Genomic DNA, 72,089 nt, shown 5'->3' with positions numbered 1-72,089 from the left:
CTGCTAGCACAAGAAAAGACAACATCGTGCAATCTGCTAATCAAATTCATGATAGCACCCAAACAAACACTGCTACCAAAAAGTGTTAAAGATCTCCTGTCAACTGAATCCCAAATGCTAATATAACAATCTCGAGTCCATATCTGTAAACTAGAATCAGCTGGTAACTCAAGCAAAATCCTCACTTGAGTAATATGACCAATACCAACTAACTCCACATACCTATCATGATGAGATAATGAAGTCAAAGTACTATCTTCACTTACCTTCAGCTGGCTGGACAAATCGTGTGAAGTACTACTAGCCTCAACCTCATGTGACGAAGCATCTAACTGTGTCTGGTACTCTTTCTCAGCAAATTCATGAATGCTCAATGTCTGCTCATCTCTACCAGGTATCTCACCATCATGCACAACAATATCCTCATAATCATCATCTGAACCCAGTACATTGTAGTCACTACCTGTTGTAACTATACCATCCTGAATACCTGTGATATCACCCTTTAACGACCTGTATACAATTGTCTCAATTTGAGTATCAAGTTGACCATTACTATCAATCTGTGTAATATCTTTTCTCACTACCTCCTATGGTGGAGTAGAATCTAAGACCTCTGTCTGGCTATAAGCTAGTTTCTTAGACTCCTCATGCAAATTCTTGGTAATTGTGTCATCTGCCCTATGAGAAAATTTTCCAAATAGAAATCTAGTCAACTTATCCACCTTAGCTAGGTCGGAGAACATGTCATTCATCATACGGTGGTGCTCAACCAACTGTTCAGACATGTCATGGCTTATTTTCATAAGTTTATCTCGAATGTCTAAATAACCATCCTTTCTACTATTTTGACTCTGGATATCAATTGTCCAAGATCATTTCCTCTGAGACTCTGTACTATACATGTCCATTCTGGATAAAGTAGAGTGTAACCCCAATAGGATATAACTTCTTCAAAAACCAAGAACTAACATGCAAATGATTAGAATTAGCATGCAACCATATATTTTGACATGCAACTGATTAGAAACAATATGCAACCACCAAATTCACCAAGAACTAACATGCAAATGATTAGAAGTAGCATGCAACCATAAATTTTGACATGCAGCTGATTAGAAGCAACATGCAATCATAAATTATGACATGCAAGATCTGGGTAGTTGTCAAAACTGACATGCAAACTTCTACAACCACCAAATTCACCAAGAACTAACATGCAAATGATTAGAAGTAGCATGCAACCATAAATTTTGATATGCAGCTGATTAGAAGCAACATGCAACCATAAATTATGACATGCAAGATTTGGGTAGTTCTCAAAACTAACATGCAAACTTCTACAAACCCTCAGGCTGGCAAGATCATAGCTCTGATACCACTGAAATGTCCCTTTACTGGTTTTGTATGATATTTCATGCCTCTAATCAGATTTTCAAGATCAAACAACTAATATCACAAAGATCCACCAAATTTCTCAAGAAACCCCAAATCGGGTATGCTGAAAATAGTGCCAAAAGCTTCACAACTTCACAAATTATTAATAAATCTGAAAATAGAAATTTTTACAAAAAATTTCAGCAACATAACAGCCTAAAAAATGACATTTCCAGATCCGTATAGCCTTTACGCAATAGTTCACAAATGTAGGACAAAAACTATGCTCATCGGGCTCCCGAAATTAACACAAAAATGCCTGGAAACACCACAAAAACACTAATAATCTATCTCAAAAGTTTAATCACATCCCAATACATATATTCAGCTCTATTTTAACACCTTAAAGTCTGAAATATAGAAGCAACTCAAACTGATATGAAATACTCAACTGAAAACACCAAACTCATACAAAAAACACACCCAAAAACCCACAAATTTGCACTGTTCAGCACAAAGGCAAACTCTGTATGAGCATGCACATGGAATGGCTTAAAAATACCATCCTTAGCCTTCCTATAAACCTACAAACTCTCATTCTTGGGTCTCCCTGGAAACCTGCAATTTCACGTTCTTGGGTCTCCTTCTCCACAGGTTTGGCAGCCTCTAAAGAATAACAAAGAATGAGCAAAAATCAAGTTCTGGAAATCAGCCCAAAATGCCTCCAAACCCCTTAAAAGAGGGCATAACCCTAACTCACGTCCAAGAGGGGTTAATAAAACATATTTTAATAATAATCTTCATTTATTAGTCCATTAGCTTCCAAAGATTATCCCCTTTTTCCAAAACTTCACCTTTTTGGGCCTGCCTACCTGAGCAAAGATTATTATTTTTAATTATTTGAAAAGGGGACATGACACTTGCTCATCCAACTCATTGCACCACCAAATAATGTAAACACATATGCATTGGCAGATCTTCTTCTATCAACATCGCCAGCCTAGTTTGAATCCACATACCTTTGAATATCTAAGGAATGCTCATTTCTTATTCCATGGAAACATATAGAGTACTCTGAGGTACCTTGCAAGTATCTAAAAACTCTTTTTACTACATCCCAATGTGCTCTTCTTGGATTAGACATGTAATGAGAAAGTACTCCCACTGCTTGGGCAATGTATGGTCTTGTACAAACCATAGCATACATCAAACTTCCAATGGCACTATGATATGGTACTTGACTTATCTCTTCCATTTCCAAAGGGGATGAAGGACACTATGAGCTAGAAAGAATTTTTCCCATAGTAACAGTAACACTCAATGGTTTGGAGTCTTGCACATTGAATCTTCTCATAATAGTATCAACATACTTACTCTGTCCTAGCCAAAGCTTTATGTTTTGTCTATCTCTTATAATATCCATTCTTAGAATGTACCTTTCTACACCAAGATCTTTCATTTCAAACTTTGCTAAGAGTTGAGAAATTTGTCTTCACATCCATCTGTTCAACTTCTAGATCATAAGTTGCTACAATAGAAAGTAAAAATTGAATGGATGTCATTTTTGCTATAGGAGAAAATTTTTTGCCATAATCAATTCTTGCAACCTGGGAGTAACCTTTTGCAACCAATCATGCTTTATACTTCTCAATGCTTCTATCTGAACCCATCTTCCCTTTGAAAACCCATTTACAACCAATAGGTTTATGTCCTTCAGGAAATGTAAAAGGTCCCATGTGTCATTCCTCTTAAGAGCTGTCATCTCTTCTTCCATGGCTATTTTCTAAGACTCTGAATCATTCATACCAAGATCCTCTTCTATAGATTTTGGTTCATCAATATTATCATTCAAATAAAATATACACCTCCAATTATCAAGAGAATATCCATACCTTTATGGTGCTTTCCCCTATCTACTATACCTTTGAACAAGATCTAGTTTAGGTTTAGGTTCAGGTTCATGATCAAGTTCTCCCTCTTCCTCTAATGATTCAAAAATCTTAGAGCTCTCTTCAACATCTCATCTTTCTAAGGGCCTCATTCAACTTTCTCAGGTGTAGCAAGAAGTTGAATCATATCTTTCTTTTCTTCTATCGATTTTGGTTGCACTATAACAAAAGAAGGCTTATTTTCTCTAAAAATAACACTTCTTGAATAAAATACCTTTTGGGCAACAAGATCCTAAAGCTTGTATCATTTCACACCATAACTATATCTAATGAAGATACATTTGACAGCTTTGTTGTCCAATTTTGTCCGCTTCTCCTTGGGTACATGAGCATATATGCCTCACAACCAAAAACTCTCAAATGTCTAAGCGAAGGCTTGTAGCTTGACCATGCTTCTATTAGTGTCTTATCAACAAGAGCTGATGTAGAAGACCTATTTATTAGGTAGCAAGCAATGGCTACAACTTCAGCCCAAAAATTTTGTTTCAGTCCAGCTCCACTCAGCATACTCCTAGCCTTCTCCATCAAGGTCATGTTCATTCTTTCTGCAACTCCATTTTTTTGTGGAGAATACAAAGTTTTCTTCTCTCTTTTAATACCACAATCTTTACAAAATGTGTTAAAATAATTGGAGCAAAATTCACTACCATTATCAGTTCTCAAACACTTTATCTTCTTTCTAGTCTACAACTCAACCATTATTTTAAATTCCTTAAAATGACTGAAAACTTCATCTTGACTCCTAAGGAAATAAAACATGTTCTTCTACTAAAGTCATCAATGAAAGAAACATAATAGCCTAATTACCATTAGAAGGAACATCAACTAGACCAAATACATCAAAATGGATTAGATCCAAAATACACGAGGACTTATGAGAAATTGAGTAAAATTGAAGGCAATTTTTTTTACCATAGATACAATGCTCACAAAAATAAAACTCAAGATTGCAGTCATCCAACCCATCAACAATGTTTTTATTTTTTAAGGTTTGTAGACCCTTCTCACCTTTGTGGCCGAGTCTCTTGTACCATAACATAGTCATTTCTGTAGGTAAATTTGGTTAAGTAGATAGAGCACCCTTGGGTACCCAAAAACCACAACTATCTTTTGAAAGAGAAACCCTCACCTTCTCCAAAAAAGTAGTCCTCTTTACAATTTTATTAGAAGTACTATTGCACTCAATCGTACATGCATTAAGCTGGTACATTGTACCCAATTTGCTTCCTCTTGCTATTACCATAGCGCCTCTCACCATGTTCACACCTGCTTCAGAAAACTATACATGCACACCTACATCTATTAGTTTGCTAATAAATAACAAATTCCTCGCTAGTCCCAAGATTTGCAAGACACCATCAAATCTTCTAATTCTACCATCAAAAAATTTCACACAAATACTTCCACAACCAACAATACAAAGAACTAGGCTTGTTCCTTTGGTGAAATGGTGGGGCTTTTTTCCTATAGGGCCTAGAACCAAGGTTCAAATCCCCACAGGGCCATTCTCTACTACAGATCTTAATTGAGAATGTTTTCCATTGACCCTTGGTGAAAGAGTGGGACTTCTGACCTGTAGAGCTTACAACCAAGGGTTAATAATTTTTTTAGGCTTTTCCCTTTGGTGAAATGGTGGGGCTTCTTGCTTGTAGGGCCTACAACTAAATTTCAAGTCCCCACAGGGCCATTCTCTACTATGGATCTTAATTGATAATGTTTTCCATTGACCCTTGGTGAAATAGTGGGGCTTCTTGCCTATAGTGCTTACAACCAAGGGTTAATAAAATTTAATCTACTACTATAATCTTAAAAGAATGGTGATCGAGAGTGGTTAGGGAAGAGGATGGGGAAGTGTGGCTTTTCAAAATTCAAAACCTATCCTAGGCGAGATTCCTTTGGTTGGGTAGGATAAGAAACATGGCCTAGGGCACATATCATAGAGAGGGGATGTAGATTGTCAGTGAATATCAAAGATTAGAGATGTGACAGAGAATGGAGATAGGGACCCACATGATCAGGCCAAAGGTCTAGACAAGTCTTTTTCGTCCTCTAAGGTAGATCGGCTTGGGGTACTTTCAAAAAAATGGTCTTCTCTTTTTGGAGTTAAACCAACTAGTAAGTCTTCTTTTCCACCAGTTAAAATACTCTCTGGGCTGGATAAAGGTTCATGTGTGATTACAATACTGGATGAGCTTGTAGATCATAGAATTGCTTCTATGGCTTCTACCCTAGTGGGTAAGTTTATTTGGCAAAGGCCGAATATAGAAATTGTTAGATCATTTACACAGAAGAAATGGATCATTAAGGGACAGGTAACTATCATGGTGATGGCCAAAGATTTCCTACCTTTTGGATTTTCTTGCAGCGAGGACCTGTCCAACATTTTGTGTGAAGGACCATGTATTATAGGTCACTTGACTCTGGTTCTCTAGAAGTGGTCTTCAAAGCTAGATTTGAATGATTCATTTTTGGTGCAAGCACCTATCTATGTTAGCCTTCAAAAACTACCTTTGGAGTTTTGGAATGAGGATGTGTTTGTGGGAGTGGAAAATCCCTTTGGTGAACTTTTGTCAATAGATCTAATAACTGCATTTAGAAGAAGACTCATGTATGCTCGGATCTACATTGGAGTTCAAGATGGGGATGATATACCAAAGGTTGTGTGCTTCCATTATAAGCTTGGAATGCATGTCCAGAAGCTAGACTATGAAAGTGTACCTTTTGCTTGCTTTCATTGTTTGAAATTAGGTCATAAGGTGAATCATTGCCCTAAGGCTAAAGTAGTAAAGACCAAGAAAATAGCAACATCCAAACCTGGAAAGGAGAAAAAGATTTGGAAAAAGAAGGAAAGCAAGGATGGATCTGCAAATTAGGAGGTGATTATGGAAATCCCTGTAAAAGAAGGGAATAAACTAGAACAAATTAGATCAAAGGTAGGTAAGGAAGTTGAAGTAATGGTATTAGTTCTGCCTAGTTCTCAGGTCACAAAGGTGGCTATCCTAGCAAAGTTTCCTAGTTCTCAAACCACAGAGGTAGCTATCTTAGCAAAGCTACCTAGTTCTCAAGCCACAGAGGTGGAAATCCCAACAAATTCAGAGCTAGTTGTTCCCAAGGAAAGTGAGATAACAAGAGGGGATAAATGGCTAAACAAGGAGATCATAAAACCATCATCTCATAAGGAAAGTGTTCAGCGTGAGATACCCTCACAGGAAACTAGTAGGATTTCCTCTCAATTGGTGAAAGGGGAGGAGCACAATTTGAATAAGGAAGTGGAGGTTGTGAGGGAAAACCAAGAGTAGTAAGGAATCATGGAGGTTCCCTCATCTCTCACTGAAGGATCATTATGCTTCTTGTAATTTGGAAGAGCAGATTTTGGATATGGCAAAAATTTCTTCTCCTAGTAAGATTTCAAGGATAGTGGAATGGCTTGATGAAAATAAAAGAAGTCAATTCAAAAAGAAGAATAGTAGGGATCATTCCCCTGTGTCACTAGCAACAACTAGAAGTCATGGAAAAATGGATTTGGGAGTTAAACCAAAGTCAACAGGAAGGAAGAATTCAAACCAAGTCTTGCAAGAGGAGACTAGAAGGAATTTGGTGGATGGGTGTAGATGCTTAAAATCGTCCCAAAAGACTATATTAATTAATTTAATATTTCCCTTGACATTATAATTAATTATTAATTAATTAATTAAATTTCTCATATTCTTCTACCTATTTAATTAAATTTATTTAATTAAGTGGGTTCACTTTTCTAAGGTATTTAAATTTAATTTAAATAGCCCCGCCCCCACCCCCCCTAATGTGTTAAATTTATTTAATGCATGATCCTCCATAAAATCCCCTTTTAAATAAATTCTATTTATTTAAATCCCTCCATCTCATTAATTCCTTTAAACCTATGATTAAATTAAATCTTGTTTAATTTAATATTAAGCCTAGCCTACACCCATCATTTTCATCCTCTTAAGCCTATTCCCCATTTAATCCCACTTAATCATCCTAATCATCTTGCTAATCCCTCCTTAAGCCTAAGTATGTGCTCACACATGTGTGAGACCACTCCTCTTGCACTCTTGTCTCCCACTCTTCCTCTCAAGTTTGCTCACACGTGTGTGAGAAAACTTTGAATATTTGACCACTAGCATGGCTTGCATGTCACCTTATGTGTCACCTACATGGATGCCACCTCACCAAGCCCTCCCTCAAGCCTATAAATAGAGGACTTGTCTCAAGCATTATCATATCTCCCATTATTGCATTGTTATCATGTTGGTTTGAGATTTGAGCTTTCATAGTAGTTTGAGTTTGGAGCTTGCATAGTGATTTCTAGGTTGCATACTAACCTTTGGTAGTTGATTTAGAGTTCATTTGCATTCTTAGAGTAGATTTATGGCTTGCATTTCTCATCTCCATTTCATTTGCATCTTAGTTTAGCTTGCATCATAGTTTAGATTTGCTTTGTTACATTTCATATTCTCACTTTGAATGCCTTCAATTATGGCTTTCTCCATAGCCATTTCTTGAGGTGTTCTTCATCTCATGTAGTTTATGTTCATAACTTCATCACTCACATTTTCACTTCCACATTCGAGAGATTCAAACTTCAGTTGTGTTTGGGAGAGCACACCAAACATACCTCGAATCTTAACACACCAACAAGGCCTTTCATGGGTGCCTTTGTTGAGCTATAGAGGTTGCTTGAGGATTTGGCTTGATTGGCTGCTTTGAGTTGCAAAACTCAAGCAAGCATTAGTTAGCTTGTTATTTCATTTGGTGAATACTTGATGCATATTTTGGTTTGAACTAATATTTGTCTGTTGATTCATGCTCGCTACAGGTCACTTCTTCTAGCCTACATTCACTTCTTTAAGCCTTTTTCTTTCCCTTTTCCTTCTTGTGTCTTTTTTCTAGAAAATCGAGCAAAAAAAAATTCTTTTTTCACCCCATTTCCTCGAGGGGGCACCCTCCTCCCCTGTCGTCACTCCTAGGACTCCTACCTTCTATGGGGCAACCTATATTTTCTTTTCTTTGATATGATTTTGTCCCAACATCACATCAAAGAGGGGCAAAATGTAGACGCTTAAAATCATTCCAAAAGATTATATTAATTTATTTAATATTACCCTTGACATTATAATTATTTATTTATTAATTAATTATAATCACTTTGCTAAGGTATTTAAATTTAATTTAAATATGTACCCCCCGCCCCCCAATGTGTTAAATTTATTTAATGCATGATCCTCCATAAAATCCCCTTTTAAATAAATTCTATTTATTTAAATCCATCCATCTCATTAATTCCTCTAAACCTATGATTAAATTAAATCTTGTTTAATTTAATATTAAGCCTAGCCTAACCCATCATTTTCATCCTCTTAAGCCTATTCCCCATTTAATGCCACTTAATCATCCTAATCATCTTGCTAATCCCTCCTTAAGCCTAAGTGTGTGCTCACACATGTGTGAGACCACTCCTCTTGCACTCTTGTCTCCCACTCTTTCTCTCAAGTTTTCTCACACATGTGTGAGCAAACTTTGAATATTTGACCACTAGCATGGCTTGCATGTTACCTTATGTGGCACCTACATGGATGCCACCTCACCAAGCCCTCCCTCAAGCCTATAAATAGAGGCCTTGTCTCAAGCATTATCATATCTCCCATTATTGCATTGTTATCATGTTGGTTTGAGATTTGAGCTTTCATAGTAGTTTGAATTTAGAGCTTGCGTAAAGATTCCTAGGTTGCATACTAACCATTTGATAGTTGGTTTTAATTTTCATTTGCATTGTTCATCTAGTTTACTTATGCATTGCATCTCCATTTCACTTCCATGTTAGTGTAGCTTGCATATCTAGTTAAGTTATTTATTGCATTTCATATTCTCACTTTGAATGCCTTCAAGTATGGCTTTCTCCATAGCCATTTCTTGAGGTGTTCTTCATCTCATGTAGTTTATGTTCACAACTTCATCACTCACCTTTGCACTTCCACATTCAAGAGATTCAAACTTTAGTTGTGTTTGGGAGAGCACACCAAACATACCTCCAATCTTAACACACCAACAAGGTCTCTTATGGGTGCCTTTGTTGAGCTATAGAGGTTGCTTGAGGATTTGGCTTGATTGGCTACTTTGAGTTGCAAAACTCAAGCAAGAATTAGTTAGTTTTTTATTTCATTTGGTGAATACTTGATGCATATTTTGGTTTGAACTAATGTTTGCTTGTTGATTCATGCTCCCAACAGGTCATTTCTTTTAGCATACAATGGGAACCAAAGAACCATTTTGGAGTGCTCTGGTAAAAAGAAATGAAGATAATATCTTGGAATATTAGGGGACTAAATGGGGTCCATAAATAGGAGGTAGTTAGGAATATGATCAAAGATCAAAGACCTGATTTTATGTTGATTCAAGAAACAAAAATGAAGAAGGAGCTTATGGGTAAGATTTCCTTTAGCAACAACATGGTTGGTGAGGCCACTAATTCTGAGGGGGCATTAGGAGGTTTGCTAACTCTCTTTAATAATAAATATTTTAAAGTAACTCCCTTGTATAATGAAGGTATTACTCTTTTATGTAAAGTGTTCCATATGATTAGCAATGATTCTTTGTTTCTTTTGAATGGCTATGCCCTTAATTCAAAGAGGGAAAGGAAGGATTATTGGACTAAGCTTTGCTCTATTATACAAAACAACAATCTTAATAAAGACATTACTATGGGATATTTCAATACTCCCCTTACTGATGAGGAAAAATTAGGGGGTTTGGCCCTAGATTTGGAAAGCATGTTGGATATGTCTAATTTCATAAATAGTTTTTCTCTACTAGATGTTAATCTTTGGAGTGGGGTTTACACTTGGTCCAACAAAAGAATTGGGAGTGAGTGTATCTAGTTTCAATTGGATAGAGCTCTCATCTCTCTAAATTGGTTGAACTCTTTCTCTTGTAATCTTTCCCTTCTCCCTAGACTTGGGTCTGATCATTCCCGCATATCCCTTTTGATTGTTTCTCTTGAGGTGAGGAGGAATTATCCCTTTTAGTTTGAAAAGATGCAGATTTCTCATCTAGACCTTTTTGACAAAATCTCCTCTTGGTGGAATATTGAGGTGGAAGGAATTGCTATATTTAGTGTTGCAAAGAAATTGAGTAATGTGAAACATAAGGTTAAAGTCTGGAACAAGATGGATTTTGGTCATATTTTTAAGGATAAAGAGGATATGTTAGTTAATCTTAGTTCTATTTAGGATCTTATTCAACAGGATGGGTATAATGATCAGAACATAAATATAGAGATGTCAATTCTTACTCATCTACACAACATTATAAGTAGAGAAGAGAACCTCTGGAAACAAAGATCAAGAATTAACTGGTTTAAAGAGGGTGATTAGAACACCAAGTTTTTTCACCTCTCTACTCTTAAGCATAGAGCTAATAATAGGATCATGGGAATTAAGAAGGATCAATCTATTTTGACACGAGAAAATGATATTTCTACTAAAGCTGTTTCTTTTTTCTCTTCTCTACTTTCCTAGAATCCCATTTTATCAGTGGTGGATTAGAATGAAATATTTCACATCTTCCCCAAGTCATTCAACCTCATCACAATAAAATATTGAGGGAGATTCCTAAAGCTCAGGAAGTAAAACAAGTGTTATTCTCTCTACTAGAAAATAAAGCCCCAGGGCCAGATGGGTTTCCTATGTTCTTCTTTCAAGTATATTGGGAGGTGGTTATGGATGATGTTGTGAAGGTTGTACAAAATATTTTTGGGGCCAAGAGTTTTCTTAAAGAACTTAACTCTACTTTCCTGGTTCTCATTCCAAAAGTTCTAGACGCAAATTCAATGGATCAATTTAGGCCTAGAAGTCTTTGCAATTCTTTCTACAAGATCATTTCAAAGGTGTTGACAACCAGAATCCTTAATGTTCGTCCTTTGATCATATCCTAACAACAAATGAGATTTTTCCCTGGAAGAAATATTTTGGATTCAATCATGATGGTCCATGAAGTAATTCATTCGCTGGAAGCAAGAAAAAGAGAAGGACTTCTACTCAAGCTGGATATCTCCAAAGCCTATGGCTGGGTGGACTAGAATTTCCTTGGTTCTATTCTCCAAGCTTTTGGCTTTGATCAAGAGGTACACAAACTTATTTCTACTTCTTTGATTGCCATTATGATCAATGGGACTCCTTTTGACTTCTTCCAACCTTCAAGACGATTAAAGTAGGGGGATCCTCTTTCTCCCATTCTATTCATTATTATGGCTAAGTGTATTGGTAGGTTGATTGAGAAGAAAAGATAGGAAGTAATGCTAAGAGGAATCAATCCTTCTTCAAGGAATGTTTCTTTTACTCATCAACAGTTTGTGGATGACACTATCATGGGAGGGGAAACTTCGATCAAGATGGCTAAAGTGATGAAGCGACTTTTGGATGTGTACATCAGAGGATCAGGCTAGCTCATTAATTGGGCAAAAAGATCAATTTTCTTTATCAATACTCCTATTGAAATACAAAGGAAGATTACTTGGATTCTTGGGTGTGGGGTTGGCAAGCTTCCTACTAGCTATCTTGGTCTCCCAATGGGAACAAAGCCACCTGATTCTTTCTAGAATGGGATTCTTGATAGGTTCAGTAAGAATTTGGTTGGGTGGAAAGGTTCCACTCTTAGCCAAGCTGGCAAATGTTAATTGGTCAAATCCACTCTTCAAAATCTCCCAATGTATGCCCTGAGCCTCTTTGGGATACTGGCCAAATATGTTGATAAAATGAAAAAGATCTAGAGAGATTTTATGTGGTCTGTCCTTGAGGAACGTAAAAGATACCCTCTAGTGGCTTGGGATAATGTTTTTCTTCCCAAGAGTTATGGAGATCTTGGAATTAGGAAATTAAAACATCTCAATAAGGCTCTTCTAGCTAAGAAGATTTGGTGCATATTTAATAGTATAGGGGAATGGAGAGATATTTTAGTGGAGAAATATATTAGGAGGCCTTCTCTAAAGTTTTTTCTCAATGATTCTGACATCCCAAATGGTTTGGTAATTTGGAATGATATTCTTAAGGCAAGAGACCTAGCTAATGCTAAGACCAAGTGGAAAGTGGGTACTGGTGTAGACATCCTCTTATGGAATGATAATTGGTTGATTCAGGGTCCTCTAATTAACAATCCCATTTATGGAAACTAGGAAAATATTTGTATTAGGAAATTTGGATTGAAAGTTAGAGACTATAGAATTGACCAGGGATGGAGAGACCTGTCTCTCATCTCGAATGATCTCAAGCTGATAATGGTAATGTTGAATTCAATGATTTTGAAAAATAAGAGGGATGAATTAATATGGGAGGCTAATCCTAATGGTTTTTACTTGGTGGCTTCGAGATATAATTCCCTTTGGAGCTTGAAAGAGAAACCTCCCTGGGCTAATGCCTGGTTGCTTGGCCTTACCCCTAAGATTAATATATTTTTCTAGCTAGTGTTACAAGATAAAATTATCACTTTGGATAATTTTATTAAGAGAGGCCAGTATATCCCAAATAGATGTATTATGTACAAGAATCAATTGGAGTTGGTTAATCATATGTTTATCCATTGTCCATATTCCATGGAAATTTGGGATCTACTTACGAAGAAATTTGGGGTTAGTTGTTGTAAGCCAGGTAATGTGTTGGAATTCTTTTGTTAATGGTATAGTATGTATAAAGACACAAATTTTCAAGCTATAAGCACCTGGACTTTGCCTCACTTCTATTAGGGAGTTTGGAAGGAAAGAAACAATCAAATATTCAGAGACAAGGAGGAACCTACTTATGTGCTGGCAAATAAAATCAATAGTAATATGAAGGAAAATTTACAGATAAGAAAGGGGGGAGACATTGAAGATGGTGGTAAGAATAAGGAAAAGGAAAAGGATAGGAGAACTAAAAGGCATGAGGTGAAATGGAAACTACCACCTTAGGGATGGCGTAAAGCCGACTTTGATGGTGCAGTTAAAGGGAATCCTAGTCCTTCAGGATGTGGAGGTATAATTAGAAATTGTCATGGTGAAGGGGTTGCTGCTCTTTCCTACTCCTTGGGCTACTACATAGACCATTATGATGAAACCAGTGCAACTCTCCTCACTACTAAATTTTCTTTGGATGTGGGAGTTAAAAAAAGTATGGCTAGAGGGGGACTCTAATAACATTATAATATGTATCAATGGTGCTCTTCACCCAGCCTGGACGATTGGTAATATCATTGAAGAAATCTGTATAACACTTAGCAAATTTGAATGCATCCATGTTAGTCATGAGTACAGGGAGGAAAACTCAGTGGTTGATTGGTTTTCCAAAAAAGCAGTAAAGAAAGATACGGTGATGATATGGAACACCAGTGGAAGTAGGTGCTATAAGCCTAATTGATTTGGAAAAAATCCAGGGAGGTACGGGTGAAATCCTAAGTTTTATGGAAATAAATTATAGTATGAGTGTAAGTAAATACAATTATGGTAAATACAAATGGAATAGGTGGATGACATTTTCCATGTCAAATTGACACATTTTATGAGTTTCTTATTTCCTTTACCATTTTAGTGGTATTGAAAGACAAATCAGTTAAAAACAAAGCAACTTCCAACAGAGTATACAGTGAATTGAGGAAGGGAAATAGAGGATAGAGTTTATGAGAATAGAAAGCACTAAGAATACAAATATGGTGGGTAAACAAAGTAGGAAAGAAATATTAGGCGAGGTGGAAAAATGGAAGCAAAGAAAAAAAGTATGGGAGAAGCTTGAAAAGGGTTGAATCGCCAACTACATCACCAAGCTCCATGGATATGACCTAGCGATTACCAATCTTATGGTAATTCATGGAAGGATGGTAGGGTCAAAGTTGATGGGGTTTCATATCAAGTTACTGTGAGAATCATTGCCCATGTTACTAAAATTCTTGATGAGGGATTGAAGTTCTATAGAGACAAAAAGGTGTTTGCAAATACGGTGAAGGATTTTGCCAAGAATACGGAAGAGAAAAAGGAACTAGTTAAAAGTGAGACCTACTATGAGATGGACTTAATTAAGAAGCTCTCAAGGTATGTATTGAGGGTCATTATTGAGTATATTTCTTTAGATATGAGATTTGATAGGGTTAGAACCCATCATTTTGTTTTTCTCAATCATTTTCGTTATGGGGTTAAGATTTCTTTTCCTTTTTATTTATATGTTTCCATGCATAAGAACATTTTTGAACACAAGAAAAAAACCTATTTCTAACCTGACCTTGCATGAGGGTTTACTTTGCTTGATTTATGAGCATTTTAAGGCTCAATCTAGAAGTAAATCCCTCACTCAAGTAGTGGTTTCTTCTGAGGAGATGGGGAGCTCTAACTTCTCATCAGATATGGAAGATGTTCAGAGTATAAGCTCGAAGGAGGAGGAAGATTATCTCTCATCTAGAAAGAAGGTCATGGAAAATGTTAAGAAAATGCCTACCTCAACTAAAGTCTCGTGGAGGAAAAGCCCCAGGGGCCATGGTCCCAAAACTGTTGGTTAGGGAGATGAAGAGTATAATAAGGAAGGAGATACCATGGATACTGATGAGGAGAATAAAGAGGAGGATGATGTAAATAAGGATGAGCTGATTGAAAAACCCAAAAAGAAATAGAGGAGGACATTCCCTTAGAGGGGAAAATGGATACTGGTCCAGAGCTTTTTTCCCTTCTTCCATCCCCAACTCCCCCTTAGGAGCATGAAAAGGAGAAAATAGAGGAAGAGAGTGGAGAGGTGGTTATAAAAGATAGGCACGTGGCCTAGAAAAATTTGAATGTCAGAACCTCAAAGATGGGGATTGTGGTCATGAATCCCCAAATCCTTGAAGAAAAAGAGGGAAAGCTCTAGATGGAGGAACTCATTGATCCGGCACTGGTGGCTATCACCAATAATGTGAGGGAAGTGGGCATGAACTTCCTTAATAATGCTAGAAATAGCATGATTGACAATTTCAGGTCAATTACATGACTTTACCATGAACTGGAGGAGGTTAAAGAAAGAATGTGATAGCTAGAGAGACAAGGGAAGAAGTTTGAACATGGAAAATCGACAGATTAGGGGGATGGTATTAGGTTGGTTGAAAAAAGGATGTAGAATTTAGAGAATTACAACCATAACTTGGCAAACCAAATGATCTCTATTCTAAATTCTCTAAATGATAACATTACTTCTCTTGCTGCAAAGCTAAAAGCTAGGGGCTTTCTGGAAGATAATGAGGAAAAGGACAAAGCTAAAGATAGGATGGATCAGGACACTACTACAGACATAACCATCAGCCACTTGGATTGGACTAGCCTGAAGAACCAGGAGAAAATGGCTAAGGAGATTCAGAAAGCCTATGAAGCGATGGAAACTATGCATGATCTTGAAAGAAAGGCAGAGGAGTAAGAAAATGACTATTATTATCTATCTTTTTCTTTTTGGCTTTTGTAGGTTTTTGATTTTTGGCTTTTTTCCTATCTTTCGTTTTGGCCTTTTGGTTGGTTGTAGTGTTGTTTCAGGGCTTTTTGTTGTTTATTTTCAGCCCTTTGATATGCAACAACTTTTGGGTTTCAGGATCCATGTAAAACCTATTTTTCTTATCAAAAACAATATCAAGAATTGAGTTATCAACCAAATACACCTTACCACCATCAAACTTTTCATACTTACTAAGCCAATTTCTATTAGGAGTCATATGCAAAGATGCACTTGAGTCTATCAACCATGCATTGTCACATGCATGAGTGGTCAAGGCTGCAATGAAAACATCTCCATCTTCCTTCTTGGACATAGATTAGAAGCTTGCTTCTTCTTTGTTTTCTTTTTCTCCTCTTTACAATCCTTTCGGAGGTGTCCAAGTTTGCCACAATTCCAGCAAATCGCCTTGGACTTACCAGGATATTTTAATCTCCCCTGATTCTTGGACTTAGAATGGCCATGTTTCTTTTCATTCTTGCCTCTTTCTTTTGGTCTTCCTCGAACACTCAAAGCCTCTTTGGCATTCAGAGAGACCTTCCTTCCCATCTCCTCAGACAATAGAGAACTAACAACATCCTCCATCTTCAAGATAATTGAAGTGCTCCCTATGGCCATGACAAGGTTGTCCCATGAGTCTGGCAACGAACATAGTGAGATTTGGCACCTTTCTTCTTCATCCGTTGACACCCCAACTGAGGTCAACTAAGTCATCAACACATTAAAACTTTTAAGATGCTCAGAAATCTATCCACCTTCTTCCATTCTCAAGGAATACAACTTATTCCTCAAGAAAATCTTGTTCACAAGTGATTTCAATTGATAAATATCACTTAGCTTCTTCTAAAGCTTCTTCATGGTAGGTTCTCATGGACATTAATCAGAATCAAATTTGCAAGACACAATCTGATGATACCTTTAGATTTATTGTTTGTCACATCGTATTGTGTGGCTAAAGTTGAATCTGCGGGCCTCATCTTTTTCTCACCAATCTCATCCCATAAATCTTGATCATTTAATAGATATTTCATCTTCAACTTCCACGTCTCAAAGTTTGTACCAAAAAACTTCTCTACATCAATCCTCCCTGATATGCTTGCCATCTCTGCAATCTTGCAACACAAAAATGAAAACCTCTGCACAAGCTCCCACTCAAACCTTGATTAGCTCAAAAAAACATGTACCCAACAAATAGAACCAAAATTGGCCAGAATCTAATACCACTTGTAAGGAAGAAAAGGTGTACAGAATCGCTTCCTACACTAATCTTTAAGAGGACTATTATGCAAATTCAACTAACTATTACAAAGATCTCAAGAAATGCATAATAACATAATCAAAATAGCAATGAACACATAACACAATGATTACCATGGAGAAACCCTTCCAGGAGAAAAATCCCACCCTCCAAAACTCGCACAATGTATTCTCGAATCAAGAAGATTACAATACACTTGCAATGCAAGTTCTTACAGGAGCACATTACCACAACTCAAACTCAGACTCAATACTCAGAGAGACTCCTTCTATCACCCAATCTTGCAAATTGAACTTGATGATTCAAACACCTCCCCAAGCCCTCATTTTTTAGTGATTTACAACTTGGAAACCATTTGTGGTCTTACAAAACCACGAGCCAAAACTATGGGCAAAACAACCATGCCACATGTTACCCACTTGTCATTTGTAACTCCAAGAATAACATTTTCGTCCATAATTTTGTCTTCTAGTTTAGACCCCTATAAAAGTCATATAATGAGTTGTTTATACTCAAAAAATAGCCCTCCTATATTTTACTAGGGACAAGACACATTTTTAACAACTCATACACCTTTTTCCAACTCATAAATATGTGGAAAACTACCACAAACAAATTCTAGAATTTTCCAAAAAAAATCGGAAATAGCTTGCAAGGTTGACACACAATTCTCAACAATTGAATGCTCTTAGAATTGTACTTATTTATGAGTTATTTTTTGTATCATAGAGTTAAAATTTGTATTGTTCATACCCACAATTGTTATGATTTCTTTGTGTAGCATTCTCTTTGTTTTCTTCTTGACTGATTTCCTTCTTGAGAGATTGTTCTACCCTATATGGTTTGATTTTTTTGAAAAAACTAACCTTCCCTTCCTTATGCTACTTCATCATCTTCCAATCTTATATCGTTGTCTCTAAATCCAATATGAAATGTTTTTTGTTAATGATAGTTATATTCCACTAGAACAAATGGGCCCACCATTACATGCTTGGATCGCTGTTCCTTTCAAACTCATCATAGACCATTCTTTTTAACTATTTCCCAATTAAAAGACTTCGTTTTTTCCTCTACATGATTCATTATTTTCTTGGATTCATATGGTGCTTTTAAAGGACTGCTCAATCCATTAAAAGGCTATCTTCTCCTACTTGGAGCACCTTTTATTTAAAAACTTTACGTGTTTTTTTTATGACTCTCTTAATTCTTTTCTTTTGTTCAGTAGTCTCACTTTTAACATGTATGTCCATTTAATTTACACACAAATAAAAGATTATAAGTTCATGCCTACCAACAAGTAATAATCGACTTAAAACTAATGCAATTCATGAAATAATTATTGAACAAATCAACCAATTTGCATGCCATACATCATCATTTATATCCATGAATTTCTATTTTTTTACCCTAATTTAGTTAGTTGTTTAAGGCTGCAAATTATAGGTGTCGAGAGCATCAATTGCTCCATTTTAAGAAAAGAAAAATCTAGAAGTTGAAATTATTGCTTAGTTGTATCCCTGTTTCTTGTTATACCAAGACTCTATTTTCACAAGCTTTTACTTTTTAACAAAAGGATACAAATATTTGATTAATTTTATTTCAAAACTGACTCAATGGAAATAATATTTATGTCATTACAGTAACAAAAAAATGATACATTTGGTAGATAAGTTCATAGAATGTTCACAAGAGCAATGTCAACTTTTAAAGAAAAGTTCACTATGACAGTTCTATTTTATATTTCGTTTAACTCCTTCAATGCATAGAAAATCAGGAAACGAAGTAATTATTTCTTACACTCTCTCATCCTAATGAGGGATCATGGAGTATGATTTGAAACTTTGATGTTTAAAAACTTTCTACACAATCTGACCCAGAAAAACAGCTACATAATTCATGGATTGTGGAAATCTCCTAACTGCAATAATTATTTCTTCTAAAAATAAATATCTGATTGAGTATTACTTGCCTCTAAACTCCAACCTTCATTAACCATATGTAAAAAATTATTTATGATATAAACATTATCAATTTTATAACTATTAATTTAATCTTTGTGCTACGGTTAAGCTTACAATTGATGATGATTTGTTAGATTATAATAACAATGTCATATGTTTTATTGGGATTTGGTGTTGGGATTAAGTTAATTACAAGAGGATTAAGTGTTGTTAATTGTGTATTGAATTGGATCCTTGGTCATAGTCTCTTTCTTGATCTTGAGAAATAGTCATTTTGTGGTATAATTATTGTGTTAGGACTTATTGATTACAATTGGTAACCTTGCCCTTTTTGTTGTGATGATATGACTCAATGCAAGGCTAAGTAAACCCCCAAAGGAGGTGACCTAGCCCCCCAAAAAAAATACACAATGGAAACACAACACAAGATACAAGATCTTATAGAAAATCCAATTCTTTATTCTTCAACAATTGATTACATGCAATGTGTCAGATTATAAGGCCTTCCTAGTTACAACCAAATACAAAGTATTTACAATAATAGTTCTACAAGACCTCACAAGATCCAAACAAGCCCTAGCTAGCCCATATCTGCAATAGTACATCAATCATGTAGGAGCTCCAAGCAAGATCTAAACTTGTGCTCGCAAGCCACCAAGCAATCTCCTTGTTTCCTAAGACCACAGTCAGCTACTAGCTATACTAAACTAACTCCTCGTAGCTACTCCTCACTAGTTGACTTCTTTGACTATCTGCAACACTACCCAACCCTACCTTTTATACTTTCATGACAACAATTTGGTGTGTTACAAATAGAATCATCTTGAAACCAAACAACATGACATCCCATGACCTATCCACATCACGATCACATGCTCCACATATTAAATGCATTGGCTAACTGATCAAATCTCCTAAAACATCCAGTCGATGAGCTAAACCACTAAGTGCAACAACAACCAATGAGCACACCAAGTATCACCAAGCATACTGATAAAGCACGTCCACCAAGCTCACACAAGTATCATCGAGTAAAGGTTCCACCGAGTAGAATATCAATCGTGCACCATAAGCATCACCAAGCTCCTTTAGGCACAAAGTTCCTTGAGCAAAAATGAACCAAAGAATTACCCCAGAAGTGACTAAGCATCACATCCTTTCAACTAAATCCACCAACTCCAAGGTCAAAAGCCACTCAAACATACAAGATTTCCAACTACCCTAGGATGCTCCTACACTAGACACCTAAAGTGCAAAAAACTGTTCTTAGTAACTAGAAGAACATCTTCTTGAATTCAACACGTAAACCCTGAACTGGTTCTTCACATACATGTCATCCAAGTTATCAACTTGTACACTCTATCCTTTGTTCCACTTCTACAAGTCATTTCTTGCAACATATAACTTCACATCTATCCTCTTTACATTCTTCCTCGATGTACCATAGGTCTATTTCCCACACAGATCTCTAACCCATTGATAATCCTTCAACTCAACTCACCTACTAAAAATTAGGTTCCTCCTACCAAGTTCTACATTCTACAAAGGAATCAAGGAAAACTTCACGCCACCCTTCTCAACAGTAAATACATTCTTGACACAATCATGTGTTTCCCTACAATCATACTATTAAGGTCTACTAAGTAATATGTGAAAACTACTCATGTCCACAATATCACACAACACCTAATTAACATACTGTCAAATCTGAAAATCAACATGACGTTGCTCTCTCACCTCTAAAGAATGTTCATCTTGCAACCAACTGATCCTATAAGGACAATGATGTCTCACTCTCTTCAAACCAAGTTTATAAATCATCTCCTAGGTAACTAGGTTATTAGTACTAATGCTATCAACAATCACATTCCAATAGTTACCTCCTGATTGCATCGAGTCCTGAACAAATTCCTTCTTTGACAAGGTTCCAACACCTTCTTATCAAACAAGACTCACCAAACTAGAAAAATATATCCCATCTTAGTCTCATTTATTGAATTTTCATTTTCATTAACCACAAAAACTCTTTTATCATCAACCTTCCTATCAACATTAGGGCATTCAAGAGATCTATGTCCTTCACCATATCTGAAACAAGTACCTTTAAATCCACCTCTACCTTTTCTTTTCCTATGCTCAACATGTTTTGGTTCATCTTTAGCAACCTTTTTATCTTTCACTGAGTAGTCATGCTTCTCCTTCTCTCAGGAATTACCTCAATTTTTTCTCTTCAACTTATCTTCCGCCTTCAAAGCATACTAATAGGCATCCTCAATTGAATCAATATTCAGCATACCAATCTCATCTTGAATATTGAATCTCAAATCATTAATATACCTAGCCACATTTTCCTTAGAAAGTTCTCTATGCCCAAACCGAATAGTCAACTTGAAGAACTCCTTAGTATAATCCTTCATAGTCATATCATTCTTCTTAGGATTTAGCAACCTCTTAAACAAATCAAGTTCATAATCAAAATGAATGAACTTAGCCTTCAGTTTTGTCACCATAAATCTCCAACAAGTGATTTTTATTTCACCTTCCTCTTCTTTATCACATTGTAATTCTTTTCACCATAAAGAAGCATGTCCTTTCAAATTAGTATGTGCCAACCTCACTCTAAGTGGATCACCAATACCCTCTAGCTCAAAGTAGTCTTCCAACTCACCAATCCAACCAATCAATTCTTCAAGATTTAAAGTACTTGACAAGTTAGAAACATTTATCTTATACTTCAGCTTCAACCAAGCTTTAAATCTATCGAACCGATCAGTTTTGTCTTTGATAAATCTTTCCATCTAATTGGTTCTATCTTCACCACTAGATCCAGCAACCTTGAAGTCTTCAACAACTTCCTCATAACCATCTTCCATATCCACTTTCCTCGGTACACCAAATATAGCTCTCATCATCTCCATGTCATTCTTTATCAACTTCATCTAATATTTGAAATCTAACCTGACCTTCTCATAAATCTTAGTTTCCACACCATCACAAAGATGTGCAATCACCCTAGGGTCCAATCTTCTCGGAGACATCCTTCAACATTTTTGAAAACCCTCTACAACAAATACTACCTAAGCACCTTGTGAAAAATTTGAGTTGTTTGCAAGTCAGATCATAACTTGTAACCTCACATGAACAACAAAGAAGGGTTTCACAAGTCCAAGATCACAGATCTACAAACCAAATTGCATGAAATCTCTACAACCACGCTCCAACAATCACCAACTAGATCAAACCTTTGATCTGATACCAACGGATGTAGTACAAGGTCGAGTGAACTCCCAAAGGAGGTGACCTAGCCCCTAGCAAACAACTACACATCGAAAACACAACACAAGATATAATATATGATAGAAAATCCAACTCTTTATTCTTCAACAACTGATTAGATGCAATGTGTCAAGTTGTAAGGTCTTCCTAGTTACATCCAACTACAAAACAATTACAGTAATAGTTCTACAAGACCTCACAAGATCCAAACAAGCCCTAGCTAGCCCAGATCTTCAATAGTACATCAATCAGGTAAAAACTCCAAACAATATCTAAGCTTGTGCTCACAAGCCACCAAGCAACCTCCTTGTTTCCTAAGCCCACACTTAGCTACTACCTTTTCTAAACTTCGCTCCTCTCAGTTATTACTCACTAGATGAATTTTCCTCTGACTATCTACAAATTTACCCAACCATTCCTTTTATACTCGCATGACCATAAGTTAGCCTATTACAAATAGAATCATCTAGAACCCAAATAAACATAATATGCCTTAAGTCGACTTACAAAAATTGTTAAATGCACATAGGAGAAAGAACCATATCCTAAAATAGGTCTTCACACATCCCATGATCGATCCATGTCACGAACACATATTACACATATTAAATGGATAGGTCAGCTGATCAAATCTCCCAAAACATCCAGTCGATGAGCTAAATCACCGAGCATGCCAAGTATCATGAAGTATACTAAGAAAGTATGTCCACTAAGCTCCTACAAGCATAACGGAGTATAGTTTGCATTGAGCATAATATCAACCAAGCACCAGAAGCATCACCAAGCTCCTTCAATCACTAAGTTCCTCAGGCAAAACTACACCCAAGAACTACCCCCATAAGTTACCGAGTATCACTTCCTTTCAACTAGGTCCACGAACTCCAAGGCTAAAAGCCACTCCAACATATAGGATTGCCAACTACCAAAGGATTCTCCTACATCATAATCTTGAGTGGTTGTATTTTGGGGTATGTTCATGTTGTGTTCAAATGTATTTGCATAGGGAAGTTGATTATTTTGATGGTTGGATTTTGAAGGTTAATATGGTTTAAAAAATGCTTAGTTATCTGAGATTGGACCTTTGAATTATGCCATGAAACCTAGAAGAGTTCTATTGCATCATGAAAATATATGTTGACTATACTTATGTTCATTTAGATGTGTGGGAAAAATGTGGATCCTATGTTGATTGTGTGATTTTGATCTTTATGCTCCACACTTCATATTTTTGTGATTTTATAGGTTTGATGTATCTAAGAAATTCCGTTTGGTGGTCATTTCACTTATTATGACTATGGTTTTCTGTTTGGAACATTAGGGGAGGTCCTTTAGGTAAATCATAGAAGAGTGGTTTCCAATGGGGTTTTGGGACCCTAAAATGGTCATGGGAGCTCATTTAGATAAATCATTGGGGAGTGGCTTCCAATGGGGTTTTAGGGCCCTAAAATGGTTAGGTTAGAATAATCCATTGTGGGTTAGAAAATTGTTAACTAAACTAATAAAATTAGGTGATACAGTAAGAATGAATAATATGGATGCCTTACCCATGTCTAAAGAGCTTGTACAAGCTACGGGTGATACCTCGTGAGAAGGAATGATTAGATCTCTTTGTCTTTATGAGAAGACATTGATTAGACTTCTTCATCTTCATGGAAATAAATAATATTTCCACGAGCCTTACTTTATTGTCTGAGGTCCTAGAATGACCCGTCCGAGATAACATATTACATTTTTAGAAACTAGACTTCATATTCTACAAATCTTAGTCTCCATATTCAATAAGTTTTAAAATCCAAAGCACGTACAAGATCCAAACGTTTCTTCTTCATCTTCTGCCCAAAGAATCTTCCGCCTGCTTCCATTTGTTGTTTTGCCATTTGGTCAGATATGTACCCAAGTTGCCGAAGCGTTGTGTGCAGTGACTGGAAATGATTTCGCTCGTGAACGAATCGGAAGCATTAATTTGATGGGATACAACTGTATCATATGCCCATCCATTTTTTCCCTGTTTACACAGGAAATACAATCAATATTTTAATTTTGTCTGAGATGAAATTCAAGTCAGATTAAAGACAAGGAAGTCCATAACCGTTCCATCTTAGAACTGGCTACGAATCCATCACGAGAAACGCAAGGAAAACGTTTGAAAATTCTCTACAAACATGTCAAATGACGAAACGTTCAGGAGTGGTGGAGAAAAGTGAAGCACAGACTGATCTAGGAGAAAATCGTGTAAAATACGGAAGGATAAAGAGATTCATGCAACCCACGCAAAGGAAATGCTCTTCTTCACAAATTTCCTCCCAGAATTTTTTTCTTTTCAATTTGCAGGTCTTTCTTCCCCAAATTTCGTTGGAGCCAATTTTTTCCCGAGCTAAGAACAGAAGCCTTCCCAGCTAAAAGAAGAGCAGAATCGAGCCTAAAATAGGGTTGGATCATATATTACAGAATTAGTCATGGCAGAATGCCTTAAGGGTTTATCTGGACAAGGAAGACGTGGAGAAGGCTGAGTGGAAAAGCGATCCTCTGAATCCCAAATCGAACCTCGGTGCGGAAAATCTAGGTCCGGTCGCTAATTATAGCCAGGGTTTGCGGGGTCAATTTCGCACAGGAGATTTCACTAGATATTACTCGTGCCCTCCAAAGCGTCGCTGGAATTTCTGCTGCCTTTGCCTCATGTGGACATTATATTTCCTTTTTCTCTTAATTGTGGCCACTGATAATATATTTTCAATGATTAATTTGTAGATATAATTTGGATTAAAGAGTGAGAAAGAGGCATTAAATAGTGAGAAAGCTATAGAGAAGTCATCATTAAAAATCTTTTCAAAATTTTGTAGCAATTTAATTGTTAAGTTTGTTGTTTAAAAATAAAATTTAAAGTTCATATATAGTCATATATGACACATCAACATGATTTTTATGAAGGTATCTAAAATGCTCTTAATTTTCCAAATTCACATAAAACATGTTAGATTATAAGATGTTTCACTTATATAATTTGAATAGAGAGTATACATTTGAACAAATATTATGATGTATACAATGATATGTTTATTTCTTTGATATTAAGAGTAGAAGGAGATGGAGAGAAGGAAGAGGAGAGGGGAGACACATGAGAGGAAGATGATGAAGAAGATGTTGAAGAAGAGGAAGACAAGGAAGAGGAGGAGGATGAAGAGGACAAGGAGCAAGAGGAGGAGAGCGAGGAGGAGGATGAGCAAGAGAAGGAGAAGGAGAAAAAAGGGATGAGAGGGGGAAAAAGGAGGAGGAAAAGGATAAGGAGAAGAAGGGGAGGAGGAAGAAAAAAAGAATGAGGAGCATAGAGGAATAGGAAGAGGAAGAAAACAAAGAAAAATTGGCATTGACAATTGATTCTACTTTAGTGAATTAACTGAAACTATATCAAAATAATCTTGGAAGCTTATCCAACAACAATACTACAATTAACTAAGAGATAATATATTAAATAAAATATATTTTACTATCAGCTAAAACATTGCACCTCTTTCTAGTGCAACAACTAGTTCTTATTATATCTTTACAACTACTTATAGCCTTTTTTTATCTCATATCTTCATACAAGAAACTTGCGTATAATCAATATATTAAAAATGACATTTAACAATCACAAGTTTCTCTTTTCTAAAATTGTTAAATAATAATTAATTATATTTACATAACAACTCCATTCTCAAACAATAAATAATATGCTCAATGTTGCATATGGTGAGTATATTGGAAGTAGTGATGAAGAATCATAAATCCTCAGGACTACAAAACTATATCTTAGAAGGCCGTGACATGGTTAACTAGAAGGTGAATAATCACATGGTATAGCTCCCTCTTTACTCGTAGCAACACACCTTTTCCCTCTGGTATTGGTTGTATTGACTTACGTGTCCTATGCCTGAAATTATAAAATATACAAAATAGAATAGAAACCCTAGATTGTCTTCTAGTCCCATAAAAGTGTAAACCTGATATATATCCTTTTTTGTGAATGCATATGAAAGATCAGAAATCTACAAGAAATTTTGTGCATGTAGTTGCAAAATTATGTTTCTTTTAACAAAAATGTCCTAAACAGAAGCTTCTTTATGCATGTATACATAATTTCAAGCATGCAACAAAGAATCAAAAGAACATTTTGAACACTGCCCTATAAATAGCTATCCAAAGATATTTGCTCCGAAACACCGAAATGAGCCATCAAAAATTAATTATTTCATATATTTTAGGCTACTTATATGTCAACAAATTCACTTTCCATTCTAGATGAAATGCATTTTGCAACCACAAAAGATGCAAAAAAAGAAAAAAAAGTATCTATTCAATATTCTACATGACTCCATCCCTGATGAGAATAAATAGAACACACAACACAATTGAATTTAATTCTATCTAACAATATCACAATTTAACTTACTCTAAAAAATATCTCTACTTAACAATTGCTAGATACTTCAACTAGACTTGTTATTTTCTAATCTCTCTTTAATAATAATAAGCTAATCTTTGTCACACAATCTTAATTTGAAAATCAATAATATTCAATACTAATTAAACAAATCTTTAACTATAATTCTTCTTCTTTTATAATTATCTCATGTTAATGATGGGTGATATAATAAGACTGAAAATATGGATACAAACAAAATCATACCCAACAACAAACTTTCACAAATAATACAATTATCGGTAGGAACTATAGAATCTAATCTATCTTAGGAATATTCAACCTTTATTAAACACTTTTTCATATATTTACATAAAACATCTCACATTGTCCAGAGATTAGGGTCCCATCAAATTTTTCAAATTGGAACCAAGTGAACCAAACTAAACACACACACACATAAAACATCTCACATCGTCCAAAGATTAGGGTCCCATCAAATTTTTCAAATTGAAACCAAGCTAACCAAACTAAACACACACAACATGAACTTCCCTACTTACATTGTACATAGATGGATAGATGATTTGATTTTTAAAATCTAAGAGACTAAAACAGCCTTCCAACTAAACCAGCTTTAGTATACACTACTTACCCATCAAAATCTAAGACATGCACCTATTAAAAGATTTGCCCGTCCTTTGTACTCTTTTTAACAGTTCAAACTAGCGGCAACGTCTATACCGCCACGAAAATGCACTTCCTTACGAAGGAGAGGACTTAGAATTTTTTTTGAAAAGTTAGAAAAAACAATGTAAAAGGAGTGCATTTTCGTGGCTGTATAGCCACGGGCCAAACTAGCGGGCATCTAAAGTTGAAAGATAACAAACTAGCAACTATACTGCAGCTTTCTCCGACTCTGCCATTAAAGCATGCTCGAGACCTTCAACTGCTCTGTTTCCTGCCACAAGCTGCGGTGCACGAGTCTTTGCAGCAGTCAATCTTTTGGTACCTTTCCCAAATGCAGTGCGTAGGAAATAACGAGGAGAATACTCAAGGGCATCAAATGGACTGGTGCGTTCAAGAGCACGAGGGTTTTCATGCTGGCTAACCCTAACCCCAATCTTCAAAGGCTTCTTAATGGCGAATCCAGCACGAGGTGACCTAACTGTTACACGTCCACCTTTTTTAATCCTTGGAAAATTGATACTTCTGATGTAGGGAGCCATCTCCTTGCTAAACTTGGGATCCTTATCTTGAGGCAGAGTCTTCCAAGGGACTGCCCACTGCTGTAGAGTGAAATCAGGACCATGAGGACCAATGTAGTTGCGACTTGCTGGACCTACAAGCCTAGGTGCACCAGGAGCAATTGGCCAAAATAGACTGAACATTATTGCTGAGACCTCTGAAGAAGATGTTGAGAGTTATTCCTTGACTCCTTATGAATGTTCACCACCACTGTCAAAATCAGTCCTGCAGCAGATTTTACTTTCAATAATGAGATCCATGCTTCACTTAAAACATATTTTTTTCGGTAATTAGTTTTGAAATAATATGAAAGATACAAATACAAAGGCAGAAAAAGCTGCTGCAAAATATAGCCCTATCTAACCAGCAAACTTCAAAGCTGCTTTACTATAGCTAACAATTACATGTCATTATAGGGAAACAACTTGCATAATAATAACGCATGAAGATACAGAATACAAGACAGCAAGAAACATCATCCATACAAGTCCACAGCGCCACCAATGCTGAAAGAAAATTTTTAACCATGTGTTATGACCACTTTCCTTTTGTTAACTAGATTTTATGACCACTTCCCTTTTGTTGAGATCACATATAAAGCTGCTTTACTATAAGTAACAATTACATATCATTATAGGACAACTTACAGAATGACGACATGGAGAAATAAAGAATACAAAGACAGCAAGAAACATCATCTAGTACAAGTTCAAGTGCCACTGGAATGCTGAAAGAAAACTTTAAACCATGTGCCATGACCACTTTCCTTTCGCTGAATAGATGTCTAACCTCAGTAATTTTGAGATCACACATTAAAATATAACAAATCCAATCTCTGCATTAGACTCCTAGAAACAAGGGCTTCTACTCACTATGTCATGAACTATTGATCCTCTATGCAAACAACTTGAAAACCTTTAAAAACACTCATCTCAAATGAACTCTTCTACATAAAAAAATCTACGCTTTCTCAGTACTATCGTATATACTTATTTACTATTAAGTTCTAAAAGACTATCAAAAATTTATAATTTCTAACCCTTCTTTTGCTTCAAGTGAACTGCTCTACATAATAACATCATTGTTTTCTCAGTATTATCGTATAATACTCCTTTAATTCTAAAAGACCATCAGAAAGCTATAATTTCTAAACCGTCTTCTTTAGAATTTCATTATATACAGAAAATTTCTTTTCCACTGCTTTCCTTGAAACTTTGATGCCTAATATCCCACTTATCATCATGTACCCCTTCAGAAGGAAAAACATACTTCTTTTTAATAAAGATCACTTACCTGTGTTCCGACTTTTTCCTTCCTACCTTCCTACTTCACACAGTTTATGAACTTTTCCAATTCTGATGACAAAATTTATTAGTTCTGCTTAAGATTTATTCTCCATACTTTTTCATACACTCCTTATTTTCAGATTCAGATGACAAACTTTATTAGTTTTGTGTAGAAAGAATTTTTAAGATTTGTCCTTCATACTTTTTCTTACACTCCTTATTTTTCATTAGACTTTACACAATTTGTAAAATATTCTGACTGAGATGCCAAAGTTTATTAGTTCTGCTCAAAAAGAATTCCTAAGACTTAATATTTTGGTACCCTCCTTATTTTCCCTTACCACTTATACAGTTTGTACACGTTTCTAACTCTATTGACAAAATTTATTAGTTCTGGTTAAAAAGAGTTCCTAAAATTTATTCTGAATATTTTTCTACACTTCTTATTTTCCCTTAAGATTTTACACAATTTGTGAACTTTTCAAACTCTGATGACAAAATTTATTGATTCTGCTGGAAAAGTGTTCCTAAGATTTATCCTCCATATTTTTTTTGTACACTCATTATTTCAGAAGAATAAAATAAAAAATACAATATCTGTAAAGACACTGTACTCTGTACTGTTTCGAAACAGAGTGCTAAAAACTTCGATTGAGGGACGATGTAATTCATTTGAACAAACAAAAGACTGATCTATAGGTTAAAAGCAATCTCTGTTTATAAACACCGCCTTTCAGACATATTTATTAAATAAAATCCAAACACACGATGCACAGAACCAATTATCGCTTCCCAATTACTACTTTAAGTTTAAATACAAAATCTCAAAGATCCAGATGTCCTATTTCACACTCTTTTACTTCAAAACTAAAGTTTCTTTTAATTTTCTAATTAAATTCTTATTTTCTCCATTGTCGCTCTAAATACAATTTTTTTAACCTTTTCTAAAGAACAGCAACTTCCTCAAATGCATCCTTCTGCACACATTTAATTATAATATAAAACTCAAAACAAAACTTGAGCAAAGCTCTTTCTTCCCCTCTTTCAAGACACAATTTCTAACCGCTTCTGCAAATCAGTGTCCTTCTTTCAAGGATCCAAAACAAAAGCAAAATCAAAACACTGCAAAACGTTCTTATTTCCACACTACATAAATTAAACACTGTAAAACGTCCTTATTACCGCATTGCATAATTTTTTATGCCCGGTTCTACAAAAACAGCATCTTTGATTCTCAAATACTAGTGCTCACACTCATTAGCTGCACAAATTAAACAAAACAGAGATTTACAAATATTTTCTAGCTAAGAAATTAGATCGCTTACCTTGTTCAAGCAGCTCTTCCTCAAAATCTATGCTGCAACAATCTTGCTTTTGTTTTTTCGGGCCGAAAATCGTTCACGAATACAATTCTACAATCTCTCTTTTGTCAAGCGTCTCCAAGAACACAATTCTACAGGTGTCGAGGACCTTCAGAAAGGATTATATAACGCCTTAATACTCCACTTTTCCGGTTTGTTCTAGAGTCGAAAAGAAATAGTCGATATCGATTTAAGGCCAATGTAGGATTTTTTTCACCGTTGTAGTGCGCTTTAACAGTGTAAAGATGATTATTGAAGGTCGCGAAAACTCTAGAAATCGCAAGGAAGATCTGTCTAATGTCGTTAATAGATGTGCGGAAACCGACCGTCATCAGAGATTTACGAAAACCAATTTGTCTCTTAACTTTGATCCATGTCCGCCAAGTATTGGATAAGGGTGTGCAATGGTGAAAATGGGTTGTAATGTCTAGCACCTACAGTAAGACAATAACTAGCATGTTCATATTCTTATGTTAGGTTTAAAATGTATTAAATGAAATTATATTTAAAATGTACTATATGAAATTATATTATCTTGTTTATAATTTTAACACTTTTGTTAAATTCTTATTAAAGTGAAAAAAAAAAACAATTAAAAAAATCAAATTACTATTAATATTTTTTGGAGGTTCAAAATCTATTTTGTTAAGATCTTTTTGGAGCTATCTCAGCTCCATTCCTTATGATGTGGGAGCCATGCACTCAACAAGACTTGATTCTGTTACACACACTTAGAACCATTCAATAGACTAAGGACGTGTTCACTATTAATACATTTAGAAAGAATAAAGTAAAATATGTTGAAAGAGATCATACTTGTCATTATTCTACTTCAATAAATATATTTAATTAGTATCAATTGTTTTTGGTAGAATAATAGTGGTGATCGAAGAACACCTATTATACTATATCAAAGAAAATTTGCATAGATGACCATAACAAAATAAACCTAATGTGTAGAGACATCACCACCTAGTGCCATACAGTTTTCCCTATTTCAAAATAAGCAACATCCAATACATAATGGTGCCCTAAAAGCACTAAAGTGCAAGACCATCTCCCAAAACTAGGGCTAAATACCAACAAAATATCTACTATAGCCTATAGAATTTACGAAAAAGAATTTAACATGTGAGGAGTCATCACTCAATTCACATCTTCTTATATTTTTCAAACTTGGCTCTAATTGGATATTTAGCTCTAGAATGCTCATGAACCATTATCTTAGCCTCAGGAATGGGGATCTCATCTAAGACCTCCAATAATTCTTCTTTGATGACCACTCCAAATCTTGCTTCATCGTCATCTTTATTTAGTCTTGCTCTAAATTAGCTTTTTATTCAATCACCTTCTTCATTCATCATAAACGTTTTTTGAGAAAGATGATATCGCTAACAATAATTGGCTTTCAACTTTTGAAGACCTTTAGTTTGAATGTCGTAAGTGTCGAGACTATGTGTGTTGCACATAAATTGTTTATATTATTTTATTTTATTTTATTATGTAATGGTGTATCTAGGAACACCTAGATGGATGTGTAACATGTAGAGATTTATATGGAATATTTTTAATGAGATGTATTGACCCATTGTGATAATATTGATGTAATTATTTAATATTGGAGAAAAGATTACGTGCTCAATATTAAATTTGTGTCAATGGGGGTTATGTAGCAGATGGTTTATGTAATATCACTTGGTGGTTTTGTGGGAGCTTGCTACTATAAGAGCAACCACAAAGGTAATTGTGTAGTAAGACAAAGCAAGAGAAGGCAAGGCAAGTTAGCCAAGGAAGCATTTGTGGAGGTTGGAAGCATGACATGGGATGTATGGATTCATGTTTGTTCACATAGATTGCTTGGCTATGCTTATAGCTTTCAAGGCTTTCATGGTTGTATTGCAATGGTGTTTGTTGACTAATACATGGTGATGGATGCTTTTGGAGGTTGAGTTTTTTTTTTTTGGTGAGGGCTTTCCAAGATATATCTTGTCATATTTTTGTATGTATGTTGTCTATTCTCTTGCACATAGATTTTAAGTGCTTATTTATTTCAAATCTATTATGGGTTATGTGGAAATAATGAAATTTTTGGTTGCAAGTTTCCTTACAAGTGGTAGTAGAGCTATGGTTTTGTTGTTGTAACCTTAAATAGAGTCCATGAGAATGCATGAAAGAATAAATGAAAGGGAAATATATATGGATTTACTAGGTTTTTTATTGTAGATATGAATTCATTTTTATAATGGGTTGTTTGCAAATTTTGGGCATGTAAAATTGTAGGTCAAAAGGGTTTTTTAGGTGCATCATTTAAATGAGGCTTTTAGTGGGGAGCTTTCAGTAATGATCTCAATGGTTTTTCTATGAATTTTGATATATAATTTGACCTAGTTTGACAATGTTGAGAGAAAATGAAAAGCCTTTTTAGCTGTAGCTCATGATAGCCATCAAATTTAATCCCATCAAAAAATTTGCTTTAAATAGTTTATAGGTTGTCTTGCTAAAATGGCCATAACTTTCACTCATAATGACAAATTTTGGACTTCTTACAATTGTTGGAAAGCCATGTCAGAGAACTACAATTTGGTATAGGTTTGATTTTGTAATTTTGAAATTTTGTCAAGTTGCATGAGCCCAAAAGTTAAATTTATTATTTATTTTTAGCATAGTTTTAGGGATAACTTGGACATATAGGGGTGGATTTTGGACTTTGAATAGTCAACATAAAGATCTTGGAGATCTCTACACGTTGATACCGATTTGGTGCATATTTGACATGATTTATTTAGTGATGTAATGATCTGAATATTTTATAGTTTATATTGATTGTAGTGATAGTGTGAGTTTATAGTATTGTATGCTTTAGAGATTTAGATTCTCATGTCATTGTATACTCAACTCATATTTCAAATTGGGCTCTTGATGATATGATTATCAATGTTTGATTTGAATATGTATGATGACTTGTTGGGCCTACAAGTTGTGTAGTTTTGTCAGTTGTCTATACTTACATGTTGCATTTATGGCTTCGATATGGGTTTTCTTTGCCTATTGATCTTTCATTATTGATGCATATTCAGATTGATGGCTTGGAGTTGGGTTATTAGTGCCCTTAGTCACATGATTCATTAATTTTTATTCATGTAGAGAGGGTGATATGTTGTTATCAGATTCATTCATGGTGGAGGATCGTGGTTTACTATTTTATGCTAGCAGGTTTGACACTTTCAAACTTAACTGCTTGGTTCATGAATTTGATCATGGTGTCATATATTTTGGCATGACATGATTGAATATATAGGTAATTCATTAATGCTCATTGGTTTGGATTCTTGATTTAGTTATGGCAGTATATCTTTTTGGTTGAGAATCATGGTTAATTTATTTCTTTTGAGGAGTTTCTAATGTGCACTTTGAGTTCTTTGATCATCTGATGCCTTGGTTGATTCTCATGGTGGATGGTTTTACATCATGATGTACTCATGGATAGTTTGGATACTTAATTTAGTGGGAGCTTGTGATAAGAGTTCAATGTGGCAATGCAGGATTGGTTTGTACCTTCTTGGTTTAGATTTTGTTTTCACTTGGTATTAAAACTTTGATTATGTGTGTGTAGCCCTAGAGGATCTTTATGTAGGAGATGGATGCTATGATGTCATGGGTGACTGGCTACTATAGTTGAGTGAGAGTTGGAATTAATATATTTATTAAGTGTTTGTAGATGTTGGGGGATGTCTTAGATCATGTCGTTGCAAAAGCATCTTTGGCATCTGCATGATGCACTTGTTAGTGGAGATAGTTGCATCTTGAGGACTCATGGGGTTCTTGGTGTGGTTTATGCTTTCATTTGACATGTTATCCTTGGTGTTAGGATGGATTCATTATTATTTCATGGTATACTCTTGATACACATTTAGAGTGTTGACATGTTATAATATGTTTATATAGAGAATGTTATCTCTTTCATTGAGATGGTTAGATCATGTTGTCATGCTTATGTTCCTAAGGCCATGGTTTGAACTTTGACATTGATCTTGGTTTAGTTTCTTGATATGGATTACATTGATCATTTTTACGATACTTCATGATGTTTTTATTTTTCATTTGGAGTTGGAATGGATTGATCCATTATAGGAGCTCATGGATACATAGAGACAAAGATGATAATGATTTCTTTAATTTGGATTAGAGATGTATTTGTTGAGACAATTGATGGTTTCAATAGGAAGTCCAAGGGGCATTTATCTAATATGGATTTGAAAGAAGAATGTTCTTAGATAAGTCTTAGTTTGAGACTTGGATATCTTGATGAGAGTTCTCATTCCCCACTCTCAATCTACTCAATGATTTACTACTTAAGAGGTATATCTTGGGCTTCTCTCAAATTCATTATGTTTATACTTATCTTTCATTTATATGGATCTTGAGCTATGGTACATGAGTTAGTTCTGGAGGGTTCGTTGTTCAACATTGGTTATCTCTTGTGCATATGTTGTTATGTTGGGAGATGGCTTTATATTGGACATATTCCTTGGATTAGGAATGGTTATTCCTTTTTCAAGGAATTGTTATGAGTTTGATCTTCTTGTGAAAGGCTTACATCCATGATTGGTTATATGATATAGTTTGGGTGTTGTTGTGGCTTCTTATTTCGAGTTTTATGGAGGGAATCTTACTTGGCATAGTTTGCATCCAATGGTGTGTTTAGAAGGACGTGATATAAGTTATGATTTGCATGGTTTCTCTTTGGTCTTGGTCATCTTCTTGGATGTTCAATTTCACTTACATTAGATGTGGGATTGGTTATAGATTGTGATCATTGACTTGTGTTCATGTATTTCATGTGAGAGATGACATGGTTAATTCTTTCTCTCTTTCCTTTTTTGGTTGTGGAGAACTTGGAAGAATGTTGGAAACTTGTCATGAGAGTTGTTGGCTTATGTGTTGTGGGTGTCCATGATACTGCATAGATTCACTTCTATGAGATTTTGTGAGTGGATTGGTTACAAATTTGAGATTATCTTTTGCATGGAGACTTTTTGGTGTATATGTGGTAGGTATTGCTCTTGATGTTTGTGATTGCAAATTTCAAATGAGATATTTTGATGATGTGAAATTTACTTGGTATACCTTTGGAGGAATGAATAGTTGGATGGGTTGGCACTTGTTGTGGGTGCTATTTCAGTTATATATTTTGACAGATATAGAAACATGTAATTACCTCTAAATTGGGTGTTTGTACTTGGCATTTCAGTTGGTACATGATTTTATGAGTCTCATGTGATATGTTGGGTGGCTTTCTCTTTGGATAGCTTCTATGGATGTTGGGTGGCAATGGCATAATTTAAGGTGGGATCATTCGAGATGTTGGATACTTCAATTTTAATGCAAGTACTAAGAGCACATGGTGTACTTTGATCCATGATGGTGAATGTGTTAGGAGGGATTGTTCCTTTGTTCATTTATGCAGGTACAGATTGATCTATGCAATGTATAAAACAAATGGGAGATTTTTAAGATTATGTGTAATTTCTCACATTGCATAATATCATTTATAAGGTATTATTTTATTTTATTATGTAATATTGTGCCTAGGAGCATCCAGATGGATGTGAAACATGTAAAGATTCCCATGAAATATTCTTGATGATTTGTATTGACACATTGTGATAATATGTGATGTAATTATTTAATAGTGCAGTAAATCATTAAACATGCCCGATATTAAATGTGGGTCAGTGGGGGTTAGGTAGCACATTTTTTATGTAATATTACTTGGTGGTTTTATGGGAGCTTGCTACTATAAAAGAAACCACAAGGGTAGTTGTTGTATTAAGATAGAGCAAGATAGGGCAAGACGAGTTAGCCAAGGGAGCATTTGTGGAGATTGGAAGCATGACATGGCATGTGTGGATTCATGCTTGTTCACATGGATTTCTTGGTTGTGGATATGGATTTGAAGGGTTACATGGTTGTATTGCAATAATGTTTGGTTAAATAATACATAATGATGGATTCTTTTGGAGGCTGGGTTTTTCCCTCGGTGAGGGTTTTCTAGGGTATATGTTGTGTCACATTTTTGTGGGTATGTTGTTTATTCTCTTGCGTGTATATTTCAAGAACTTATTTATTCCAAATCTATTATGGGTTCTATGGAAACAATGATATTTTTTGTGGCAAGTTTCCTTACATTGAGTACTAGTGTAATGATCCCATCTTTTAGCAGTTGACCAAGTGTGTGTGCGTTAGCCTTGTTCTACATGGTCCCGAGGGCTAACGAAGGGTTTAATGGGATCTTGGAGTGTTTTGGCCTAGTCATTTCCAGTTTGGGCCAAAACGAAGTTGATTTACTCAGTTTCAGGCATACTTACTATTTTTAGTAAGTCGGCAGGACACAGTGCAGGTCAATTTTGGTGATTGGATTCGATACTCCTCGGTGAGAGCTTTCCGATGAGCTATCACTCGCATTATTCAGAGTCCGATTGCTAATACATTTTAATGCCTGAAGTTTTATTAAAGTAACGTCTAATTTAATTGTAAAATATTAAATTGTTACTTTAATATTTATTTTATGGTGATGTGTACCCAAAGGAGACATAAGAGGTATTTTAATATATGTTTTATATTATACATCTTTTATCCCACATTGCCCATATGAGTTGAGCGGACCCATGGGAATAGAATAAAAGGAAGCATTTGTGGCTTCATTAAGGAGGTTGAATATGAGAAGAAATTGGTATGTGAGTTGCAGCTCAGTTCTTGGCATTTGAGGACGTCTATCCTCTCTTGTAACATTCTAGACGTCATTCCCTTGGGGTTTGGCCTTTGGAATTCTTTGTTTTTGGCTTCATTATTAGGCAGTTTAGTTGCATTTTCGGCTACAGGCAGATTTGGTATTTTGCTCATATCTTCTTCACTACTTGTCCGATGCTTATGCCGCTTTGAGGGAATGGTATTACGAAGGTAGTGGACTGATTGAAGGACAAAGTATTGCAGCAGCAAGTTCGTAAGCATGGGCTGGAGTATTATGACAATATTGCTGAAGTAATTAGTGAGTTGATAAATCTGCCATGTATTTGGTTTTATGAATTCTGAAAATAACATTTTATTAGCAGCAGTTCATTTCCACTTTGCATATTATTGTAGTTCCTTTCTTGTTTATGTTGTATGATACCAATTCCATGCATGAAACACAAAAAACAAATAAACGTTTGATTTTCGGAGTTATAAGGGGTTTTAAGAAGTTGAATGCAAACTGTTTGACATAATTCCTTTCAGCAATTTGGTTTAGTTTTTTGGGACATCCAGGGGTGCCCATTACAGTGGTATCAGAGCTATAAGTCCTGCCATCCTGTGGAGGTCTTATAGGGAATTTGGAACAGCCGGATAGAGGGAAAAAGTAAGTAAAAAACACAGGCTAAGCATTTATATTTGAGCATGCAATAGGGGCCTTATAATTTTCGCGATACCAGAGCAAGACAAAATAGGATTTCAGATTTGCAAAGCAAACAGTCTAGTACATCTGTGTAGGGGGACATTGAATCCAGCCATACAGACACGGAGGAGATATTCTTTGATTAGGACAACAATATGGGTGATCGAGATGACAGGAATACAGGATTAGGCGGAGGCGGGAATGCTGGTCCAGATCAGGGGGAGGTACTGTTCAGAGAGTTATTGGGTACATTAGAGAAGGGGCAACGTATGCAACAAGAGAAGAATAGGCAAATGGATATGATGTTGCAGCTTATGGCTAGACAGATGGGCATCAACATTGATGATTTGTATGCTGCTCCAGAGCAGAAGGTAGTTGATTCCTCAGGTGGGATCGAGACATATATAGAGCCAACCAATTATGATGTTGGTGATGTGGGCATTTCGACAGAGTCAGTAGAGACATGCGTGCAAAGTCAGGAGACCACATATGAAGCCTTGTCAGGGGATGATGATGTAGCAATAGTGGAATTAGGAGAATGCAAGGGAACTGTCATATCAACAACCACTTCTATGTTAGTTGAACCATCCAATGAGGAGTTTGGTAATAAGCATGCGGTTGTAGATGTGTGCTCTGATGATAGTACACTTGTTATTGCTAATGAGGTGAGCAATATAGTGACAGAGTCATATTATACTATCGATCAACAAAGTGTTAATGTTCACTCTTGGGATAGTACTATGTTCAACATGGATGCAACATTGTCTTATGACAATCTGATGGTTGAGGTTGATGTTAATCATTCACCTGAGTGGAGATGGGCTCAGTTTTCACTATCTACAAAGATTCAGTTTTGTGTTGCAGCAGTTGGGAGGAAGAGGTTTCAGAGATCTTCTATGGAGCCGCCTTCTGGTGACATCCAGACTTATACTTCATCAGCACAAGTTTTGGGAGCTAACTTGCAGGACATGTGGTTGGTCCTAATGATGTTCATTTGCAGTTTGTTTAATGTCTATATGGATATCACACATTACTTCAATTGGGATCCAGGTGGAGGTTGGAGTTCATTATGTTGCTTAATTGCTTGAGGACAAGCAATTTCAAGGAGGGCGGATTTGTAATGATCCCATCTTTTAGCAGTTGACCAAGTGTGTGTGCGTTAGCCTTGTTCTACATGGTCCCGAGGGCTAACGAAGGGTTTAATGGGATCTTGGAGTGTTTTGGCCTAGTCATTTCCAGTTTGGGCCAAAACGAAGTTGATTTACTCAGTTTCAGGCATACTTACTATTTTTAGTAAGTCGGCAGGACACAGTGCAGGTCAATTTTGGTGATTGGATTCGATACTCCTCGATGAGAGCTTTCCGATGAGCTATCACTCGCATTATTCGGAGTCTGATTGCTAATACATTTTAATGCCTGAAGTTTTATTAAAGTAACGTCTAATTTAATTGTAAAATATTAAATTGTTACTTTAATATTTATTTTATGGTGATGTGTACCCAAAGGAGACATAAGGGGTATTTTAATATATGTTTTATATTATACATCTTTTATCCCACATTGCCCATATGAGTTGAGTGGACCCGTGGGAATAGAATAAAAGGAAGCATTTGTGGCTTCATTAAGGAGGTTGAATATGAGAAGAAATTGGTATGTGAGTTGCAGCTCAGTTCTTGGCATTTGAGGACGTCTATCCTCTCTTGTAACATTCTAGACGTCATTCCCTTGGGGTTTGGCCTTTTGAATTCTTTGTTTTTGGCTTCATTATCAGGCAGTTTAGTTGCATTTCCGGCTACAGGTAGATTTGGTATTTTGCTCATATCTTCTTCACTACTTGTCCGATGCTTATGCCGCTTTTAGGGAATGGTATTACGAAGGTAGTGGACTGATTGAAGGACAAAGTATTGCAGCAGCAAGTTCGTAAGCATGGGCTGGAGTATTATGACAATATTGCTAAAGTAATTAGTGAGTTGATAAATCTGCCATGTATTTGGTTTTATGAATTCTGAAAATAACAATTTATTAGCAGCAGTTCATTTCCACTTTGCATATTATTGTAGTTCCTTTCTTGTTTATGTTGTATGATACCAATTCCATGCATGAAACACAACAAACAAATAAACGTTTGATTTCCGGAGTTATAAGGGGTTTTAAGAAGTTGAATGCAAACTGTTTGACATAATTCCTTTCAGCAATTTGGTTTAGTTTTTTGGGACATCCAGGGGTGCCCATTACAACTAGAAACTTGTGCAATTCCTTCCAACAATGACTAAATAAAAAGTGGTCCTCATCTCTCTAGCCACATTCTCCAAATTAACCTCCATTTACAAAACAAAAAATAAGCTTTGGAAGACCTTTTTTCTCAACAACTTGGCCCCTTCCTTCAATTCCCCTTATATTATTCTTGTGGCAAGCATTGAAAAATCCCTCCCTTGAGATGGCCTTCACCACATGAATAACAAGACCATGAGATGAATTAAGAGTGGATTTAAGCCTTTTCTCCATTAACTCCCCTAATTAAGACATTTTTGTCTTGTTAAAGACCAATCTTATGGAAGTTTTTTTTTTTCTCTATTATCTCTACATTCTAAAACAAATGATGATCCCCTCAAGGTTGTCAGAAGATATAAAAAGGAAAATATAATTTGTCATTTATTGATAAAATTCATAATCAAACTCTATGACATCGTGTCATTTTCTCCTCAATGTCAATTTTAATCTCCTTAAACTTGCATGGGGGTGGTGAAATGAAGTTTCCCTATTGAAACATACACATGCCATAATTCATTTATTCTTTGCATACATGTACTTCATCTAATGACATCCTTTTTAAAGGACACATCATTCTTGTGCCATGTTAAATTGGAAGCACTTAAATTTATAACATTTTAGCTCCTCTAAATAGTGTATTTGCATTATATACTTGCACTTGGAGCACACACTCTTTCTTTCTTTGTCCCTCTCCTAGGAAAAATTAGGTTAGGACCTAAGACATTATTATTGATTTCTTTTTTTCTTCTTATAAAAAGATGGAGGTAGGATATAATTTATATACATCCTCCTCTTCCTAGGTCATATTTCCTATTATGATCTTGATTTCTTGATCTCCAAAGCAATTACACCCAAGCCTTTTACAATTTTTGGACCCTAACTCTACCACATTTGGACCTGAATTGTGACAACATGTTGGAATACTTGAGAATAACGAAGAGGGGGGTGAATCAGTTATCCAAGGTCTAGATGCATAAATAAAACTTTTCACAACTTAGTGAATCCATAAAACATTCATATCCATGCATGCATCCATAAGATTATGTGATCACTAAAACTTGCATGTTACTATCAAATCAACTTGCAGAAATGTAAAGCATGAAACATAATAGATTCATCAACACACTTGACACAATGATTTACGTGGAAACTTAATTTGGAAAAAAACCACTAGTAGCATGCTACTCCTTTTCACTCTTTTGAAGTGATGCCCTATGAAAGGCCAACTCTGTTGAAGGCTACAATACACACTATTAAATGTGACCCGGTTAAGGGATTTCAATCACCCTATTAGAAGTGAGCCTTGTTAGAGGACTGTAGACCATTCACTTGGAATTCCACCTGGTTAAATGATTTACAAATGACTATTAGGTCAACCTTAATCCAAAGGATTTACCCTAGACTGATACAATTGTTAGAGAGTAACGGTAGAGCTTTGATTTAACACAACTTACAACTTCTCTTATAGATTGCAAATCTCTATTTGGTCCTCAATTCTTCTTGGCCTTCATATTTTGTAGCTCTGATAGCTTGTTCACCCTTCAAGCATTCATCTCCTTAAACCTTCTTGCTTAACATGTCATTGCAGACTCTTCTCTTGGGTCACTTGATGAAGAAAAATTGTTAACTTCTTCTCTTCCTTAGGATCTTGCACATGACAACTTTTGCTTCATGACTAGACATTCCTATAAATAGGAAATTAGGATACTTTTAGGCTCTTTTTCATCATCCAAACTAGGGTTTGAATGGATTAGGTAGGATACAATGTAACTACACTATATCTTGTATCTCTTCTAGAAACTTCTCCTAGAATTCATTTGAATTTGCCTCAAAAATAGTGTACATCAAGTTCTGTGCCACTAGCTCATCAACCTTATCTTCCTCCTAGTTCACAAGTTTCAAGAAAATAAATTTTTTGGCTTAGATTCAACGAATCTTCAATCTTTAACATGATGTAGCAGCTCGACATTATCAACCTTCTGATGCTCAACACATATTGCATTTCTCAACATCTATTATGAACTCACTCAGCATCAAATAAAGTTTATTGATGCTCAAAATCAACTAAAATTTGCTTGGCATTACCTATCTTGTTCAGTATCCACTAGAATTTTCTTTCACTTGGCTTGCATTGTCTTTTCTCGATACCAACTATCCACTCGGTCAAGCTTGGTAGACAAACTTTCTGTAACTTGTTCTTCTAAACTTTCTTAGTGTAGCCAGCATTTGTAACTTTAAGTAGATATCAATACATCATGTCATCACTATCTTAATTGATCCTTGTACTTCATTACATAATCATAACTCAACCTTTCCTCTAGGTGCTTTTATTACATCTTATTGATCAAATCCTCTCCATCAATCAACTAAGCGATAGTACTTGAATCTCATAAGCAATTGTCTTACCAGCAAATAGAAGGCTTGACATCAGTGACAAAATAATGATTGAAACACATAGTTTTCTTCAAAAATCTCCCTCTTTCAATAATCTCTTTCAACGATGATCTTTTCAATAAGATTTCAACAATCTCCCTATTTGGCATTGATGGAAAAAAAAAAACCAATCAACCAAGTCAATCAAATGATGAACATCTTCTTCAAGAAAAGTGACTAGGTTGAATTAGTAAGACAATACCAAAAAGTAAACTTGTATCAAAATTTCTCCCTCTATCAGCAACTTCCATCTTATGATTAGGTTACAAAACTCTTTCTTATAACTCCGTCTGAGTTCCTTCTTATATCTCCCTCTTACTAGGTAGATTAGGATTTCTCCCTCTTTCTTACATTGTTCTCTATCTTTTTCATCATACATCAGCAATTGTCTGATCTCCATCTAAGATCACTTTCTTCTTTAACAATAATCTCTTGTACTTTCTCTAACATACTTTTTTGCTCTGATGATGATCAGTTTAATGTACTTTCTCCCTCTTTGACAACAATGCCAAATACATATACCAAAAACTTGTCATCTTAAAATATCAAGATATAAGCTTTTGTAGTTTCTTCAATTTCTCCCTCTATCACCTTGCTAGTGACTGATTTTGAAATTTTAGCTCTGTGATTGCTTTAGGCAGCTCCTAAAGTAAGATCCTATGCATCAATGTGTAACATATCAATATCAACTTGTTTGATGCAAGACACTCCTCTTGTTACTTATATAGCCTTTGATAGAGGTATCACCCCTAATTTACCTCTTAGATACTCATGAGCATCCTTAGGTAATGGCTTTGTGAAGATATTAGCAATTTTCTCCTTTGTGTTGACATATTCCATCTTCACCTCTTTATCTTGAACTAACTCTCAAGTAATGATACTTGATTGCAATGTGCTTTGTCTTTGTGTGCATCACTAGAGTCTTTGATATATTGATAGCACTTGTATTATCACAATAAAGTATCACTGGTTCTGTGATCCCTTCCTTCATTCCTTTGAGCAGTTGTTTGATCCATACAATGCTTATGCAATTTACAGTAGTAGCAACATATTCAGCTTCAGCAGTAGAATGTGAAGTACAACTTTATTTCTTGCTAGTCCATGTAACTAGTCTCTTGCCTAAAAAAAATGCTTCTCCACTGGTGCTCTTTCTATCATCAATGTTTCCAGCACAATAAGCATCAGTGTAGGCTCTCAATTAAAACTTTTCATTCTTCTTATAGTATAGACTATACTCTTCTGTTACTTTCAAATATCTCATTATTCTCTTCACGGGCATTCAATGATTCTCATTGGGATTAGCAGAGAATCTTGCAACTATCCCTATAGATAATGCAATATCAAGTCTGCTATGTACTACATATTGCAATTTACCAATCATAGACCTATATAATATTTGATTCACCTCAGTAGAATCATCATTCTTTGACAACTTGTGTCTGATCATAATAGGTGTACTTACTGGTTTGGAATCCTCTAATCCAAAAGTTTTCAATATTTCCTTAACATACTTTGACTGAGTGATGTATATACCATGCTTCATCTGCTATAATTGCAAACCCACAAAAAACTTGATTTCTCCAAACATAGACATTTCAAATTCTTTCTTCATCTGATTTGCAAAATCCTTACATAAAGCATCTTCTCCTCCAAATATGATATCATCAAAAAATATTGTAGATAAGAGAATACGCTTACCTTTCTCTATCTTTATGTACAAGTTGTTATTATCATCAGTCCTTTCAAATCCAATCTTCACAAGATAATTATGAAGTCTCTCATACCATGCTCTAAGTGCTTGTTTTAAACCATATAGAGCTTTGTGTAGTCTAAATACCATGTTCTTATTTTTATCATCAACAAAACCTTCTAGCTATTCTATGTAAACTTCTTTCTCTTGTATGCCATTCAAAAATACAGATTTAACATCCATCTGGTAAACTTTGAAACCTTTGTATCCAGCATAAGCAAGTAAAGTTTTTACTCCTTCTAATCTAGAAATAGGGGCAAATGTCTCCCCATAATCAATTCCTTCTTGTGCATATCCCTTGCAAACTAATCTAGTTTTTTTTCTCGTGACTTCACCATTCTCGTCTAGCTTGTTTCTGAATACCCACTTGGTACCAATCACATTTTTGTCTTTTGGTCTAAATTTCATTTTTGTCTTTTTGGTAGTAATTTTTTCTCTTTTTGTGTTCATGTTGGTGTTGTTTTAAAAAATGTGTTTGAAAAATGTGGACAAATATGCAAACACGCTTCTATGAATCCTTATACTTGAAATCCTTCAAAATAACACCATGAAAGCACAAGATCTCAAGAATCGACTCATAGCTTCCTATCATCAATGTGCAAAGACCTTGAAAGGTTTGAAGTGGTGGCTCTCATATGAACATTAGCCTTGGTTTTCACAAGTACATCCAATGAATGGAAGATTCAAATGATCATGAACATGAAAGATATCTCCAAGTCTCCAAAAAAGCTTCAAAAAATGTCTATCATAGCGGTAGCATAAGAAGTCATGATCGTCTCATAAGAATGCTCCAAGTCCTCAAGGAAATCGCATGAAATCTCCAAATAATGGTGATAATAATATTGCCCCTCCCAAAATGAAGGAAGGAGGTCTCCTTATATACCAACGCCAAAAGGGATTCCCAAATTGAAGGGAAAATAAAAATTAAATGAAAAGGTGTGACCCACATAAGAGAATGTGCAATTAGCATTTAATTAAGAGATGTGGAGTGTAAAACTCCATAAAAATTATAAGATGAGGGGTGTTTTTATTTGATTTAAATGTAAAATCATTCCCTTTCTTATAAAATAAAGTCAGTGACATTTATTTAATTATTTCTTTAAAAATAATAATTGTTGCACATAAAATTAAGTGAGGAAGGGTTTTATTTAATTAAAAGGAAGCAAATTCCTTTAATTAAATAATACAAAAATCAAGATGATCAAACCATTTATGTAAAATTAATTAAATAAATTAACTCCAATTTAATCAAGGAAATTGATGTAAAATAATAATGATTAATTAAATAATTCAAATAATTTAATTTGTTAAGAGGAAATGGTGATGTAAATATTGATTCAAGCTTGAGACAAATTATGAAACCAAGGCACATAGTCAAGGTGACCATTTTTGGGTGCATACATTTGCCCCTCTTTGACTAATGTGTGTCCACATAAATGACAAGCACATTAAGTCAAAGAACTAGAAAATAAAGTGTGTATGAAGATTGATTTATGTCAAAAATATATAAAGATTATACATCCAACTCTTGTTCCCTCAACATGCCATCTGAGGTCTTACAGTGTCTAGAACACAATATGTCGCTACAAGTCTTATAATTGTAGGTCTGCCCAAAGATTTTTTAGCAACTATAAAATTCATGAAATATATATAAAGGAAAAAGACGAATATCAACACCCAAAAAATGAAAAATCACACATTGACTCACCCCATGTAAAATAATCATCTACCCCAAGCTAGGTAGAAAAAGATGAGTAGATTTTGAATCGACTTTGTAAACAATGAAGCTCAATAGAGTGTTCTTGCCCCCTCAGAATCGAAATCGAAATGAAGGAAAGGCTTAGCAAGAACAAGATAGATATGATCAAATCAGAAAAAGGTTCATGATGAAAGATAAGCAAGATGTAGATCAAAAACCCAAGGTTAAATTTCTAAGCATGAAAAGCATGCCCCAAATCAAAAGAAAGAAGGGGGGAAAATGAAAGACAAGAAGATGGAAAGAAGAAGAGGGAAAATGCCTCAAAAACCATCAACTATGTAAGATATGACATTTCAATTGAGATAACAAACAAGTGACGTGTACTAAAAAGCACAATTGTGATCAAAGCTGATAGCAAAGAAATGATGAACTAGACCTCCAAAAGGAAAATAAACAAATCAAAACCTCCAAAAAGACAAGGGGATAAAATGCATGTTCATGACGCTTCTATCCATTCTATGTACTTACTCTTTTTGGCCAAGATTAAGATTCTAGTTTTAATCATCGAGCCGAGCTACATAACCTTCATTGGTTGAAACCATGAAGATATGAATGTAACTTCATCAAAAAGATCACACATTCATCACTAATCACCAAAGTAATCTGAAGATATGAATGTGATCGAAAGCTTCCCACAATCATCACTAGTCACCAAGGAAACTATGATGATATGAATGGGATTCGGTAGTGTTGAGAAACACTACGAGTCGTGAGATCAAAACTAGACAAGCAAGAAATCAACCAAAAATGTGTCTCATGGTCCTTAGTTCTCTAGCTATGCATCCTGAAGAAAACCATAGAGACACTCATCAATACTAATCAAATCACTCATAAAAAAACAAAAAATAAGCCACATGCCCCTGGTGCAAAAATGACTAGGGAGGGAATATAAAAAATCATATAGATAACATGTATATATAGAAATGAACAATCATCATACAAAGAAAGATCAAAGCATAGCTCAACATTAAGTATAAACTAAAGCATGATAATCAAGAGAAGATTCTTAGGGTAGTGTTAAGAAACATTGTTTTGGTGTTTAAGATATTTAAGGAATACCATTGTTGATATTGAAAAATACCATTTCTTTTCTTTTTTCTTCTATATTTTTTTTGTATTTTTGGATTATATCACTTTTTTTGTATTTTTTTTAGGACCCACAAATATGTAGAGATGCCCCCAACAAGAATGGACATCAATGATAGAACTTTTTCAAATGAAGCACATCGATAGGATTAGGGAGCTCATCTACCTCAGGTATAGACAACAAATAGGAACTTGATCCAAAAGCAGTTGTAATAATAAAAGGACCCAACCAATTAGGCTCAAATTTTCCTTTTTGAGCTCTATTTTTTTTATTCTTAGGATTCTCATGCAAAACAAGATCTCCCACTGAAAAATCTCTAGGGAAAACTTTCTCGTCATAAGTTTTAGACAATATTTTCTGACAAAATCTCATGTGATCAAAAGCAGTTTTTCTCCTCTCATCAAGTAACTCAAGTTCTTGTAATCTCATAACTCTATAATCTTCATTTGTCACTAATCTGTTAAGAGTAACTCTCAACGATGGAATCTCATCCTCTAAAGGCTCAATAGTGTAAATATGAATAACATCCTTGCTGGCAACTGTAGAATCAGAGTCTATCAAGTTCCTCTCAATTTCTCTTGAATCATTAATTTGTCTAATAACTAGAGAATCCACCTCATGAGAAATATGTGAGTTTGAAATCTCATTAATTGTACTGGGTTAAGAATCATAAGCATGAATCACATCAATACCCCAATCAACTGTAGAAGGCTCTAAAGATAAATCCAATTCATACTTATTTGAATATGCTCTTTCATCATTGTTTTGTATATTTGAATCATTTTGAATTTTTGAAGAAGAAGCTTCATTAACTGAACTATGTCCATCTCACCAAAGAAGATTAGTAAAAGGGATCAAATCATCACATATATCTTATTCATCAAGTATATACACTTCCTCATCATCATCATAAACCTCAAAGATGGGCCCATCATCATTTTCTTCTTTGTAAATCCAATCTATAACAACACTTCCTTCTTCCACTTCTTCCATAGGAAGTAAAGGTTCAACCAAAGAAACAACCTCACATCCCTCCATTTCACTACTAAGTGTCTTAGATTCTGTCACACATTCTAAAGATTCCTCAACTGTCTCATTTGAAACTCTATTCAAAGGCATATGTAATTCTACTAAAATATTATTGATAGCCAAAGTCCTAAAATACACATCTCAATTTCATTATGTGCAAATGTAACACACCGATAATATGTGGAAGGAACAACTTTCATTTCATGTATCCAAGGTCTACCCAATAAAATGTTATAAGAAAGGGCACTAGTATCAACCACATGAAATAGAATATCTCTTCAACTGACTCAATCCAAATAGGTAAAAAAACCAATCCTTTAGATTGTCTTTCACTACCATCATAAGCTCTAATAGTAACCTTCTGTCTAGTATCAATATCTTGTTCTAAATATCCCAACTTTTCAAGTATGTTGAAAGGACAAATATTCAACCCGATACCCCCATCTATCAACACACGTCTAACAAGAGTTTTGTGAATCATGACTTCAATATGTAAGGCAAGATTATGTGGATCATTCAAATCCTTATCATTTTCCTTAATTTTAATCATGTTGATAATATTGTCTGCATTAGAATATCCATAATTTTGATTAGAATAAGTATAATTCACTTGAGCTTTCCCATTTTTAGATAATTCACCCTTTTCATGCTTAAGCAATGGATCCTTATAAGCTTGATGATCATTATTAATAGCATGACTAGCACCATCAATTACTAAATTTCCATTATCAATCAAATTATGAATATCATGTTTTAACCTTTGACAATTTTCAGTAGTATGACCAGTTTTTCTATAATGATATTTACAATAGGCATTATCATCCCAACGCAAACCCTTCACAGGAGGTGGCTGCCAATTCTCAATCAAAGTTAATAGCTTGCCATCAACAAACTCTTCCAAAAAATCCTCATAAGGTCTACCAATCTTTGTAAAAGTTTTTCTCTCTTGAGGATTTCTATAATTGTATCTAGAATTTTCTCTATTATTTTGTTGAGAAGATGCTTGAAGTTTCATAGAATGAATACTATCTGATAACTTGTAAACTGCTTGGTCATTAGACTTAGGTGCATCAACTATACCATCATTAACCACACATTGATTCCCTTTAAAAGAAGTACTCCTATTCTTATTTCCATTGTTTTTATTATTCTTGTTGCTATTATGCTTGATAATTCCTTGATTCTTCAAAACATCTTCAATACGGAAAGTTGTTTCTACAATATTATAAAAAGTCTCAAACACCCATATGCCAATTTCATTTCTCAATTCAGGAACCAAATTACTCACAAGTATATCAATTTTCTCTTTTTCTAGAATTTCTCTAGAGTAATGAGAACATTACTTTCTCCATCTTTGCAAAAAGTTAACAAAGGGTTCTCCTTGATCTTGTTTGAGGTTGCAAAAATCTAACATAGAAATTGGTTTTTGAACATTGTAAGAGAAGTGTTGAATAAATTTTTGAACAAGGTCCTCAAAATTATTAACTGGGGGAGTAATCTTCATTAACCATTCCATAGCTTGACCCTTTAAAATCCTAGGGAACAATCTCATAAGATAAGCATCTTTATGTGCAAATTCCAAGCTCAAAACATTAAACTGTCTCACATGATCACTAGGGTCTACATTTCCATCATACTTATCCTAACAAGGAAATTTTGTTTTCTTAGGGAATTAAACCTCTAGAATACTCCTCTCAAAAGAAAGAAGACAAACACTCTGTAGAGAAAATGGATGCTTAGGTGTAATTTTATCCATTAACATCTTCATATTTTTCTCAGTTTCTTCTTGAAATGAAGGATTTTGTCTCTTGATATTCTTATTCACATCAAAATCATAAGGTAATTGAACACCATTTTTGATTAAATCCATGAAGTGTTTATCCTTATTAATCTGAATGTATTGATCCATGTACTTGTGAAATTCTAGGTCTTGCTCTAATAAATCATAATCCACACCAAAACCACGTGTAGTAAATTGAGGGTGTTGTTTTATAGAATATATTGGTATCATTAAAAGAGATCTTTTGGTTACATTGAAGTGTTGTCTTTTGGTCTAGAAATTCCATAAAAAGAGAAAATCGATATACTTGTGAGTAATTTGGTTCTTGAACTGAGAAATGAAATTAGCAAATGGGTGTTTGAGACTTTTCATAATATGGTAGAAACAACTTTTCGTATTGAAGATGTTTTGAAGAACCAAGGAATTATCAGGCATAATAGCAACAAGAGTAATAACAACAATGGAAATAAGAATAGGAGTACTTCTTATAAAGGGAATCAACCTGTGGTTAATGATGGTATAGTTGATGCACCTATGTCTGATGACCAAGAAATTTACAAGTTATCAGATAGTGTTCATGCTATGAAACTTCAAACATCTTCTCAGCAAAATAATAGAGATAATTCTAGATACAATTATAGAAATCCTCAAGAGAGAAGAACTTTTACAAATATTGGTAGACCTTATGAGGATGTTTTGGAAGATTTGGTTAATGGCAAGCTATTAACTTTGATTAAGAATTGGAAACCACCTCCTATGAAGGGTTCATGTTGAGATGATAATGCTAATACAGGAGCATCCTGGGTTTCCTTGCAATCCTACACTTTTGCTCTTTCTGCCAATGTCTCCCAAGTTCTTAGTTACTGTTAAGTTCCTTTGATTTCCAAGTGAACTCTCTGGATGTCGAGTCTTTCTTAGTTGCTACTGAGTTCCTTTGGTTACCGAGAAAATTCTTTGGATGCTAAGTGAATCCTTTGGTTACCGAGCATTGGAGGATGTCGAGTTTGTAGTTGTAGCTAAGTGATTCCTTTGGATGTCAAGCTCATGTGGATGTCGAGTGCCAATTTTTATTTGTCAAGTCATCTGTGTCTGGTTCCAGTTTGGGCTAACTTTGCTTGCATTTAATTTCTGTTAGGAAGCTAATATTTGTAAAGAGCTGACTTGTGGCCTTTCTATGTTCTAAAATCTTTTGTAAGTCATTTTGTTAAGTATATATAAAGTGTTCAGTGTTAGTGTTATGAAGTTTTTAGGGAGAAGGGGAATTCTGGGAGTAGAACTGAGAGTGCAATTTTGCAATTGGATCTTTGAATGTGAATGTATTTGTAATTGGTTGTAACCCAAAAGGCCTTACAGCTGGGCACGTATGAAGATGTTTTAATGAATCAATAAAAGTATTTCTCTCTTATTCCTCCTTTGATTGTTGTTCCTTGTGTTTGCTTTTGTTGTGTTAACTCTTGTAGGGTTGTTTGGATAGTTGGGTGAGTCTTTGGTGCTAGTTATTTGTTCCTTTGCCTATGTCAATTGGTATTAGAGTGTGTTGTTCTTGAGTGTGCAAGTAGATCACCGAAGTGTGAGGTAGTTTATACTAGGACCCTTAGTTGGAAAAAGTTTATTAGAGCTTGAGGTTCATCCTTATGGAGATTAGATCATGTAGAACCCTGATTTGGATTTGGTTGTAAGGTGGCAGGTCGACAGATTTGACCTATAACTTGCAGAGGGTTATGATCTTGCAAGAACCTAATTTGTAAAGATGGTTCATGGTAGAAGAAATGTTGATGATGCTATGTTGGATTAGTTGGGACGAATTGCAACCAAATTAAATGCTGTGGAGACAACCGAGAGGAGAGGCGCACATCCTGATGATGTAAGTGATGATGAAGCAATAGCACCAAACCATAATCCAGAACCTAAAGAAGATCGAGATGAGGAAAGATTATTGTGAGTGTTGTCTAGGGAAAATTCAAAGCCTACTGTAGAAGTTGTTCTTTATGATGGAAAATTGGATACCAATTCTGTGTTGTATTGGATCTCTGATATGGAGAAGTTCTTTGAGTATGAAAACACTCCTAATAATAGAAAGGTGAAGATTGTAGTCACTAGGTTAAAAGGTCATGCATCACTATGGTGGGAGCACTTGCAAACTGATAGACAAAGGAGAAGAAAGGAGAAGATTAGAATTTGGCCAAAGATGATGAACAAGGTAAAGAACAAATTCCTCCCTGTTGATTACCAAGTTAGCTTGTTAAGAAAGATGCAAAATTTGAAACAAAAGGACATGACTGTGAAAGAATATATAGAGGAATTCTATAGATTGGACATCAGATTTGGACATATGGATGATGATGTTGAGAAAATTGTAAGGTACATTAATGGATTGAGATCTAGAATACAAGATGAAATAAGTTTTGTGAAGTTGGAAAGTGTAGAAGAAGCATATCAATATGCCTTGAAAGCTGAGGAGATCTTGACAAAGAAGCATGAAAAAAGACAAAGAGGTAGAGGTGGTAGATTCCAGAGAGGCAGACGTAGATCTTATGGTGAAGGTGGTAGATCTGAAAGTTTTGTGCACGATAAAGGTAAATTTGAATGCAACAATGATGAAAAAGGAAAGACTGAATGGAAAACTAGTAATTCTTACTGAGCAGGTACTAATTCTTACTGACGAAGAGGTAATTCTTATTTTAGAGATGGATTTCATGGTAATTGTTTCATATGTGGTAAAGAGACACATAGATCTTTTGAATGTAGATCTTTTGAAAGTGGGCAAGGTAACATAAATGATGTGATTCACAGAGATGATAAGGGTTCACCAAGTGGACCTGAGGCTGGAGAAAATTTGATGGTGAGAAGAACCTTATATAATAAGGGAAGTGATGAGGAACCTGTTTTAAGGAGAAGTCTTTTCAAGACAAGATGTAAGATGGTTGGAAAATGCTGCAAGGTGATCATTGATAGTGGAAGTTCTACAAATTTGGCATCAAAAGAGTTGGTTACAAAGTTGTAGTTACATAGGTTGAAACATCCCAAACCTTATCATGTTTCATGGATCAAAGATGAGCATTAGATGTTGGTAAGTGAGCAATGCTTGTGAAGTTCAAGATTGGACATTACTTTGATGAAGTTTTGTGTGATATTATGCCTATGGATTGTTGTCATATTTTTTTGGGTAGACCTTGACAATATGATAGATATGTTGTACATGATGGGAGATTGAATCAATATACTCTTTGGGTGAATGGGAAGAAGCAAATTTTGTTGCCCTTGATTGAAAGTCTAGATGAGGTCAGTTGTACTGCAATAAAGGTTTGCATGGTTAATGGAAAACAATTTGAAAAGGAAGTAAAGAAGAATCAAGTTTGTTTTGCTATAGTTACTAGAGGACCGAGTGTTGGTAGTAATGACCAAGCAATCGAAGCTAGTAATAACTAAGTAAAAACAGATAGTGATAGCTGAGTACTAGTAGAAATTATAGAATTGTTGAATGAGTATAAAGACATTATTGTTGAATATATTCCTGATGGTTTACCTCTAGTAAGAAGTATAAGTCATTGTATGGATCTGATTCCTAGAGCTAGTTTGTCAAACAAAGCACCATATAGATTGACACCTACAGAGAATGAAAAACTTAACAGACAAGTGCACAAGTTGTTGCAGAAAGGTCTGATCAGAGAAAGCTTGAGTCCATGTGTTGTACCTATTGTATTAGCACCTAAAAAGAATAAAGAATGGAGAATGTGTTTCTATTCTAGAGCTATTAACAAGATCACAATGAAATATAGGTTTCCTATGCTAAGGATGGATGACATAATGGATTGTTTGAGTGGAGTAAAGTATTTTACCAAGATTGATTTGAAGAGTGGCTATCATCATATCAGAATTAGAGAAGGTGATGAATGGAAGACTACTTTTAAGACAAAAGATGGTTTGTATGAATGGTTGGTTATGCCTTTTGGTTTGACTAATGAACCTAGTACTTTCATGAGGTTGATGAATGAAGTTCTGAAAATATTCTTGGGGGTAAGTTTCTGATTGTTTATTTGGATAATATTATGATATTCAGCAAGACTAAGGAAGAACATCTTAAGCATATTAGACAAGTATTGGAGGGGTTGAAAGAGGAAAAGTTGTTGACTAATCTATAAAAATGTTCTTTCATTCAAGAGGAAATTATGTATTTAGGATTTGTGATTTCAACTGATAGATTAAAGATGGATCCTGAGAAGGTTAAAGCAATTTTGGAGTGGCCTACAACTGAGAATGTAGGTGAGGTAAGATCATTTCATGGTTTGGCTAGTTTTTACAGAAAGTTTATAAAGAATTTCAATGTTGTTTGTAATGCTATGACTGAAACAATGAGGGGAGATAAAAAGTAATTACAGTGGATGCATGGACCTAATAAGAGTTTTGAGACTTTGAAACAAAAGGTTGTTGAATTACCTATATTGGCTTTACCTAATTTCAACAAAGTATTTCAAGTTGAATGTGATGCAAGTGGTAATGCAATAGGAGCTGTATTAATTCAAGAAGGTAAACCCATTTCTTTCTTTAGTGAAAAGTTGAATGATGCTAAAAGGAAGTATTCTGTGTATGATCAAGAGTTTTATGCTATTGTTCAAGCATTGAAGAAGTGGATACATTATTTGATTCCTAAAGAGTTTGTGTTGTATACTGATCATAAAGCTTTACAATACTTGGGAAGTCAACATAAATTAAATCAAAGACATATGAAGTGGGTTGAGTACTTGTAGAGTTTCACATTTTTTACTAAGCATAAGAGTGGAGTTACCAACAGAGTTGTTGATGCATTGAGTAGAAGGCGTTCCTTGTTGATTGAAATGAAGGTTGAAGTTCTTGGTTTTGATGAAATGAAAGAGTTGTATGATGTTGATCCTAATTTTTCTGAGGCATGGAGAGAGTGTAGAGCACCAAATCTAATAGATCACATAAGTAAGTATGATGAGTATTTCATTAAAGAAGGTATGTTTTTCAAAGGTATTCAGTTGTGTATTCCTAGAAGTTCTATGATGTTTAATTTGATTAAGGAAAAGCATAGTGGTGGATTAACTGGACATTTTGGAATTGATAACACATTGAGTTTGTTGAAAGAGAAGTATTATTGGCCACAAATGTATAAGGATATTCAAAAATTTGTAAAGAGTTGTGGTGTTTGTCAAATTGTAAAAGGGGGGAGTCAAAATACTAGTTTGTATACACCTAATATTGTTTCTGAGAAACTTTGGAGTGAAATTAGTATGGATTTTGTTCTTGGATTGCCTAAGACAGTGAAAGGGTATGATTCCATATTTGTTGTAGTGGACAAATTTTCTAAGATGGCTCATTTCATACCATGTAAGAAGACATCAGATGCTAAGCATGTTGCTAAACTTTTCTTTAAAGAAATTGTGAGATTGCATGGATTACCAAGAAGCATTATTTCTAATAGAGATAGTAAGTTTGTTGGTTATTTTTGGAAGACCTTGTGGAAGATGGGTAATGAGCTGAATTTTAGTTCTACATTCCACCCACAGACAGATGGACAGACAGAGGTTGTGAATAGAAGCTTGCATAATTTGCTAAGATGTTTAGTTTGGAATAAGCCATTGGGAGATGGTATTGGCACAAGCTGAATTTGCATATAAAAATTCTGTGAATAGGAGTATAGGGAAGACACCTTTTGAGATTGTTACTGGAATGCATCCTAGAGGTATATCAGATTTGAGAGATGTTGTCGGTGAAGAAAAGAACAGTGTTGCAGGAAAAGAATTTGCTGACTTTATGGAGTCTTTGCATAAGGAAGTGAAGTTGAGGTTGGAACAAAGTAATTAGAAGTATAAGGAGAATGCTGATCAGTCTAGAAGACACCATGATTTTCAAGTTAGCGATGAGGTGATGGTTCATTTGAAGAAAGGAAGATTCCCAATTGGAACATATAGTAAGCTGAAGATGAATAAATTTGGACCTTGTAAGATCTTGAAGAAGTTTGACAATGGTAATGCTTATGAAGTTAAGTTACCTGATGACATGGATATATCTTCCATATTCAATATTGCTGATTTATATGAATATCATGAGTCAGATGACAAAGTTTTTGTACTTGATGATTATCCTAAGAAGCAAACTGAAGAAGTTAAACAAATTTTGGATTAGAGAATTGATAAGAGTACAAGAGGGAAAGATTACTATGAGTATTTGGTGAAATGGAAGAATAGACCAATTGAAGATGCTACATGGATTTCTCAATTTGAGTTGGATTCATCTCAAGTTGTGACACTAGCATGATTCAATAGAATTATTTCTCCAACCCCGATTGTTTGATGCAAGAGCATCCTAGGTTTCCTTGCAATCTTGTACTTTTTCTCTTTATGCTAGTGTCTACTGAGTTATTAGTTACAACCAAGTTACTTTGGTTGCTGAGTGAACTCTCTAGATGTCGAGTCTTTCTTAGTTGCTACCAAGTTCCTTTGGTTGCCGAGTGGATTCTTTGGATGTCAAGTGAATCCTTTGGTTGTCGAGTGCCTTTGGTTTTCAAGTGATTTCCTTTGGTTGCCGAGTGTTGGAGGATGTTGAGTTCATAGTTGATGTTGAGTGATTTCTTTGGATGTCAAGCTCATGTGGATGTCAAGTGCCAATTTTCATATATCGTTGAGTCATCTGTGTGTATTTCCAGTTTGGGCTGACTCTACTTGCATTTACTTTTTGTTAGGAAGCTAATATTTGTAAAGAGCTAACTTGTGGCCTTTATATGTTCTAGAATCTTCTGTAAGCCATTTTGGCAAGGATATATAGAGCATTTAGGGTTAGTGTTATGAAGTTTTGGGGGAGAAGGGGAGGTTTGGGAGTAGAACTAAGAGTGCAAATTTGCAATTGGATCTTTGAATGTGAATGTATTTGTAATTGGCCATAACCCAGAAGGCCTTATAGTTGGCCATGTATGAAGATGTTTTGATGAATCAATAAAAGTATTTCTCTCTTCTTCCTCCTTTGGTTGTTGTTCCTTGTCTTTGCTTCCATTGTGTTAACTCTTGTAGGGTGGTTTGGATAGCTGGGTAAGCCTTTGGCCCTAGTTATTCGTTTCTTTTCTTCCGGCAAATGCCTACTGTAAATATCATCATAGCAAAATTGGTCATACTACGAAAAATTGTCAAAGGTTAAAACATGATATTCAAAATTTGATTGATAGTGGAAAGTTAGTAATTGATGGTGCCAGTCATGCTAGTAATAATGATCATCAAGCTTACAAGGATCCATTGCCTAAGCATGAAAAGGGTGAATCATCTAAGAATGGGAAAGCTCAAGTGAATTATACTTATTCTAATCAAAATTATAGATATTCAAATGCAGACAATGTTATCAACATGGTTACAATTAAGGAAAATGATAAGGATTTGAATCATCCACATAATCTTGCCTTACATATTGAAGTCGTGATTCATGAACTCTTGTTAGATGTGTGTTGATAGATGGGGGTGTCAGGTTCAATAGTTGTCCTTTCAACATACTTGAAAAGTTAGGATATTCAGAACAAGATATTGATACTAGATAGAAGATTGATGTTAGAGCTTATGATGGTAGTGAAAGACAATCTAAAGGATTGGTTGTTTTACCTATTCAGATTGAGTTAGTTGAGAGAGATATTCTATTTCATGTGGTTGATACTAGTACCCTTTCTTATAACATTTTATTGGGTAGACCTTGGATACATGAAATGAAAGTCATTCCTTCCACATATCATCGGTGTGTTACATTTGCACATAATGAAATTGAGATGTGTGTTTCAGGAGTTAATACTTTGGCTATCAATAATATTTTAGCAGTATCACATATGCCTTTGGATAGAGTTTTAGATGAGATAGTTGAAAAATTTGTAGAATGTGTGACAGAATCTAAGACACTTAATAGTGAAATGGAGGGATGTGAAGTTGTTTCTTTGGTTGAACCTTTGCTTCCTATGGAAGAAGTGGAAGAAGTGTTGTTAGAGATTGGATTTATAAAGAAGAAAATGATGATGGACCCATCTTTGATGTTTATGATGATGATGATGAGGAAGTGTATATACTTGATCAATAAGATATATGTGATGATTTGATCCCTTTTACTAATCTTCTTTGGGGAGATGGACATGGTTCAATTAATGAAGCTTCTTCTTAAAAAATTCAAAATGATTTAGATATACAAAACAATGATGAAAGAGCATATTCAAATAAGTATGAATTGGATTTATCTTTAGAGCCTTCTACAGTTGATTTGGGTATTGATGTGATTCATGCTTATGATTCTCAACCCAGTACAATTAATGAGATTTCAAACTCACATATTTCTCATGAGCTGGATTCCCTAGTTATTAGACAACTTTATGATTCAAGAGAAATTGAGAGGAACTTGATAGACTCTGATTCTATAGTTGCCAGCAAGGATGTTATTCATATTTACAATATTGAGAATTTAGAGGATGAGATTCCATCATTGAGAGTTACTCTTAATGGATTAGTGACAAATGAAGATTATAAAGTTATGAGATTACAAGAACTTGAGTTACTTGATGAGAAGAGAAAAACTCCATTTGATCACATGAGATTTTGTCAGAAAAGATTATCTAAGACTTATGACAATAAAGTTTTCCCTAGAGAGTTTTTAGTGGGAGATCTTGTTTTGCATGAGAATCCTAAGAATATAAAAAATAGAGCTGAAAAATAAAAATTTGAGCCTAATTGGTTGGGCCCTTTTATTATTACAATTGCTTTTAGATCAGGTGTTTATTTGTTGTCTACACTTGAGGGAGATCAGCTCCCTGATCCTATCGATGTGCTTCATTTGAAAAAGTTCTATCCCTGATGTTCATTTTTGTTGGGGGAATTTGTACATATTTATGGATCCTGAAAAAATACAAAAAAAGTGATATATTCCAAATATATATATATACACATATGTATATATACATATATATACATATATACATACGTATATATATACATATATATATATGTATATATATACGTATGTATATATGTATATATGTATATATGTATATATATGTGTATACACACACACACACACACACACACACATATATATATATATATATATATGTATATGTATATATATATATATATATATATATATGTATATGTATATATATATATATAGGAAATAAGAAAAGAAATGGTATTTTTCAATATCAACAATGTTGTTCGTTAAATATCTTAAACACCGAAACAATGTTTCTTAACACTACCCTAATAGTCTTATCTTGATTATTATGATTTAGTTTATACTTAATGTTGAGCTATGCTTTGATCTTTCTTTATATGATGATTGTTCATTCCTATATACACATGTTTATTGCACTATATCTATAGGTTTTTTTATATTCCCTCCCTAGTCATTTTTGCACTATGGGCATGTGGTTTATTTTTTTCTTTTATGAGTGATTTGATTAGTATTGATGAGTGTCTCTATGGTTTTCTCCAAGATGCATAGCTAGAGAACTATGGACCATGAGACACATTTTTGGTTGATTTCTTTCTTGTGTGGTGTTGATCTCAAGACTTACAGTGTTTCTCAACACTACCAGATCCTATTCATATCAGCATAGTTTCCTTGGTGACTAGTGGTGATTGTGGGAAGCTTCTAATCATATTCATATCTTTAGATTACTTTGGTGATTAGTGATGATTTTGTGATCTTTTCAATAGAGTTACATTCATATCTTCAATGTTTCGACTAGTGAAGGTTGTGTAGCTCAACTTGACAATTAAAACTAGGATCTTAATCTTAGCCAAAATGAGTAAGTACATTGAATGGACACAAGCGTCATATGGACATGAACATACATTTTATCCCCTTCTCTTTTTGGAGGTTTTGATTTGTTTGTTTACCTTTTGGAGGTCTCCTTCATCATTTCTTTATTATCAACTTTGATCACGATTGTGGTTTTTAGTACATGTCACTTGTTTGTGATCTCAATCGAAATGTCATATCTTGCATAGTTGATGGTTTTTGAGGCATTTTCCCTCTTCTTCTTTCCATCTTATTGTCTTTCATTTTCCCCACTTCTTTCTTTTGATTTGGGGCATGTTTTTCATGCTTAATGACTTAACCTTGGTTTCTTGATCTATATCTTGCTTATCTTTCATCATGAAGCTTTTTCTAATTTGATTATATCTATCTTGTTCCTGCTTAGCCTTTCCTTCATTTTGATTTTGATCCTGAGGTGGCAAGAACACTCTATTGAGCTTCATTGTTTGCAAAGTTGATTAAAAATCTACTCATCTTTTTCTCCCTAGCTTGGGCAGATGATTATTATACCTGGGGCAAGTTAATGCATGACTTTTCATTTTCTTGGTATTGATATTTGTCTTTTTCCTTTATATAGATTTCATGAATTTTATAGTTGCTAAAAACTCTTTGGGCAGACCTACAATTATAAGACTCGCAACGACATATTGTGTTCTAGGCACTGTAAGACCGCAAATGGCATGTTGAGGGAACAAGAGTTGAATGCTTAATTTTTATATATTTTTGACATAAATCAATCTTTATACACACTTTATTTTATAGTTCTTTGACTTAATGTGCTTGTCATGTATGTCAAATTAAATTGTTTGAATTATTCAATTTATTTGAATTATTTAATTAATCATTATTATTTTACATCAATTTCCTTGATTAAATTGGAGTTAATTTATTTAATTAATTTTAAAATCATTGGATCATCTTTATTTTTGTTTTATTTAATTAAAGGAATTTGCTCCCTTTTAATTAAATAAAACTCCTCCTCACTTAATTTTATGTGCAACAATTATTATTTTTAAAGAAATAATTAAATAAATGTCACACACTTTATTTTATAAGAAATGAGATTATTTTACATTTAAATTAAATAAAAACACCCCTCGTCTTATAATTTTTATTGAGTTTTACACTCCACATCTCTTAATTAAATGTTAATTGCACATTCTCTTATGTGGGTCAAACCTTTTTATTTAATTGTCATTTTCCCTCCAATTTCGGAATGCCTCTTGGCTTTGGTATATAAGGAAACCTCCTTCCATCATTTTGGAAGGGGCAATTTTATTATCACCATTAATTGGAGCTTTCATGTGATTTCCTTGAGGACTTGGAGCATTCTTATGAGAAGATCATGTCTTCTTATGCTACTGTTATGATAGACATTTTTTGAAGCTTTCTTGGAGACTTGGAGATATCTTGCATGTTCATGATCATTTGAATCTTCCATTCATTGGATGTACTTGTGAAGACCAAGGCTAATGTTCATATGAGAGCCACCACTTCAAACCTTTGAAGGTCTTTGCACATTAATGATAGGAAGCTATGAGTCGATTCTTGAGATCTTGCACTTTCATGGTGTTATTTTGAAGGATTTCAAGTATAAGGAGTCATATAAGTGTGTTTTCATATTTGTCCACATTTTTCACACACAGGAACTAGACTCCATGTTTTATTCTTCTATATTTGTTCAATCTCTTCTTCCATGGCTTTGTACCAGTCCACATCTTCTAATACATCTTTCACTATTTTGGGATCCTTCATGCTCATTAAACATGATTCACTTCTCAATCTATTTCTTTTTATTGGCCTAGCATCTTTATCGCCAATGATTTGAGTAGTAGGATGATGTCTTTTGACATACTTAGACAATCTTGGTTCAGCTCTTGTTTCTTCAATTTGTCTTTTAGCTTCAGAATCACTATGTATATCTCTGCCAAGTATCTCATCATCTCTTTCATGTGTACTAATCTCAGAATCAGAATGTGCATCTTCTTCATTATTTAACTTGGCATCTGAATGCATCTCAATTCCTGAATGCAACTCAACATTCACAGGATTTGACTCAGCAGTCACTGAGACTTGCTATTGGTTTCTAACTTCATTTACAACATCTTCTTTAGTAGGAATTCCTTCATAAAAGTATACAAATGATTTGTATTCTTCTAGATTTTTCATAGGTTCAGCCTCATGTACTTCTGTAAATTCAATAAAATTCACATCTGCACTTTTCACAATTTTGTTAATGTTAGTATTCAAACACTTATAAGCTTTGCTTCTTGTGGAGTATTCTAGGAATATACCTTCCTCACTTTTTGCATCAAGCTTGCCATTCCTAACATCTTTAAGAATGTAACACTAACTTCCAGATACCTTAAAATATTTTACATTGAGTAGATATCCATATCATAGTTCAAAAGGTGTTGAATGGGTACCTTTCTTGACTTCCACACGGTTCAAGGTATATATAGCAGTACTTATAGCTTCTCTCCAGTATTTCAAAGAAATATTTTTATTTGTTTCTCCTTTCAGCTATTCCATTTTGTGGATGGGTCCTTGGGGGAAAATTTCTATCTTTTGATTCCTCTGTCATTATAGAACATCTGAAATTCATTTGATGTGAATTCTCCTCATCTACCAAATCTCAAGCATTCCATAATTTTACCTATTTCTTTCTCAATTCTTGTTAAGTACCACTTAAACATATGAAAAGCATCAGATTTCTATTTTAGAAACATAACTATCATCATCCTAGAGTAATCATCAACAAACAACATTATGTACTTATCTCCTTTGTAGCTTTGTACTTCAATTGGTCCACACAAGTCAATATAAACAATCTCTAGTATTTCTTTAGAGGTACAAGCTTTACTCTTAAAGCTTGACTTTTCCATTTTGCCTAGCTGACATTGTTTGCACACTACATTATCAGAATTCTTCAACTTAGACAAACCTCTAACTTTCTTCATGTTACTAATACTAACCAAGTTATCAAAATTAACATAACATCTTGTGCCAAAGCCGTACATTATTAAATTTTACAACAAGACAAGTAGCATCCTCTGTATCAAGATAGAATAGATTACTTCTAGTTTGATCACCTTTTTAAATCAATTTCCCATTTGTGTCATATATCTTAGCAGTCTTGTTTCCAAATTCAACCTTGCATGCCAAATTGTCCAATTATGACACACTCAACAAGTTATAGTTTAGTCCTTCAACATAGTAAGCATTGTCTCATGAAATTTTATCTATGAGTTTGATAGAACCTTTTCCTTTTATCAAACATGGTACAACATTACCAAATCTTACACTATTTACATCATAACAGTTTAAGGTAATAAATTTACTTTTGTCTCCATTCATGTGATGTGAGAAGCCACTGTTATGATCCATCTATCATTTTTGTTCACACAAGTCACAAGTGAAGTTGCCTCATCTTCACAAAATTCATCCTTCATTACAATATACACCACTTCATCATCATGTTCATCAGAATCATCCCTGGTTTCCTCTTCATCTATGTAGCATGACCTTTTGCCTTTATCTTTGTAATCTTTGCTATCATCTTCTATTTTAATCTTGTACTTGTCACCACCTTTGTAGTTCTTCTTCTATGTACATCTTTTAGCAATATGAACAACCTCATTGCAATTGAAAAAAATGATGGGTAACTTACCTTTGAACTTGCCTTTACCTCTATGAAATCTTTTGCCAATAGTATTTCCAATTATTCAACATCTTCCTCACCTGTATCCCTATCACTAGACACATATTTTATCTTTCTCTTCTTCTTCTTTTTCTTCACCTCATTAGAATCCTTCAATAAAAAATTAGCTTTGAAAGCATATTCAAGACTCTCAAGTTTGTAATTATCAAAGTTAGATAGCTCAAAAGCAATGAGTCTACCTACTAGACCTTCAAGGGTTAGATCATTTCCTAGAATACATCTCAGTTCTTGAATTGCAGAAACTCTAATAGCATAAATAGGTAGTAGTTTTCTCAAGACTTTTCTTAAACAGTATCATCATCTATATGGCCAATGGCTCCTCTTATTGCACTAACAACTTCTTTTATTCTAGCAACATATTGAGCAATATTTTCACCTTCTTCCATTCTCATATCATCAAACTTATCTCTAAGACTCAAATTTTGCTCTTTGAACATTTTTGTCTACTCCATAGATGGTGGCTAGGGTATCCCATATTTTCTTTGCACTATCAAGACCTTTGATATCATCAAATTCAGTATAGCTTAGGGTAGAGGCAATCTCCAACATCACCTGATTGTATTCTTTCTTCTTCTTTATATCTTCAGCAGTTAGGGCTCCAACTAGATCAACATGTCCTACTAAAATGGTATATTGTGCATGATCTCCAAGTCCTCCAAGGTCTAGCTTCATCAAAATTTTCCATGCAGGAAAGTTATCTTTATTAAGCTTGGGTACTTCTCTTTTAGACATCATGATCTTTGTGCTTCTAGTGCCTTAAAACTAGTCCTCTTAAGCATATGGCTTTGATACTAATTTTTGGAATAATTTAGAATAACTGAGAGGGGGAGATGAATGAGTTATCCAAGGTCTAGATGTATAAATAAAATTTTCACAACTTAGTGAAACCATTAAACATTCATATCCATGCATGCATCTATAAGATTATGAAATCACTAAAACTTGTGTGCTACTGTCAAATCAACTTGTAGAAATGTAAAGCATGAAATATAATAGATTCATCAACACACTTGACACAATGATTCATGTGGAAACCCAATTTGGGAAAAACCACCAATAACATGCTACTCCTTTTCACTCTTCTAAGGTGATGCCCTATGAAAGGCCAACCCTGTTAAAGGTTACAATACAAACTATTAAATGTGACCCCCTATTAGAAGTGAGTCTTGTTAGAGGACTTTAGGCCATTCACTTGGAATGCCACCTAGTTAAAGGATTTATAAATGACTATTAGGTCAACCTTAATCCAAAGGATTTACCCTAGACTAATACAATTGTTAGAGAGTAACAGTAGAGCTTTGATCTGATACAACTTACAACTTCTATTTCAGATTACAAATCTTTGCTCAATTCTCAATTCTTCTTGGCCTTCATACTTTGTAGCTCTAACATCTTGTTCACCCTTCAAGCATTCATCTCCTTAAACCTTCTTGCTTAACATGTCATTGCAGACTCTTCTCTTGGGTCACTTGATGAAGCAAAACCCTTAACTCCTCCTCTTCCTTAGGTTCTCGTGCATGACAACTTTTGCTTCATGACCAAACATTTCTACAAATAGGAAATTAGGATGCTTTCCTACTTATTTTAATTGTCCAAACTAGGGTTTAGATGGATTAAGTAGGATACAATGTATCTACCCTCTATCTTGTATCTCTTCTAGAAACTTCTCCTAGAATCCATTTGAATTCGCCTAAAAAATGGTTTACATCAAGTTCTATGCCACCAAAAGTTTCAAGAAAATAAACTTGTTAGTTTAGATTTAGAAAATGTTCAATCTTTCACATAATGTAGCAGATCAGCATTATCAACCTTCTAATGCTCGACACATACAGCGTTGCTCAACGTCTATTATGGACTAACTCGGCATCAACTAAAGTTTATTGTTGCTCGGCATTAACTAAAATTTTCTCGACATCAACTATCTTGCTTGGCATCCACTAGAATTTTTTTTCACTTGGCTCCAACAAACTTTCTGCTTAGCTTGCACTGTCTTTTCTTGACACCTACTATCCACTCGATCAAGCTTGGAAAACAAACTTTGTGTAACTTGTTCTTTTAAATTTTTTTAGTGTAGCCAGCATTTGTAACCTTAAGTAGATTATCAATACATCATATCATCATTGTCTTAACCGATCCTTGTACTTCATTACATAATCATAACACAACCTTTCCTCTAGGTGCTTTTGTTACATCTTATTGACAAATCCTCTTCATCAATCAACTATGTGATAGTACTTGAATCTTATAAGCAGTTATCTTACCAGCAAATAGCAGGTTTGACATCAGTGACAAAATAATGATTAAAGCACCATAGTCTTCTTCAACAATCTCCCTCTTTCAATAATCTCTTTCAACAATGATCTTTTCAAACAGATTTCAACACATTAGGCCATTGTAATTATGATATACACCCATCACCCAAATGACAATACCACAAATTAGCTCCTGTTGTATGAGCATCAGACTTTTGCTATCAAAAATTACAACGAGGGTGTCTGTCACAATTGTGATGGATAAAACTATCGTAACTTTGAAGAAGGTAAGGGCAAGAGTTCATCTTCACGATGTCCTAATTGTGATATTATACCATCACAATTACAATGGCTTAATCTTCTAGTCGGTCATCACAATTGTGATGATTTTGTGATAGTTGTGGTGTGGGAGAGATGACTATCTATTGGAACAAGTTGTTGCAAGTACAAAGGGTATGTGATGGTTATCCGTTGAAACAAGACATTGTAATTTTGACAAGTAGTTGAATTATTAAAAAAAAAAAAAATCTTGTCCAATGAGGTCCTTTTACTGCTAAGAAGATTATCAGTTCTTTTTTGTAGTTTTGAAGATCTTTTATACATGACCGACTTGTAAATTCAATGGGCAAATGTTCTATGTACAAAATACCATGGAACATTGGAGTCTAATTTGTTTTAAATAACCATATTATACATGATATTTTTGAAAGTCTAATGATGAGTGGCTTATGCCTTTTTTTCTAGTTGGTTTCGTGAACAAGATTCGAGTGGTCATCTGCTTTTGAAGACCATAGGCAAAAGGAGCCAAATATGTGTTTAGCTTTAGATCACCTTGAGAGTGGAGTCATTTGAAGCAATCCTAGAGGCTACATGACCAAGTTAGACATGAAAAGCTCAATAATATAAGGAATGTTATACAAGGGACAAAGATTTGACATGTCTTACAAATGTCTATAAATGACTATTTGAAGTCATTTGTCATACAAGTGCCAATTGATATCAATGTATCCTTCATAGTTGTGGCATATGTGTGGATGCACATTTTTGTTATCAAATCAATATATTTTGGTTATCATTCACATATAATTGTGTATAGGGTTCTATTCTCAAAACTTTCAAACTATTTGAATTACAGTATTTACATGACAATGATGCAATAAATGTGAAGTGTAAATGGAATTCAAGTGGATGGTTTAAAATGAAAGGAAAATAGAACACATCAAGAATAATTGAAATATAAATATAGAAAGAAAACTATAATTGTAACTTAAAATACCTAATTAAAGACCTCTAACAAAAATGCAAACCTGTTGGGTTTTTCAGCTCCACTTGATGTCATATGCATATGAATTGAGATTGCATATTGAACTATGACATCCTTCTGCATTACCTAAAATGAATAGATTCATACAGTTACTTGTCATGCAATCATAGGTTAATGTTGAGCTTCACTTCATTTTGAGAATAGTTTAATATTCACTACTAATCAGGGCCAACCACCTACTTATCATGAATATTGTGTACAATTCAAAGAATACAACCTACTTACCATGAATATATCAATTAAAACTCTACAAAACACCTTATAATTAACTAAACTTGCTAATGCAAAATTTTAGATGTGAATGACATGATATCATTGATTTGATAAACTTGCGAATGCCACTCTGAATTGAGAATGCACGTTCAGCTATGTGTGTGAATAAAAGTGGGTCACACTTCTATAGACCCTTATATCTAAGGTACTCTATGAATTAGAGAACTTAGATGACGGCCTATAGCTTCCTATCCATGATGTGTGGGATATGAAAATATAGCTCTCAAATGAACCAAACATGCAAATACATCACAAGGTACACCATGAAATGGAAGATTCAAGGATGCAATGCAAGTAAACTATAAATGATGTGCAAGATGCAAGAAAGAATGAGAGATTACAAAAAAAAGCCCCTATTTATATTAGGTGTGTTAATCTATATGCATAAATAAAAGCTAGAATGAGAAGCAAGAAGCATGAGAAATGAAGACTAGAAGATAGAAGTTCTCCACAAGCATAAGTCTTCAATCTTGTAGCATAATGGTAACAAAAGAGTAGATGTAAGAATGAGACAAGAAGCAAGAAGTTATCCACAAGCAAGAAGATCTTCAAATCCTACAGCATAATATTAGCCAAAATGAGATGTCCTTAAGAGAGGCCTCCAATTTAAAGGAAAATGGACGGTTGAGATCAAATTCATGGGACTCATGATCAAGGGTGGAGATTTATACAAAGATGAGTGGATGGGTCCAATTTTATTATTTAATTCAAAATGGAGGAGCATTTTTTAATTTTAAAAAGAGCACTTTGAATATTAAAATATTAAAGTGAGCATTTTGAATATTAAAATAAGCACTTTGATTAAAAAAATATATTATGAATCCACTTTGAATATAAAATGAATATGTGAACTCCACTTTGAATAAAATATAAATCTCCACCTATTGTGAATAAAATATTAATTTCCATCCACCATGAATAAGATATTCATTTTCTTAAACCCATCATGAATAAAATATTCATTTCCTTGAACCCACTATCAATAAAATATTCATAATAAAATAAAGATCCCATTTTGAATATAAAATTCATTTTTGGAGATAAATGTCAATTTTTAATTTATTTGAAATGAATATTCATGTGTATTTTTCAAATGGGCTGTAATAGTTAATTTATTTTAATTGATTTTATTCTCCATTTAAGATTGTGATCAATTTTGATTGATTTCACTATGTTCTATATGCACGAACAATAGGCAGAGCTAAAAAATGCATTGCATTTACACTTATTTAATAGGTCTATTAAGTTTTTAAAATTTTAGACCATCATGAATGTTAGAAATCTAGCTTTTATGGAATAGAGAATGTCCTCAACAAGCCAGCACATTGAAAGTCTTGATTTTTTTGCATGTTGAGGACATTACCTTTGCCTATAAGAGTCAAAGTTACAATGTTCATGATGATATATAACTTAAAATACCTAATTAAAGACTTTTAACAAAAATGCAAACCTGTTGGGTTTTTTCAGCTCCACCTGATGTTGTATGCATATGTATTGAGATTGCATATTGAACTACGGTGTCCTTCTGCATTGCTTAAAACCAAGAGATTCACACAATTTGTTGTCATGCAATCATAGGTTAATATTGAGCTTCACTTAGTTTTGAGAATAGTTTATTATTCTCTACTAATCATTGCTAACCACGTGAAGATGGAAGCTCATTTGGCCCCAGCCCCACCCTCCCAACATATAAATTCCTCATTATTTTCTAAAATTTTTAAGGATCTATAATGCCCACTCATAGTTTGTTTTTCCATTATATTTACTAGACTCTTTTATGGCCATTTCATGCATGTGTTAGTTTCAAAGATATTGGGTTTATAATTATGACATTATTTCATGACTTGGATTACATGTATATCAATAAAGAATTTCTTAGTTGATTATATATCACATGTTGATTGATGATTATGAATACTAGCGTATTAATGATACTTTGATTATTCTTAGTTAGTAAATGTGGTTACTTTCATGATGATATCAAATGATGAGTATTTTCTATTCACAATGATGAATTTTCATGGTTGAATATTTCATGATTTGTATGAAAGACTTATTATAGTACTTACCCCATACTTGCATGTGTATGGTGTGCGTGTTTTGTTTTACTTTTTTTTTTAATGTATCTAATGTGGTTATGGGAGGGATTCGTCGTCACCTACTGGTTGGGATCTATATGATGTTCCACTCCCCACCATTTCCTATATATATGGGTCAGTGCAAGAAGTTGGCTCTCACTTTTGGCCAAAAAGTGGAAGTGTTTTTCCTGCTTTTGAATTTTTTTGTCAATTGATGTCAAAATTTGAGGTATTTAGAGATTGAATATAAAAAAACTCGAGAAATAAATTTTTTAGTGTTCGAAATCTAGTTTTTGAATATGTAATTTATTTGTGTATGCATATAATAGATTTTTTTTTTTGTATGGATCTTTAAAAACCACTTTTTCAAAATGTATGTTTCAAGACCATACCACGCTCATGTACGGACACCATAATTTGACACAAATAAATGAATTTTCACAAATCCTTTTAAAAGGAGTTACCTAATACACCTAAGATTGATAACAATATTTTTCCTTAATTTTTTATTGAATAATTTTTTTATTATTAATTATTAATTAGCTATAAAGGTAAATTTTAAAACCTCTCGTGTACGAACCACATTATTTGATCAAAATCTCACTTTTTTCAAAAAAAAAAAATTAACATCAAAAGAATTGTATGTAGATTGATGACATATAAATTAATTTAAGCAAAATTATAAAATAAAAAAGTTATTAAAGTTTTAGTGAATGTCACTTTTTAATGTTTAGGAGATAGTTTTGATTAATAAATAATGGAAAAATAGAAAATAAACTAATAACACTATAAAATTTACATTTTTGGAATCATAATAGCAAGACCTATAATGGGTTTTTGTCTCATCAAAAAATTCAATGGGGACGAATATAAAAAAATTACGACAATACCAAAAATTGTCGATTAAATGCCTTAGAAAACAAAAAGATCATAAAGGCATGGCTTGGTGGGACCAAGCCTATGCCATGCCTTTCCCCAAGGCAAAACCCCATGCAAAAGTTAGGTGCCATACCAAATTCCTGCTCATGTCTCAAGAATCGAGAACTCGATTTGTAATTCAAAAATTGGGTGCCTGATTGCTTTCAACAGTTGTACCCGATTGCTTAAAAATCGGGTACCCAATTCTTTTTAAAATTGGGTATCTGATTTATAAACGGGTACCCAATTTTTAAAGAGTCGGGTACCCAATTTTTAAGCAATCGGGTACCCATTTCTAATGTACCTGTTGGGCCCCAAAAGCTGCCCTACAAACTGAGTTTTAATGATTGAAATGATTGAATAACAGTTTTGATCTACAACAACAAATTCTGTCATGCTTATTCTATTTTCTTGTCCTCTCATACAATTTGCAAGCTACTGATTCAAATTCAAAATTGGTGCAAACATGGGATCAAAACAACAAAAAAAGGAGAAAGAAAAAGTTCTGACAAAAGAGGAGATTGCAACAAATAAAGAGAATGAAGCATGACGTCAATGAGAGAGAAGACAGAGAATTAGAGACTTGAACAATGTTTCAAAGGAGAAAGGCATTGAGGATACCACGATGGATGAAGAGGTCAAAGAAGAGAACCCAATACAAGAAAATTTAGGTGCACATTCTAATCATGCATTCAATACAGGTGTGTCTCCAAACCCTTAAATTTTCTCTCGTGATGAAATTGGTGATTTTTTAGAAGCAAGTTACGATTTAAATGATTTAGATTTTCTTTATGAGAAGAAATTTCCAAACAATCATGCACAAAAAACTCCAATTGAAATGCATGCCCCGAAAGAAATACCAAGAAAATTTGAAAATGATATTCAAATCCCAAATAATAGTGAAAATAGTAGAGTGTTTGAAAATAAAAATTGCATGAATGTAGACATAGAAACACCAACTACTGAACAAACATGTTAGAATGATAGTAAAGTGTCTGAACATAATTTTCATATTCCTAATGATGTGTTAGATAATCTTGAGGGATTAGTTTCATGGAGACAAATTAGGACACATGCTAGTAGATTGTATAGGCATTTTTTTTATAATAAAAAATTTGGGTTTCAATGTCAGCTAATGTTGCAACTAATTAAAATGTCTAAAATGTGAAAAGTAATTAGAAGGTTGAGAATGTATGCAAAACCCAAGAATAAAAATGATTCTTTAAAATAAGTTGTATCCACTATTGCTAGTGCCTTTGATGTTATCAAAAAGAGAAGTTGGTCTAAAGATAAGAATGCAGCACGACGAGCAATAACAATAGCTTTAGTTAACAAATCAACATCTGACAAAAGATTGATTAGCAACATAAGTGGATATCTTAATATTAATTGTAAGACTTTAGAAAGAGCTATAAAGAGAAGGGTTAACTTTGAATGTGATCTAGCAAATATTTTATGGACTTCTAGTGGTAGACTCTGGAGATGTGATATGAAACTTACTAGTGAAGTCAAAAGTTTGACTGAAAAATTTTGGCATGATAATACAAGAGTATCACCTAATTCAAGAGATGTTCTTAAATTGAG

The 72,089-nt window shown here is 34.4% G+C and overlaps 1 protein-coding gene across 1 annotated transcript; it reads right to left on the bottom strand.

The window, feature by feature from the left end:
- Positions 1-27,032: 27,032 nt before the first annotated feature.
- Positions 27,033-30,766, bottom strand: LOC149544930 (uncharacterized). Its single transcript, XM_089795475.1, has 2 exons — positions 30,568-30,766; positions 27,033-28,181 (listed from the first exon to the last, which is right to left on the bottom strand). Exon 2 carries the CDS (start codon positions 28,097-28,099, stop codon positions 27,605-27,607), a length of 495 nt encoding a protein of 164 aa, XP_089651601.1. The 5' UTR covers positions 28,100-28,181; positions 30,568-30,766; the 3' UTR covers positions 27,033-27,604.
- Between the last annotated feature and the right edge of the window lie 41,323 nt (positions 30,767-72,089).

The sequence above is a fragment of the Cupressus sempervirens genome, chromosome 8 (genome assembly GCF_028749045.1).
Source record: "Cupressus sempervirens isolate cs-2001-9-10 chromosome 8, ASM2874904v1, whole genome shotgun sequence".
In the NCBI taxonomy this organism is placed as follows: domain Eukaryota; kingdom Viridiplantae; phylum Streptophyta; class Pinopsida; order Cupressales; family Cupressaceae; genus Cupressus; species Cupressus sempervirens.
Note: the sequence above shows the minus strand (reverse complement) of the source record. Positions and strands in the feature narration are given on the sequence as shown.

Bases quoted from the DNA above. Each gene is read 5' to 3' on its own strand.
- LOC149544930 (XM_089795475.1), bottom strand. From the start codon at position 28,099: ATGTTCAGTCTATTTTGGCCAATTGCTCCTGGTGCACCTAGGCTTGTA.